Below are 71,199 nucleotides of genomic sequence, written 5' to 3' on the forward strand. Positions count from 1 at the left end.
GGAAATAAGGGTACGTCACAGGGGTCGGTTTTATCGCCCTTTTTATTGCGAAAGCAATACTGCTCGCAGTTTGAGCCATTCAGCGTCGTCCCGGCGGTGTAACCACGTTTCATCATCATCATCATTTATTGACCCTTAAAGGCCCCTGGGTGGTGGGGCATTGGGAGGCGTTACATAACAAAAATACGCCAGGTCACAATCAGTGCCATATACATGTACTGGCAGGATATAAAGAAAAAAATGTACATTGACCTTTAGCATGACATCCGCTGTGACGTCACGCCAGACGGAGAGAGCGAAGTCCCATTGGGGCGAGATGGGCCTCGGTAACCGTGATGGCTTCTTGCATGCGAGCTTCCGATTCCGCATCGCTGCCACCGGTGCTCCAGATGGTGACATCGTCTGCGTAATGGTGAATTCACCCAGTGCGCGAGAAAGCTTTGTCATCGCCAAGTTAAATAAGAATGGTGAAAGTACTGAGCCTTGTGGTGTTCCCTTATCGCCCAGTTCAAAGCTCTCCGAGACATGCTCGCCTATCCGGAGAGTGGCCGTTCGATCCTCCAGAAATGCCTTCACGTAGCGGTAGAAGCGTGCTCCGAGATTGTGGTCAGATATGGCTTTGAGAATGGCTTGATGTTGGATGTTGTCAAAAGCTTGTTCCACGTCGAGTCCCAGCAGTGCCTTGGTGTCTCGTGTGGGGCGATCCAACAGACTTTTCTTGATTCGTAGCATATATCGTCTTGCGTGAGAGACCCGGCCTGTAGCCTATCATATTGGAGGGGAAGTACTCCTTTTCTTCTACGTATTCCGATAGTCTATTAAGTATGATGTGTTCGGCTAGCTTTCCTAGGCAGGACGTTAGTGAGATCGGCCTTAGGTTTGGTAGGCCCAGCGGCTTGCCTGGTTTTGGGATGAGGACCGTGTTTGCATGTTTCCATTCGGCAGGAAGATGGCCAGTTTTCCAGGCTTCGTTGATTTGTTGCGTTAGGTACGTGACCGAGCTGTCCTCTAAATTTCGGAGAGCCCGATTTGTGATACCATCGGGGCCTGCTGCAGAGTTACTGTTGAGTTCGTGAATTGCAAAGCGTACTTCGCTTTCTGTGAAGTCCGTATCTAGCTTCGAGTTTGGGGCACCGTCATAGCTCTTCCTTTCATTGATCGTCTCGCTGGTTTCGCAGGGAGCTTCCAAGGGGAATGGCTATTCCTTCGTAATATCCATTATTTCCTTACCGATACGGCATTATAATGAGGAATGAAAGAATGAATGCTTGCGAAACACGCAGTGATCACCGGTACCGTTAACCACCGGCTTGCTCCTAAAACGCGGTCGTGCTACAAAAGTTGTGATCTGCAAGCTTCTGGCTGATGCCTCCATAACGGAAGCTATGTGGACTGTTGGCATACTCTATTTACGAGGATGGGACCGCGTATTGTGTATTATAGCTGCGCGCCACCGCGCAGTTTCGTTTCCGACGGTGGACAGATTTCTCTCTCAAAATAGTACATACGCATACCGCTAGAGAACGCTGCAAGCAGTTGTCATGGCGATCAGACGCGCTGCCGATTGAATTAGAAGTGCTCTTGCTTTTATCGTATCTCTGAAATCAAAAATTCTAAGGCTATTTTGTTTACATGTCTGTTAGAATACTAGGCAAAATTCAAATCATCTTCAGGGTGCAGTAACAGCGCCACCACGGCGCAGCGTGTGAAAAGCAAGAAAAAAAAATTGTGAGTCAGCCTCCCGACGTCCTTTTTTCTTCCCTTTTTCTGCTGCGCTTTTCCTTTTACTTTTCTCCTGCGTCTCCCTTCCAATAATTTTTTTTTTTACTCGTAGCGGGAGCGGGGGTTCAGGCGTCTAGCGCGTCATTTCTTTCTCTGTGGTATTGGCATCTTGGCTTGTTCCTTTCAACCGCGATTTCTCTTTTCTTATCGCTAAGTTTCCGAAGATAAGATAGAATTTGAGCAAAGCGACGAAACTGTGCCGCTCTGGTGCCCTGGCAACTTCTTGCTTTTTGATCTTGAACCGTAAGAAAAGCGCGTTGAAAATTTGGTATCGCGTCCACAAATCTGCTCATTCTTGGCATTTTTCAGCGTCGCGTGGAAGCGAACGATAGGATGAAACTCAATTCCGACTCGAACTTGGCGGATTTTCTTCTAGTACACGTCAGGTAAGAACCGTTGTCTTTGTGCTCACTTGGCCCTTCTCGCGGACTGGCATCGATTCGATGCGCGTTGGCTGCTGTGATTGGTCTGATGATCGCCGGCAATCTCGGTGTTCATGTGGCCAATTTGTCTGTATCAGTTGCCGCGCGCGTAGATGCAATTTGATCAATCTTTTTCCCACAATCGCATGATCCGATTGTGTCCAATCTGCAGGAAATGCATGTTGCGCGCAGTAGCCGTTCTGCGTCTTAAGCCATGATACTGCCTGCGCCGGTTTTGTGCAGTTGCAGTGAGCTGTTGATTACCATTTTTTACGCTTTACAATTCACTGCTAGTAGTTCATCTTCGTGCGAACGGTGCACGAAAGATAGTGTGTCATTGTTATAGAACTGAATGTTCAATGATGAGCGGCTGCTGAGAGCAACTGAGAGCAACTTCTTGTGAAGCGGTAGAATGGTAATGTCTTAATTATTAGGGCGTACACAGCGCTTGTTCGTGCATACTTTTTCTTGCTGTCATTATTTGCTGGTGCATATTAGTGCTTGTGTGCAGCCAAATGTTTCTGCCAATAAGCTGAATCATGTCTTAAAATACTACTATCATTTGTTTTCTTTCTTTTTTGCATCTTGCTGGCTATCCAGGAGAAAGCTGAGGCACTCCAGCCCTCCTTAGCCTGCTATGGAAGACCTAAGCACCTCAATGCTTCCACCATCCCCAAGTGATGAGCTCAACGGCGAACAGGAGGAAAGCTACCTCTGCCCGCTGTGCTTGTATTCCACCACAAGCGCAGCCATTCTTTTTCGGCATCTATTCATACACACTGGCATCAAACCATATTGCTGCTTTGAGTGCGGAGAACGCTTTGCCATTCCTGAGACCCTGCGAAGTCACCTGACGGGGAAGCATCCGCGGAAGCTTCCGCTTCACTGTGATAGGTGCAAGAGTGACTTTCGCTTCCGCTTGGAGCTCTGCCAGCACGAAGTTGTGTCATCTTTGGAGACCCTGCATTACTGCTACTACTGTGGAAAAGGCTTTCTCTCTGCATCCGATGTCCTCCAGCATGCGCGGACGTCTCACCTGCCTTCCAGGAAGCATGAGTGTGATGTCTGTGGCAGGTTCTTCCCTACCTTTGAGAGCATCAGCATTCACAGCGTCTTTCATTTGCGGCACAGTGGCCCTTGCCATCAAGCAGCTATTGGTGAGTCACTTTGGACAGGTGAATTCCCAGAAATAGACCCAATGCTTGCAACATAATTCGATTTACTGCTGGGAATGATAAAAAAACTGTAGCTGTCGTATTGTTTACATTTTTTAACCGGTTTGCAATTTACATAGTGCACACTGTAACCATAATATTATAGTAGTTTGGTAGGAGCTCCAGATATTCCATTTGTCAGTGTAGCTAAAATATGTTTGAAGCCAATACAATGTACAGTCATCTTGTCTGAGGCACGCAAACGGCATCCTGTTAAGTAAAGAAAATGACAAAACTGTAGCTGCTGGGTTTCATAGTAAATGCTTCTTCACAAGTGCATCTACATGGGTACAGAAGTGACGTGTATACAACCACAGTATCTCGCATCTGGCAGATACCACTAGGATTTTTGCTGCTTTTGCCAACAGCTTGCAGTGGTTGTGCAGTATAGACAGGTCTAACACATTCTGCTTATTTTTTTGCAGATACTCTCAACACTTACGCAACTAGTTCAGAGCCTGTGCTCATTAACTGCAATGTTTCCCGCTTTTGTTGCCATTCTCTCCCATTTCAAGGTTCAAAGAAGTACTCGAAGTTCCACCGAAAGCGACGACCACACCGTTGCCCATTCTGCCCTCGGCACTTTCTGTACTTGGCATCATTAAAGAAGCACCAGCTGACACACAAGCTAGAGAACAGTTCCCTGTGCCGCATATGTGACCGGCCCTTCACGCTGCCCTGCTCAGTCCAGGGACACCTCAAAGAGCATGAGGAGGAGCTCCGGCTGTACGCAGAAGAGCTGCCACACGGCATCCCCTCGGAGCCACCGCATGAGTGCGAGCTGTGTGGCAAGACCTATTCCACAAGCAACAGTTTGCGGGCCCACCGAAAGACCCACAGCTCTGACCGGCCACACAAGTGCGATGTGTGCCAGAAGCAGTTTCTGCGCTCCTACGACCTCAAGCGCCACCTCCGCATCCACACTGGCGAGCGACCCTTTGTCTGCGACGTCTGTGGCCAGGGCTTCTTCCAGTCCTCGGCCATGCGCAACCACCTGCGCACCCACACTGGTGAGCGGCCATTCTCCTGCGACGTCTGCGGCAAGGATTTCACCCTCGCATCGACGTTGCGAGGCCACATGAAGATCCACACAGGTGAGCGACCCCACCGCTGTGCCCTGTGTGCCAAGTCTTTCTCGCGCCCGTACGAGCTCAAGACGCACATGCGCATCCACACGGGGGAGCGCCCCTTTGCGTGCGGTGTCTGCGGCCTCGGCTTTGCCCAGGCCTCCACGCTGCGGACTCACGTCAAGATTCACGAGCAGGGGGCATCCTTCGCCTGTCGTCTGTGTGGCGAGGCCTTTGCGCAGGCAGCAGACCTCGAGACCCACTCCAAGATTCACCTCGGGGAGCTGTCCCCACAGCCGGAGTCGGCACTGCCGTTCCGCTGCAGCATCTGCTCAAAGACCTTCACGCGACAGACGCATCTGCGCAACCACATGAAGCTGCACTTGGGTCCCGAACCATTCAAGTGCGAGGTATGTGGCCAGGCATTTGCCCAGTTCTCGACCCTCAAGAGCCACCTCAAGGTGCACATGGGGGAGCCGTCGTACTCGTGCTCGGCATGTGGCCAGCACTTCCTGCAGTTTGCTGCGCTCAAGGCACACATGGCGCTGCACAGCAACGAGAAAGCACTCGTTGACTAGGCACTGCAGCTGCCTTGCTGCTTCGCTGCGCCAAGTGCTGTCCGCTCTGACAGTGGCTGGCCAAAACAGGGAAACGCCATAATCACGCAAGTAAAATTGGCCCAAATATAGGTTGATCCCTCATTTGACTTTTCAAACAGAGGAAGAGGGAAAAGTTAACCAATATATATGTGCACATTAAATTACTCATTTAAATTACTCGTCAACTCTTCTTTTTCTTATGTTTAAACCTTCAAATCTCAAGTTCAGAAAAGGAATTCAGCGTGTATTTGTGCATATGTTGGCACTCTGTTTAATGTTTAAGAAAGGCAGACCACGTAAATCAAAGAAACGCTAATAGGAAATCATTTAAAAGCAGACTTGTGGTTTCAGAAAAAAACTCTTCCATCGAGTCCTATCTAAGTTTTTGGAGCTTATACAAATGGTTGGTATAATTCAAGGAGCGTAAGTGTAAAAGCACCTTTGTTTGTATCTCATAGGTTTATGTTATCCCAAATTACATGCTTAGGTATCTCGCTGTATTTTGTTAATCAAAGAGTGTTCAGTACGATTCTGTCAGTTGCTGCTGTTGCTGACTGAATGTATTATTTCCAGTAAAATTTTTATTTAGTTGCACGGAGTACACACAAGAATTGTCACTAGGCTGAAAATTTCAACTTTCAACCAGATGGCAACATGATTTCATGTTTGCCTGCTCATAATGCACAGTTTACATCAAGAATTTTAGGAAATGGTAAATATTATTTTGTTTCCTATTACTTATTAGCAATTAGCAGTCATTCTGATGTGAGCAATCATCCGAACATTAAATAATGTTTCGCATGCCACTGCTTTTTTGTGTCCTCCTGCACACGAAAGCTTTCCAAGTGCAGATGCTGAAACAGGCATTTATTGTGTGCACCTCAGTTCTTTTCAGTTTGTGTTTTAATGGCTGCGAACATCATTTTCTGGCATGGAAATCTTGTTGCCTTGCAAAGCATCCTTCGGCCTATTTTATGTTTTATGTAATGATTCAAGAAAATTTTATAAGTTTGTTGGCATGACTCTATATAAATTCCGTATGACCAAATTTGCTCCAAAGTTTTGCTGGGTTGTAGAGGTGTGGAGGCAGTCGCAACATACATGTTACTCAGGGTACTCTATGTGGAAACCAGCACTTGTCAATCCTGTGAGTGTTTGTCTTTGTGAACTAGTGTTAGCGTGAATGTTTGTTTGCCTTTCTGAATGTGCGTTCGTCCTCAGTGAGCTGTTGAAGGCCTTAGACAATGTACTGTTTCAGCATGCTTTGCACAGAGAAGCCATTCAGCATAAGCACAAGAGACTGTAAAGCAGAAGGGATGTGAGCCAAATAAAATAAAATGTGCTCGTCAATGATTTCCTCAAGTATTTGAACTCAAACTAAAAAAAAAAAAAGTTGTTTACTTGCATAAACTTGCTTAGGGCTGCAGATTTGGATTCAATTGCAAGAAGTTCGAATAACCTGAAATTGAGAAAAATGTGGTCAGAGGCATTAGGTTACATGTGGGAGACAGTTCATTTTTAGTCCATGCAGACATGCATGATATGCTTTCAGTGACATCATCTTGCAGTGTGCTGGTACTATGTGCACAGCAGCTTCAATTTAGTCTTTGACAGCTAGCTTCTTCATCGTGGAGAATGTTTTGTGCTTTTCTTGCTGCGACAACATTGAAATTTAAAAAAAATTGAAGCCATCTATATCAGTTTCTGTGATGTAGAGGTTAAGGCTTGAACTGTTGCTCAAGGGTAATTGGACATGATCCTGTCATGACTTCGATGTTAGAACTTATTTCTTTTCATAATTTTACGATTGTGGTCAGAGGGACACTAAACTAAATTTTGATTGCTGTTTCTCTTAATTTTTTTGCTCTGCTCTCCTAAAGTAAAGTTAACAGTCTATGGTCCACATTCACAATTTTATTTCATGCTTGTTTAGATGCATTTTTTCAAATGAAACACACCTGTCATAGAAGCTGTTTGTGTTTCTGTAATGATGGCATTATCTCTAACTCATGATTGTGTTTTGAGCAAATTTTTTTGTGACAGAAGCCATTGGCTCGCTCAGCTTGGTCATGTGGCTTAGCGAGTAGCATGGGCTGCTAATTCACATACCCAAGCTGGCATCACAGAAATTGCATCTAATCTAAAAACTGTTGGCATGAGCACTGATGATGTTCCTAATGTATTTTGTCTGTTATAGTGTTTAAAAGCTCTCAAATGTGGCCAACCTGATGATGTGCTGTGTAACTCATTTGGTGACATATTGTTATGATCGGAACTTTGCGTCTTTTTAAATGCCAATGCCACATTCAGATTATTCTGCACTGTATGTCTACAGCCAGTATAAACGACTGTGTTAATGAAACAAAAAGTTGAAATTAACTTATTTTGTTTTAAAATGCAATGAGTCAGCTAAATTATTCAACTTACTTCTACTAATGAGGTGTGTTAGTTATCAAAGTTGATTTGTTTTGAGCTAACCTTATAGTGTATAAGGTCAAGTTCTCTGCATGTTCTGATTAACAGCACATATGGCAGAGGCTAATTTGGTGCCGAGGATTCCCTTTCCCAGCTCGTTCGTCACATTGGCTGTGGTACTCCAATGAATTGTGGTGGTTTTTATGAGCCTGTCTTTAGTGCAGCCTACAATGTACGATGTTGTTGAATAGTTACTGTTGTCTTTATCAGTAGCTAAAGATAACGCATGGTCTCCATGAAGCAGATTGTTCTAAAGAAATTAAAAATCTTTTTGTAGGTTGCTTGTCAGGATATAATTTTAACCAGAAGGCCGAAAACTAAGTGTGCTGTCCTGTAGAACAGTGTGAAGGTCTGTTATAAAATTTTGTTAGTAGATGCGATTCATCAGAAAAGTTCCTCTGGCTGCAAGGTCATGTGTGAAATATTTCTTGCTTCATCTCCATGTTCGTTGCTTGGTTAACATGCGCCACAACAATTTACCCCATTTGTCCGACTGCAGTAGCACAAGCACTGGTGAAAAAATATTTCAGGCTACAAGAGCAAAATACAACTTCCGGACACAGCCCCATGACCATTAGCCCCATAAACGTTCTTAGAGTTTAAATATCAGCACTCAACATAATGTCAGCTCATGCATTTGTTCACAGCTACAGCTTATCGCAGGCTGGCATGAGATTTGTGGCTACATCAGAATGTGCTCTGGTGCTCTACAGACAGTGGCATGGCTGAACATTTTAAGTGTAGAAGAGAAAAAAATATTGTGCCGTCTACATTTCACTAGTCCTGTTCGTGTTTACTTTCACGTGAATGTTCCTCTTAGAAGAAGGTGTGTCATCTCTTGCTACGTGTTTGGTGTCTGTCTCTGTTCACTAGTCAAGTGTGACTTGCGTCCATTACTAACTGTGCCGTTTCGTGTGTACTGTGTGTGCCAAATTTATGGCAACAAGGTTAAGAATACCGACCAAAGATACAGCTCTACCTCATGAAAGTTCCGATAAACGTGTCCCTTTTGACGCTATAGGAATATAGTTAGTAGTGCCAAACGTTGTTCCTTTGCTCTTTGCTAGACGCCTTTGTTGTTTCAGTTTCTTTCGCTGCATGATAGTCTTTCTGTGACGTGCACTTTCTTTCTCTGTGTCATTTGCTGTGCTGAGGTAGCTTTGTGTGCCATGCTTTTGGCTGTAAACATGGTTTGCTTCTCTTGTGTAGAGAATTACTGTGAGCAGGCACAATGTTTGTTAGTGGTGGTGCTGCTGGAATCATTTCCACTTTCCAAACGTCCTTGGGTCATTGTTCTCCAAGGCTTGTTCTTTGAGAGGTCAGCAGGTATTACGCAGAGTGCAGAAAAACTGCATTCCTCTTTAGGTGCGAATGGATTAGGCTTATTTAGTGTACCTTGCAAAGACCATTCAAGTGAAGCAAAAAAAGAAAGAGTGAACTTGTTTAAGGTACCTGTGTTGGCATTTTCAAGCAACTCAAGGCTTGCAGTATTCGAACTTACAAAAGCTTGCTGCATACCACTCAGAATACACTAGTTTGGTTATTTGTGATGCTATCCTGCTTTCACATTTATGCAGATGAGTAGACAAGATTTGCTCAGGAATGTTTACATTAGCTGCCATGCACATTATCCGAAGATTTCTAAACGAGGATTGACGGAAGGTTTCTGTTCCACTCTGATAAATCCAGCTCTGCTGCGTTTCTGAACATACTACTAGTCAGGGTGCCCCAAGTTAGGTATTTGAAAACATGTGTTGCAAAGGGCAAATCTTTCTGCTCATAAAGCAGCATACTACACTTGTGACCTCGTTTAAAACCTGCTCACTGACAAGGGACATGCTTTTTGCTATCGTGCATACATGACTGTGTTTGCCACCGTTTGGTGGTAGGGGTGTTTCTGTGGTGCCACATGGCTGTGGTGAATTGCTAAAGTGCTAGCTGCTGATGGCGATTCCAGCTGTAGCATTTGTAGATGGCAGGCTTTTGCGTAGCTTTGCCTCTCAGGGAAGCCGTGCTTTAGTGTGGAGAGAGGGGGAGAACAGCCCAGCGAGTGGGCTCCTGGGTACCTATCGGAAAAGAAAAGTTCCTATGAAGTATGGTGTGCTTTTCATGCCTACTCAAACTGTAGTAGCCCTGTGGAATGTTTGAAAATGAGTATTTTTCCTAATGCCGGCGTTTGCAAGACCTTGCGAGTTGATCGGATGTGTGGCATAGTTTGCGCCCGTATGTGTGTATGTACTTCAACTGCTGCTTGTAATTACACTTCAAGAATCCTGTCCAGTACTTGGCCTAGCAAGAAGGGTATTCTTGTTTGATCGAGCCTACCAGTTACTTTTGAAGTAAGCACCACTGTAAGCGTAACCTATGTGGGTAAGAAGACTTAGCCCAGGCAGCACGACACCTGTTTACTGAAGTCTTATTTCTTGTTTACAGTAATCAAATAGAGTTCGCAGCATGTCTTGCTTCTAGTCCTTCTGTAGTTCTGCAGGAAGTTCAGTGAGGAAATGTGTTCAGAAGATAGTCCTTTGCTCAATTAAGCACTTTTAACTCCCCACGAATGCCCTTAAACAGTGTAAGAAATTTAACTAGTTCAATTTGCACATTGGTGTTTCTGGCTAAATGTAACGATGTCACATGAACAGCGGCATGCATTAATAGTCCAAATGTTTCTCTTACATACGGTTACTGTACTCAAAGTGTCGGTTCAGGAAAAGCATGTACGAGGTATTGACATTTACACACGTCAGCTTCATGTGGGACACTAGCTCTGCTTTTAGAATTGAAATGTAGACACAACGGCACTCTAAAAATCACTTGTTTTTGGAATCAACACACAGGCTGTGGCCGCGCCCAAACAGCCTGGTATACAAAATGACCATGTGTCTAGATAGGTCATTCCCTTTCAGGAGACAGATCAGATCACAGAATTGGGTTGAATGTGGTGGCACATACTGCAGCTGTAGTCATTCAATGTGCATGTATTTCCACACAGCATAGATGTTTCCCACAACATTTTCGGTGGTGTGTAGGTAACCTGACAAAATTGGCCCGCAGTCTGTACCAGATGTATAGAATGTGCATGCAAAGTAGGCTCATCACAGTGTGTACCTCGATCAATAAAAGTTGTCTTGTGTATACCACACTTGGTGCTCATGTCTTTTCGCTCCTTCCTTTTACGTGGCATGTGTGGAATAGTGGGAAGTAGCCACAGATAGTTCTCCAGTGCATAAGCCTCAATGTTTGATCCTAGTGATTTACCTCATGTGGCAGTCATGATAGCACAGAATCAAACTACCTGCAGCCAAGACCTAGACTGATCTCTATCAAGGATGTTGCAGAACTAGCAGCATTATTATGTAACTTGAAGCTGCACAAATATAACCCATGTGCTGGATTAAGAAAAAAAAAAGGCTCACTGCAATCAAGCCTGGCTGCTATGTTTGGCTCACTAATGGAGACCATCAGTGCATAAAAGCATTCAAATTCATCTCAGTACAGTGAGTGGTTTTCCATGCAAGTTTTAATACAAAGCGGGATGAGCAAAACAGCACTGTGACTTGTGAACAAGCTTGAATCTTTCCAGCACAGCTACTGCTAGGCAGTAAAAGTAAAGCCCTGTGCAAGCAAAGCCATTCATTGAAAACACAACTTCGGCAATAATGCACCTTCTCTTAGCGAGCACACTCAGAAGCCTGAATGGAACATGTTTTTCAAGTGTGAACATGCACTAACCCTCGGCTTGACGCACAATACTTCCATACACAGCAAGCGTGCTGCACAGAGTGGCTTAATCGGTAATGCAAACTCTGTCACTTTCCAAGTGCTATTAAAAAAATAACACATTTACACCACTGTAACCTATTCCATACAGCCCGTTGAAATCTAAGCAAAAGCTCAGCATTGCTGCAAAAGTGGCTTCCGCTACATTTTTTCATCACACGCCTAGAGACGTGTTCGGTTAATTCACATCCAGAACCACGTTTCCGTAGAATTGCCAGTAGCAGTTGATGGCTGCAGCAGGCAAGTCAGTTCAAAAGCTACCAGCACTAAAGGAAGAGTTGTGTACATTAAAGGGACGCAAGGTAAAATTAAGTTGGCCTGTATCAACAGATTACCGCATTCTAACTAAAAAGACCTTACTTGCACTGAAAACGAGCTAGAAAAGGCAGAAAAAATAAAATACAGCTGTTAACATCACCAACTGATTCCACAAGTTAGCTGCGGCACGGCGACATGGATTTCTTTCGCGTGGATCCCATAGCCGAGGTGACACCACCACTGACTTAAAACGGTGGTCATAGTCCTTTTCAGTGCAAGCGTCTGGAGTTTTAGTCAAATGATAGAATAATTTAATTCGATTTTCTCTGCAATAAACTGTCTTTCTGCTTGAAAAACAACTATATGACCAGAAAAAGCCATAGTATTGCTTTTTACTAAGACAAATACTGGATAGAATTGTCCTTAGCAGCCCTTTAAAAAGAAACGCTGCCCAATTTTAAGAAATCCTTCATTATCCCAAGCATACGCAATCTAAATGTGAAACAGCCAGCACCACACCAAAGCAAAAGTTACACGTGATCCATTCCATATTCGGGATGAACTCTTTTCCACTTGTCTGCAACACATATAAAATGAATCGGGCGTCATGTACAACTTGAACACTGGAACCCAACACCATTCTTAAAAGAAAGGCTGTGCATTCTTTCACTCCCTTAAACTTGGGTGTTCGCTTGCACCCGCAAAACATCAGTTTCAAGTGATTTGTTGTTATGCTCATTGCCTGCTTGCACAGGCATAAATGACAAACAGCACAAAAGATTGTTGGGATGCCTTTTACAGGGAGACGAGGGTCTTAAAGCTATTTACGGCTGACTGTAAGTTTCTTTTTATACGTATCCTAAACAAAAATAATAATGTCATCAGGTATGGGACCTCTCAGACTATCGATTCATGTAATTAAAAGCAACAAAATGCAATGAGAAAGTTCATTAAAGGTGCGTAAGAAATTACCTAATTACACTCAGGACTTTAAGATAACTTTTGATCTAAAACTGCCAGCTCAATTATGATTACATTTTTTGAATCACAAAAGAAAAATGCATCACCTGTGTGAAAAATTTCATGAGATTCTATTCATAAATAAAAAAGTTAGTTTTAAGACCCTCGTCCCCTTTAACATGTCATGTTTTTGGACACTTGCCCTTCATTTCACACTTTGTGACAAGACACTACAGCGTATTAGCGATTCTCCCATGTCGGGCAGTTATACTCCAGCTCAGTAAAGAAAAGTGCGGACAGAAAAATACACTGACAGTCGCATTATAGTGTTGTAGGTACGAAATGCGCACAAAAGACACACACACAGGAAAACACACGAGAGAGACTGAAAGAGCGCAAACTATCAACTAGTGTTTATTAGATTCAGTGCCGCTTTATAGGCAGTGTGCACACGTGCCTACAAAGACGGAAAGAGAGGATAAGGAGGCAAATCAAACCCTGCGCGACAAACCATCAGAAACGCTCCAAAACGCACTGCCTATAAAGCGGCACTGAATCTAATAAACACCAGTTGATAGTTTGCGCTCTTTCAGTCTCTCTCGTGTGTTTTCCTGTGTGTGTCTTTCGTGCGCATTTCGTACCTACAACAGTATGCACCAACTCGCCCAACAAGAAGTTCTTCTTAACTCGCATTATAGGCATGCTGGTTCCCTTGCCTAGCATTACATTCAAGGTGTGATTGAATGACAGTTACAACGTGCAGTAAAGTCACCCCTGCAGTCTTTGGTAAAGGCATTCATCTAACAAGACGGGCATAGCATGTGCCACATTTGAGAGGGGGACTTTTTCAATTTTAAATAGCAGTCATCTTACGAGTATATGCCTATGAAAATTCATTTCTCCTCATTTCTGGGTCCCGACATCAAACCTGGTTCGCAGCATCAGCTCTTCTACAACGCAAAGGAGGGGCATGGGTTTGCTAAGGACGAAATGTGTCGCATCTGTGTTGGCTTGCAACAAAGGAATGGTGCAGAAAAGCACTCGAGCATAATACATGCCCACACCTACATTTGATCTCGACAGACAAGTTTACGAGAAAACATTCAAGTCCTGAGTCAAATCAGTGCTCATCTTGCTGTTCACCGCGCAACCGTAAAAAACATTGTCAGTGGCAATAATTTTCACTAACTTGCCTTCCAAGACATGCTAATAGCAGCAAGTTAAATGTTGAAACAGAAAAAAAAAAAGTAGAAACACTGAAAGCAGGAAGTAATCGTTCTTGTACGACTGTGCTTCTACAAAAGCGCATGCAGAATGTCTATGCACTTCTTCACTAAGTCTATAACGCATAATTTCATGCTGCTAGAGGGAAGTTCTGTACTAGCATTGTGAAATATTTGGCAATGGCACTCACAGCCTTTAGCCATGTAGCGAAAAAGAAAATAAAAGGTAAGTTCAGTAAAAGTGCTGATTTGCCATATATTGTAACCAAAGGTGCAGCTGACCAGAAGGTAACAGCAAGATTTTCATAACCTTTTAACAGAAGTTTGTAAGAAAACAAGCAATCTATCTAGGACTAGACGTGTAACCACAATTTAGACAAGCATTATTGACTAATGTGTTGTCAGTGGGAAAACAAAAGCAACAGGAAGTTGAAAGCAAATAAGGAATAAAATTTTGAACATTTGTCAAACCTTTCACTTAAGTAATCCTATCTGTTACATGATGGGATTTTGCTGGTCTTAAAAGTGTGCACTTCTGGAAGCACAGTATTACATGCTTCTAATACAGCACTGCACCTCACTTCACCTGCAGCATATGGACTAAGTACTCAACACACACAAAAAGATTTTCCAATAAATATCACACTTTTTTGTCGCACTATGCACACAGTTGTAGAGAAAAAAATTAACATTGTGCTCTTTATGATACACTTTATACACTGTATTCAACATACATACAGAATTGTCTTAAAGGAAAAAAAGCACACATGTTGGAAAATACACATCTCAGAATTTAAAAAAAAAGAAGCCGACAAAAATTACATGCTCTGCCAAAAGGAAAGAGCACAAGCAGTTCTTATTAGGATGGGATCACTGCATGTACACGTAATCCAACGCTTATGGAATGGACTTAACACAATGAGCTTTGTCCGTTCAGTCACGTCACCTTGTTGGCATCAGAGTTTTACACAAATCACAGTAGTTTGGCAGACAAAGGCACTTCCGCTGCCCAGTTGCTTTGCACTCGTAGCCAGGAGCCAGTCTTGGCAGAAAGCAGCAGCAGTTGCTTGATAACGGCCTCTTCCCTGGCCGAGACGACTTCAGCTCGGTCCACAGACAACAGTTTCCGGTACCCACCCTGGCCCCTCTCGCTTGGGTCCTCGCAACTTGAAGACAGAAGACGGTGTTTGGCTGACGTCCTTCAGCAAGTTGCGATCGTCGTCATTCTGGGAACAAGGCACTGCTGCAACTGTGGTCGCTGTCAAGTGTGCAAAGCTAACTGGGCTAGCAGCTTTTGAGCCCCAGCATGGCAGGAAAAAGCCCTCCACAGCCCACATGTTGATGCAGGCACACTCGTTGGCAACCCCGACAGACAGACTGCAGTACCCAAAGCAACAGCACCACCTGCAGCACCCAGCACAAACTTTTTACAGAAAGATATCGGGCCCTAGCAAATAAGCTAGGCACAGTTGAAGCTGTTTGATGATTAAAGTACAGAAATAGAGATTTTGCAAAGTAAAGACATTCACTAATACTGCTTTCTGACCACTTGTTACCGCAAAAAGGTTTTCCACTGAGGCATATCGGAAGCATAACCACACATATGAGCATATACGCTTTAACGCTTTCAAGCTAAAAGCCGCCAAAACAAGCATGGCAGTCTCGCAAACATAGGCACAGATTCTTGGTAGGTCTTGCTGCTGTTATATCATAATGAGTTGACCAACTTTAACTGCTGTGCACCCAATACCTTGTAGAGATGTACATACAGCATAACTAGCAATGAAGGAATCCTGCCGAGCGAAACGTAACTGAATAAAAATTGAAGCCCAAGCAATTTTCTTCCACTTACTGTGAATGAAGGACACATATTTGCATTCCTTGTTCTACGATCGCCGCTACATATTTTTGAATGAATATCAAAGGCAAAAGCAACTTTCTGTGCAAGGGCAGACAAAAATTTGCCACCAGTGAAAAAGGTGAAAATACAGATAACAGCAGGAATAAAACTGTAAAATCAGTATAGTATCAAAAACAAAAGCTAAATCAACGCACATTTAACATTCCTGAGCAGCAGATCAATGAGTGACCAGTACAGTTTGGTAAACAGAGCCAAAAATATGTCAGTTTTGCTTCAACAGCAAGAAAACTGACTGGATGTGTACTAAAATGAAGTCTTAAGTGAATACAATATCATTTTGCTCTTGTATAGTTGAAACAGCAATAAGAATAAAAACCAGAGTGCTCCACTGTTTAATTTTTCACACTAGTAGTGAAGCACTGTTTAGAAAAAAAAAAGACACTCAAACTGCAGGTTCAATCAGGCTCCACCTATAGATGTGCAAAGTCAGCTAATTTTACCAACTTGTGTGAGAAGACATAACAAAAAGAAACTGTACTGGCCAGGCATTCTAAAGCAGCAAGAAAAAAAGGAATCTCTAGGTGCCACAAGAAAATGGTTACTACAGTGTTGCCCATAGCTGTTCGAGCTCCAGCCCCTCGTGACAAATTTCAACAACATATAAACAGAAAGCAAGCAGCTTCTATGTCTACATCTTTGCAGGTTGTGACCAGCATTCCGTGTGCTTTTACCAAGAAACAAGCCAGCGAAGGGCATACCATCCTACTGCAGGAGTTGTAATACTGGCTGGCAAACAATTACTACCGCGCTCCCACTGGAAGCCTCAGTGCTTAGCTCCCTCCGCTTGTGTTTTTGGCATGTGGTCATATATTCTCACAAAGGCAGACTTAGGCTCCTCACTCAAACATCACCTGACGCTACATCCATGTTGAACTGAGACAGTGGGCTCGGAGAAGACCAGTCTTTTGCTGTTGCCACCCACAGAAGAAAACCACAGTCCACCTACACAAAGATTCGGTTCCGTTAGAGCAGCGCCAACAAGACCTGTAGGGTAAGGGGGGCTGAAAAAAAAAAAAAAACAAGTTCATGGACTGCAGCAAAGGGGCTGCAGCTCAGTGCAGCACGTTCTGTAACAGTTGTCCGGGGGGGTTGTGCGTGTGTGCACGCCTAGAGCTCAGTGGGGGGCGGCAGGTGGCGGGCATTGTTGCCTGCCGTGGCAACGGGGCTCCAGTCGGCCAAAGCAATGTGATTTGTGTCGCTTCCCTAGATGCCAACGAGGGCACGCGGCGTAAACAGCACCAGAGCCTGCTGGTTGAGGCAGTGCACGGTGAGCAGCGAGAGGAGGAACACGACGATGCCTCCGACCAGGACGGACACCTCCTGCCGGAAGCTAGGCATGAGGAACACCTGCAGAGAGGCTTCCTCCCACACACTCTCGGTCCAGGTCGAGTACTCCCGTGTGCTCCAGTCTGCGTAAAGAGGGGCAAAAAACATTGTCTGGGAGGCTGCCTATCTCAGGGCAGCAACTTGTGGCCAAATGGAATATTTTCCAAGTGGTAGGCCTCAAAGACGTCACTTTCAAAACCCTATGGAACGCACAACTAAACATTTTAATCTAGCAGCTTAAATTTTCTACTTCAACTGTGCAGCCATCTAATCTCTTTGCAACCACTGCTGAGCGGCTGTAAAAAAAAAAAAAAAGGAATGCAAGGACAGGCTTGATTTATTTCCACCATGTATTCTAGAATGGCCCAATTATATACATCACCCCGAACACAATGTACCATTAGTAAGCAAGAAAAAAAGAAAGTTGAGGTTTCCTGTAGTGCACTAAAAATGATATTCTATATACAGCAGTATGTCGTGTGTCAAACATTATGCATCGAAGTTGCCTTTCATATGACCAGATGCAATACAAATAGTTCCAGTTTGACTTTACCGATAAGCACTAATGTAATGTACAAACTCCTTTCACTTTACAGTGAGACATAGCGCATGCTTGTGACAACTTGAGGAAAAATTTTTGCTTCATATATAGATATCACGTCTTCAATCCTGGCTTCCATAACATGGCTTACCCCTTTGTGAGGCCTTAAAGAAATATTTCGGCCATTACCTAACATTCAGAGCTTTGAAACATGTACTAGCGTGCGCCTGTGTCTAAAAAATTGGGTGACACTTAAGCTCCAGCTTATAACTTCGGAGACGTGATCACTTAAAGGTGCACTGAAGAGGAATCTGAACTCATCTTTTTGCCGCAGGAACTCAATCTATACGTTCCGAGCATTCTTAGAAACTTCGATTTATTGCCCTGTGTGGCCGATTTACATAATTAAATCGAATTAACGTCCGGCTCCCGCCTTTTTTTTTTAATTCTGCCTCGTACGGTGGGCGGAGTCGACCAACGCGGGGAGTGCCTTTCACCCAGTCCCGTGGCGGCTTGCCGCTCTGCCATCGGCGGAGTAATACGTAGTAGTCCGTAGAAGCAAATAGTCTGCGCGTATTTTTATTTCTTAGGGCTTATTTTGCGGCTATATTATCTACAAATGAAACTATTTATTCACGGAAACCTAAAAAACAAAATAAAGCGAAAGCAAAGCCTCCACGGAGCTGGCTGAAGGGCACTCCACGCGTTGGTCGACTCCGCCTACCGTACGAGGCAGAATTAAAAAAAAAAGGCGGGAGCCGGACGTTAATTCGATTTAATTAGGGAAATCGGCCACACAGGGCAATAAGTCGCAGTTTCTAAGATTGCTGGGAACGTGTATATTGAGTTCCCGCGGCAAAAAGACGAGTTCAGATTCCTCTTCAGTGCACCTTTAACAGTGCAGGCCGTAGCGTTGATAGTGCTGAATGGATTGATGGATGGATAAGGCTGAATCCTTCAATTTGGGTGGGAGCTGATGCCACCCAGCCACATCTTGTGTGCCACCTCTTGGCACAGCAGCGCGCCTTAGTTCTGGCGGCGCATGCCAGCACCACTACACCAATCGGTTCTGCCAAGATGCAGCTCCCACGCCAGCAACCAATCCGGGATGTTTCACTCATGGCCAAAGCACTGCCAACGCCAATGACACCAAATTTTCTGCAGAACGAGGCCCTTATCACTTTAAAAGCATCAGGATACAAGGTGTGTGAGGTGCGGGCAGCGCAGGCGCCGAATATTTGGCAGGTACAGATTTGGACACCGCGCTCACGTCTACTGGCATCTCATGCTACGTGCACGCGCAGATCAATTGCAGCATACGCACTGGTGCGCAGCCGTGCCTGTCTCTGCAGTGTCCATGGAGTCTAGGTTTTAGTGATCGTCGTTGTCCAGTGTAAAATTTTCCGATAGTCCTTTATCAAGAGATTTCTTCACACAGAAATTCGTCCCCAGTACCGTCGAGTGCATTCAATATCCCTCATTTCTTGAAAGCACGACTGACGAGCTCCTCAGGAATGCTGACCCAAGCGTCTGCGATCCAACTGCACAGTGTGGCTGGAGAGGCGAAGCTGTGGCAGTAACTGCAAGCTCTTCCTACCTCGTCCAGTCCACAAAGCAGTATACTTGATGTGCAGCCGATGCTTTTGGCAGCTACGATTACTTTCCTTTTAAAAGCAGCTTAGTACTGCTTTCGCGGTCCTGAAATTGTGCGAGGCACAATCGTCCTGCTTCCAATAGCGCGGCCATTGCAATGTCAGCATTTCGAAATGGCACTGACACTGAAACAGCCAACTAATGTCACCGCTAGAGAGTGCTAAATACTAATAAAAAAAACGGAACTGTGGAAATGAGATAAAAAGTGTTTGGATCTGCATATAATATGAGGCAGAAATTTGACATGCTAGTATCCGGAAAAAAACTCTTTAACGCATGGGTTATTATGGTGTAAAGCCCGTTACATCGAAACCCACCATTAATATCTAGAAACAGGCTCTCATGAGATATTAAGATGGCTTTTGCATCACAGTAATACCCATAGTAGTGGTGACCAGAACACAGGCAAATTGAGTTACTACTTAGTAAGTTCGTTGTCTAAATTCTATTAACTTTTTACCACTACAGTAAAACCTTGTTACTTCGACCCCTGTTAATTTGGAAATTCGGTTCATTCGGACTGCCGCCGTATTCCCGCCAAACGCCCATCAAGCTTATGGCGTCAGAAGCTCAGACACCCCAGTGCCAGCAATGGTTAATTTGGACGGGCTTCCGAAGGGTTACAGGGGTGTGCGAATATTCGATAATTTCGAATATTCGATCGAATAGCACGGTATTCGAAATTCCGAAGTATTCGTCTCGCGTGAATAGTGTTTCTGGGATGCTTGCCCGCTTGCTTTATGTGGTTTCAGTTCCGAGCATTGCCACATAGATGGCTTTTTTTTTTTATCGCGCTTTCAACGCTCGGGGGTCAGTCAATACACAAATCACAACCAGGTCGGGGTGCGAACCCAGCTACAAACGAAATAAAGGTGAGGGCGACGCGCTCTTGCGGAAGATCCTGCGTTCTGGCCGTCACCAAGCCTCCGCACTAAGGCTGCCATAAGCCGCGTCGCTGCCACCGTGTCGAGGCAGACGCAATGAAGGAAGAGCACAGCCATCAGTCGTCTAAGCTTCAAAACAAGAAACCTCAGTTTACTGTTGTTATTGTTGCGACTGAGCGAAGGATGAAAAGGAAAGTGTACGGGCCTGCCGACTGGCTCTAGCCGAGCCACCACCGCTGCCACGTGCAGATAGAGGAGAGTTCAAAGATAAGAGGAAAGAAAGAAAAGAAAAGAAAAAAGACATGCGTCACACAACGCAACAACCGCGTCCGCCGCGCTGGACGCTGGCTGGAAAAACAGATAAGCACCGAAGCCGCGCCTGCTCCACCGCCTCTCGATGTCAGCTGGCGGTGACGTCATCGATGAGTTCGGACGCCGCAAGTATTCGAACGCGGGCATCGCTTGGCCGCGTTCATCGCATCGCGCCATTCAAGTCCGATGCAACTCGATTTTAAGGCGAAAGCCTTTAATGCCTCATACTGTCGCTAGCAGACGCGTCGGCAGCCGTGTCGGCAGATTTGTCCGCCTTTCGGCGTCACTGCTTTAAAAGAAACTGCGCCGAGGGTGGGAATCGAACCAGGGCCTTTGGCATTTGAAGAGGAGACGCTACCACTCCGCCACGAAGGCCCAAGGTTCCAGCATGAATAAAGGTGCATCTAGTGAATGCATAGGTTTCATAAATAAAATAAAAGGAATAAAGTCAAGAAAAGGAAAATAAAAATGAAAATAAGAAAACAAAAATAAAAACAAAATAAAATAAGTGTAAAATAAAATAAGTGCCTTTTTAGTGCCAGAAGTACTATTCGAACTATTCGCTTCGAAATTATTCGAAGAAAATCGCTATTCGCTTCGAATTCGTTTTGAATCAAAAAACCACTATTCGCACACCCCTAGTTACAACGTCTATGTATGATCTGCTTGACAAGCAATCGTCCAAATATTCGCCCTTGGGCCTGAACTGCATGCATGTTACTAATGGCATATGTGACCCGTGCTTTCAGCAGCTGCAAAAACGGACCGCACCCACCTTTCAGCTCATGTGCGGGGGAACGTGCCAGCGTCATCATTGTGGTGGATCGCACGCACAAGCCCGACTCGTTGACATCTGGGCCATCCATCCAACTGTACTGGTGAAGCTGTAAAACCACCAACTCTACTGCAAAGCAAGCTCAACAAAATCGGAAAAGAGAAGCTACAATAAAACAAGGTGCCTGCAAGGCTGCTCCCACTGAATCTCACCCCCAAGTTCTCTCCACTCTTCCTGCTTCACATCCAAACATGAAACCCAAAGCACTGCTCTTAATCAACACCACACAAGCCAGCATGAAGCTGCTGCATCACACTAAGCAGCAACTTTCCCCAGTTAGGCAAGCTCCATAGAAATTTCACCAACGAGGCTAAGTTCTCACAGCAATGAAATGTGCAGTTTAACTAGATTGCACAACGTTATTTCAATGCTTTAAACCAAAACACCTCTCCCATTTTCCTTCATACTTAATAAGAAACATGCCTATACCCCAAGCAAATGAACGGCACTCGTTCTTGGCAGGCATGAAAAAGGTCAGGCATTGAAAATGACTAATAAAGGTTATGAACTTCCAGGATTTCGTCACTAACAGTCACTTGAAGGCGTAAATGTATCATTAAGAAAGAATGATTACAGCATAATGGAACTGAGCTAATTTTGGTAATTTCTGAACATCTAAGGACCATAAAACTGCGCAAATGCATGGGCTTACACAGTAAATCAAGTGCAAAATAAAAAAATATCCACAATCTGTGAATGCAACTTTACGACCTCAAATTTTATGCTGTTCAGCCTTTAGGGTTAGCGTTTGCACAAATTTATATTTTATCAGGCCTCCTGCATCTCTAGCAGCTTACACTGTGACCCAGCTTCGATAAATACATTGGAGAATACTCTAAGTCCTCCAAGTTACTCTAGTACTCCGTTACTCCAAGTGTGCTAGCAATTCACGTAGTTACACGAGCAGAAACGAAAACTGTTCACATTTCAATGCTCAATATGATATCTTATATGCCGGGTGTTGCGGGATTAATAGCAATGTGTTTTGCAGCAGTACCAGAGGGGGAACTTGACCTGTGAGGCCAGGTCCTTACCTTGTCTGAATCGGCAAGGGTGGTGCAATTATCCTTGGTGACTTTCTTGAGGTGTTCCCCCGTGAGGTAAGCCATGATGAGACGAGTCAGTACGGTGGACGGATTTATCGTGCGGCCATTGGGGTCCACGCTCACATATAAAGGGAATGGTTTGCTCCCTGGGGCAAAAAAAGATTTCTCTAGACTGTGTTTTTTTTATCCAACACCGACAGAGAACTGGACAAAGATTGCAAGCACATGCAATTGCACATCGTTCATAATAAGACTGCAGAACTATAGCCATGATACGACAACTGTGCAGTCAACAGCTGAAGCTGTTTTTCAGCATTCACATGTTCACTGCTTTAGCATAAAACAAGGCAACCTTGGAACATGCTTGTTTATTAAACACACTTGTTCGAATTTAGGGCAATTAAGAAAAAAAAAAGCCTGTGCTGGTTTGCAGTGTCAATAAGAATAACTGGAAGCATAAAATGTTTTGCAGTTAAAAGCTGACTGTCATGTGACACTTTACAGACACTGAGCAGACAAGGGAAAGGAAGTGAGGGGCTCGTTATGACATACATATGAAGAAAGCCAACAGTCATCAAAACCAAGGAGCACAAGGGAATGTTTCTCTCTTTTTTAATTGTGGTGTTGATCAAAAGTAAATTAACAGTGTAACTATATTATCGCTGAAAGATAACTGATTAGAAAGCAAAAGAAAAAACAACCACATGCCGCCGGTGGGATCTGCCACATTAACCACATAAACCTTAATACAAGCCACATCAAACCCAACATTCCTCATGCGCATCTCTCAGAAAAGAACCTGTGCCCACCTTTCTGACAGGCAAATCTTGCACGTTGGGCTTTACTCCAAAGGCTGCCAGGTATATTTCACCACTTTTTTTTTTTTTTCTAAGGCAGCTTTGATGCTCTGTGGGATGCATTTTCAGTTGCCCTGTTTGCTCCTCGATAGTGGCACAATGCCACATCTAGCCAAACCATGTTAAACAACGCAGGGTTCACAACTCAAGGTTCAGAGCTGATACAAGGATATGGCCCTGCTGTAACTGCCACCATGTAAAGCAGCGCCAATTTCCTAATGCTCAACTACGCTCTGCACGTGTCATTAATACGCTCAGTAACTTCTTTTTGAAGAAGCACTAACACTAGAACAGGGACAAAAGGAAGGGCACAATACAAGGTAATATGACTTACTCATGGCTGACATTGAGGCCTTGTTTGTGACTTCGCCGAACAAGGTGCATGAAGCATTCAGAACATAACACTCCAGAAGTTCTGCTGTCTGCATATGCAATTCAAAAGGGGCAGAACCACAAAGCAGGGCGATTAAACCAATGCACTGATAATTTTCGAGGTGAGATGAGTATTATTGCATCACAATGCTGGCATGATGCAGAGCTGTCAAGCATGCACCCTACTAGCCTATTGCTGCAAAACTTTTAAATGCATTCACTGTAGCTCAAAATTTTGTATTTGTTTGCAAATTTAGACAAAATGAAATATAAAAACTTCAATCCTTCTTGATCCGGAAACACAAATCTGGTTAATATTTACCACAATAGGCCACACAAATAGGACATAAAGATATCAGAAATAAGCTCATGCTCTGGTCTCAATAAATCTGTGTACCAAACATGCCAGTGCCAGCAACAAAAGTTCAAGAGGTGTAGTAATGCTCAGAATTAAGAAATAGTCTTACTTGTACACTGCAATTTGAATTTTCCACAACAAATATTTTCAAACACACCACAAAACACTAGAAGCCCAAACTAAAATAATACTATAACGAGGTAGAATGTGTCGACATGGCTTCGCAGAAGGACATGCTGCCAAGCTGTTTAGAAAATCTCTAGTCGAATCCTGCTACAACGAAATTCACGGAACCCGCGAAAAATTTTGCTGCAGTGAAATTTCGTGTCATGAAATCGAACCAGAACACTGATAGACTGGGTGGATAGTTTATGAACAACTAGGCATGCACAAACACTGTTTTTTTTTTTGGTTCGAAGCGACAGTAATTTTCTTCGAATAATTTTGAAGCAAATATTTCAAATACTTCTTGCACACAAAAAGGTTGGATAGTACAACAGGCATTTTCAAAATCCTGTATTCTTTAACACAAAAAGCCATTACAACTGAAGGTTTAACACACTCAGTGAAGCTGTGTCAACTTCCTGCATCCACGTGCCTCGTGCTCGCGCCGTCTCACGTGATACGCGGATTTCATGCGCAGAAGAGCGGCTGTGGCAGCTGCAGTCAGCACACACTCGCTCCGCAGAAATCAAAAGAACCATGAGTCCTTCGATTAGAGAAATTTAGCACGGCCCGATCCATGGCCACTGTGATGATCCGATACCCCGAGAAGCCACTGCACATGCGCAATCGCCACAAGGAGGCCACAAGAAGCAAGAAGCTGGCCAGCTGTTCAGACACCTGCCCCTTGCGGCCAATCAGTGCGAGCGCACTGGGGTCACGCGGAAGCGGATCCGCGCATTGCTGAATCACTCTACTGATGCAAGCCGCCATGCCGGTAGTGCGGCCGCAGACGCCTGGCAAGTAGAGATCTGGACGCCACGTTTCCACCTGCTCGCATCTGTTCTCAACAGTTGTTTGAAATTCACGACACTGGGCAAGCAGTACACCGTGACGCAATTGCGAAAAATCGTCAAAATGTCAGGTACCAAATTGGCCACCATGGCTCTCCTTACGCAAGCGTATACGACTACAGCCCTGTGGGCCCTTTTGGGTGCCAAAATAAGTATATGAAAAAATAAATCACTGCAGCAGCATACCATTTCCCCCCAGAGTGCCACCGTGGGTTGCGAAGCATTTGCTCACCCTGAATTTGTCCAGAGACAGACCCTTGGCATCTTCGCCCGTCACCACCTTGAAGACAGCAGAGGCCACAGTGGCTGCCAGTTTGGTCAGGTGTTCAGCCACGCCCTGCAGCTCATCTCCCGTGGAGTTCAGGTTCTGCCAGTTGTCAAGGAAGCTGTTGTAGTACCTGCAACCAACCAGAACAGCAACAGGCATCGTGAAATTCATTGCGTGAAGACAAATGCTAGTCCCTTAACCTTTTCTGATGTGCTCATCATTCCAAATAAAAACAATTGTCTGAAGAAATATTTCCGCTTTAAACCTGAAACACACATTGCTTATTTTCTACACGTATGTATGAGTAAACATCATCGCAATGGTTGCGAAATCACATCATGTTCCTCATGAGGGAAGCAAACTGACATTCGAGGAATCCTTTATCCTTTTTCATAGCAACAGACAACATGAGAAGCCCACAATAAAATGACATGATAAAATCAGCCCTTCTGACAATGCCGAAGCACACACCATCCAAGCTCACTGCTTTGAGTGGTACCATTCACTGCACTAGCTAGCTAATATAAAAAAAAACCACCACAATTAACCCAAGAACACCTATAGTGCTGTATCCAGCTTCAGACAAGCTGAGAGCCTCAAACCAGGACAAATTTTTCTTCAACTTGAAAGATTCTAAAAAAACTTGCATGAATCTTTAAAAAGGCCAGGAAAATACACCTACTGAGGTTAAGTAAAGCAGAGGAGTGATGGTACCCCATCACTCTCATCACCACACCACAAAAATATTTGAGCTGGCTTCAAATAACCAAAAAATCGGCAGTTAAATATGACGCTACCTCCTAAACTCATACACTCCAGAGCGCACCCAAAAAAAGAAAACAGGTTGGGACTACGTCCCACCCGTGAATACATCATGCGTTGCTGCCAGGTTTGTTTACTCCTGGTGGGCACAACCATCAATGCAATGGCTTGCATATCTTTCACCGCTGTCATTGCGAGCACACCGTGGACTCGGATTTCAAGGCACAACTTCTGCAAGTGACCACTGCACTGGCACATGGGCTGACTACAAGTGGCGACACAGGGGCATTGTTACCCCTCCCTTTCAGTCCGATCACAGCCGATAGCTGCAGAGACCACTGCTAAGCAAACTACTGTCCCTGGAAGTGTAGCCGTGGTGTTATCCTTGCAACGAAGGAAAACGCTGGGCTCCCGTCGCTCACCATGACATTATCATAGTCATAGACAAATAGTTGCAAAAACTGCCACTATACACGCATCAATCGACCAGTGAATTTTAAAGAATATGGTTTTTAAAAATCAGCAGTAAACCATCGGCTCCATTCAAAGGATTCATATGTAGTGTGAGTGCTCAAAGCATGTGTTCAATACAGTGAACACATTTACCAGCAACTTCGAACCAATTTCATGCCCATTTAATGGGAGAATTATTCCTGTGGCTCACTTCTACAGTTGTGCTTTTACAGCAGAGTCTCGTTAATTTTAACTTCTGGCTTCTCCGAACAGTTGCTGTGGAGTCATCAATATCATGTGTATTCAGAAAGCTCTCTCAATTTGAATTCCACATAACGTGAACAAATTTTCAGCTTCCTTCACACTTGAATTACTGAGAGATTACCATATTAGGCCTCCCACAAACTATTTTCCTTCATAGCTACACCATCTAAGACATTAATATCCTGCTCAACAAACCACCGACACTTGGAACTTTTGTCATGAAGCATTGGCAGCATTAGGCTATTATAAGGCTTTTGAGTTTCGCTAGAACTAGTCAGTTTCATACTTTCTTAAAAATCCCGAGCTACACCACCACCAAGCGTTCTAGACTAAAACAGAACCAGAACTTCATTCAATACACTGAGGTACCTGTTCTGGAACTGCTTGTCATGATTTGTGATGACCACAGAAGCGATTTCTTTGTCTTTCCTCAGGAAACGCTGGACCGATGATGGAGGCAATGGCTGCTCAGGGGCCGATGTCTCCACTGTGAGCTTCAGGGTCTTGGCTGCAGCCGCATTCTTGATCTGTTCAATAAGGTTGTTGACCTGACAACAGACCAAGCAAAAAAAATACGCATGAGCTAGTGAATGGCCAAGCATGTAGCTTCTAAGGATACTTTAGCTTCGAGCAGCACCAGGTGGCAGCTGCGTTATTTCGCTATATATATAAAAAATTAATGATGCCAATAACTGCAACTCCTGTCAGCAGAAAAAGAAATTACATAATGAAAAGTAATTGTTATCACTTCATTATGTGCACAATGTAAAGGTAAACAAAAGCAACAGGTGAAGGAAGGAACAAAGGCAAGTGCGGACTCTCAAACAGAGTTTATTTTTAAGCTCAATCTTAGCTATTTCCATGGTAACCAGCCCATAACTTAAAACACCTGCTTCCATAAGCACAACACCCTTCATTTGAGATTGATAATTAAATGTAAAGCTCTTTGTGCCTATCTCTATTGTGCTCCATGCAGCAGTTATCTTTCATGCAACAATATCTTGTACAGTTTGCCATTATGCTTTCTACTTGCACCATCTGTTAGGTTTCTATGCCCTCTGCCAAATGCTGCGCAGTTCTTAGTGCCACCAATGCTGCTGTATGCCAGACACACCATACAAGTCTTGCACCACAGCAAACTGTCAGCTTTTCCAATACAGTCAAACCCACTTATAACAATACCGGTTATAACAATATATCGGATATAACAATGGTCAGTTGCGGCACCGTCAGCTTTTGCATGTGCTCTATGGTATTTTCGGCACAACCCTGTTATAACAATTATTGGTTATAACAATGGTATTTCCATGGCACTTCAGTATTGTTATAAGTGGATTTGAGTGTACATGCACACAAACAAAAACATTTTTGTGCAAAAAAGCACATCAATGTCTATTGGAATACAAGAGGCAATGTGCTTAAGTGGAAGCACAACTTGCGATTCCCCTTAAGCACATTGCTTTTAGTCGAACCAAGATTCGTCTGCACTTAATGTGCGGACTTTTGTTGCGTTAGCAACCCTACGCCAGGTTTTCGCCTCGTCGCGTAGCCGCTGGCCGGTAGGCACGAATAGCCTTGAACAGCCGTTGCCTAGCAACCGTTTCAGCTGAGCTCCGCGAGGTGGCGTCACTGTCGTTGGCGCCGCGCCGCTGCCGTGCGCGTAGTGACTTGCTCCCGCCAGATGCATGCTCTCCGCCGAGGTAGAGGGTGAGGAAGTGGCGCTTCGCGGGGGTATATGCGCGCTTCACCTCGGTGCAATCTTGTCATTATGGAGAGCGCTAAAGAGAAGCAACGCCGACAGGACCAAACTAGAAAGACTCTACGCGCTCGAGAGACAGCAGAAAAACGCGCTGCAAATCTAGAAAAGCGTCGCAGCTAACACAACTGACCAGGCTTGGCCAGAGCTAAACCATGCCTAATTTTTTGTTTGCTGAACACCTATGTTTTACACAACCTTTCACGACTTCACTCATTTGTCACGAATGCAGAATTGTTTTTATTATATATGGTGTACCCTACTCCTGTAATACCCAGAAGATGTGAGCATTCATCAGAAGCGACATAGATAAAATGAACGAAGGGCGAGCTGCACACCATATGCATCGTAACCCCCCCGTAGAAACGGTGCTCACCGTCTGGTTCACTTCAGCAGAGCCTGTTGAGACAGGGTCGGTGTGCACATAGACAGTGCTCGAGTTGCCCAGTGGCGCCACCTGGCTCAGTTCGACAAAGTGCGAGATGTGCTTCAGGGTCAGTGACGCTGGCTGCACCTTGCCAGGGCTGGGCGGGTTGGCCAACGGGAACTGCCCCTTCTCCATGTCGTACACGACTCGACTTGAGCCAATGTAGTCAAACGCTTCCTGAAAATGCCGGTGACAACAAAACGCAGCGCAGGGTTGAAAATGCGCAAGTACTACCTTGAACGGGCTTCTTCAAATGCTCTTTGTCCTCAAAGAGCAAAATTACTCACAATTCTGCCCTCAAAATTACTCACAGGCTAGGAAGTACACGGGCACGATGAGAGCAGTATGCACAACCCCCCCCCCTCTTACTCACCACACACGATGCAGTAAAACCTCATTAATTCGAAGTCGCTGGAACCATGAAAAATGGTCAAATTAACCGGCTATTCGAATCAACCATGCACAGCAAATATACGGGGGCCCAGGAAAAAAATATCACTGCGGGAACGCCCTCAACTCATGTAATGCCCCATACCAGGGGCCTTTGAGGTATCAAATAAAAAAAGAAAAGTGAAAAAAAAAAAATACAAGTCAATGCATGCACCCTCCCTCCTCTCACACTGTCTCGCCACGATGTTCTGCAGTTTCCCACAGGATGAAATTGTGGCACATGTGCAACTCACAGCAATAAACGCTTAACAATGCGATCATAAGGACAGCAGCCATAAGTCAATAGAGATCAAGAGCGAAAAGCTGCGCTCCATCCTGTGTGGCCCGACTGCTTATAGCACGAATAACCAAAGTGCAAGCAGTCCTGCAGTTCTGAATTCGGTTTGCTCTCGTAGTGCTCGCCCAAGAAAGCGACCGGCAGAGCAACCAAACCAAGTAAACGACGAATAATTAAAATTTTTTTTAGCAGAACCGATTCGCACACAAATTTTTGATGTCTGGAGCCCCATGCGTCCTGCTGTAAATGGACGCCGACACGGGGCGCATACTAACTGCCGCTTACCACTTGCCGCCACTTACACCAAATCGCATCCAATATTAGATACGGGTCTGTATTATATGAGGGTTTTTATGGTACTTTCACAGTTAAAGTAAAAAACATAAAATAGAGGAAGCAAGAGCTATTGAAAAAATGGAATTGAGTATCCGAGGGGAAGGAAATAGACTGAATGAAGTTAACGATGGTGTTCTAAAGGTCATTATGTAAAATGTTCCAACATAGCCTTTGAAGAAGAGGAGATTACCTCTTTCGCTACCACGCCATATGCCACAGGACACATATGACCCGATGTTTTGAACTCGCCACCAAAAATTCAGGCCGGCGCTTCTGGACATGCTGCGCCATCTAGTTCGCTCTATGACACTAACTGTACGGTTTCAGTTTAGTCTTTGCATTTTCTAAAATGAGGGGGTGTTGCGACAAATGAAACTTTGCCTGCTCATTGCGTGCCAGTCGGTGTGATGCTGGCATCCTTTTCCATCATGGCATCCATCTCATGCATGCAAAGGTTTGAAAGTTTTGCACATACAGTTGACGGCTGATTTTTCGGACTCTCTAGGGACCGCAAAAACGACCAAAAAATCGGGCAGTCCAGGAAATCAAATTTCACCTAAAAAAATCACAAACTTATTACCAATATGTCGGAGGAAGCAGCCAGTTGTATTGCACACATTCTAAAGCTCCTCATGACTATATTTCACCGCGCGACATGTGCACGGACGACAGGCGGTGACCGCTTTCATGAGCTCGGCCTGGCTGTGCAGCCCTCGGCATGTCGCCGATGAACGCACGGGTTGCGACAAAGTCTAAACGGGAAAGCGAACACGCCGCTGCGGGAACTGCGCTGTGCCCGCAGTACGATGGGCCCGGAACGAGAATGCGAAGATGGAGAAACGATAAGAACCGAGAAACGGCCGAAGCAAATGCTCCGTCGGCGTTGGCCTTTGCCATTAGGCCTGGTGACTAGAGCCAAAATTGGTATCGTACCCGGCGATATGCACCTTGTGGTGGCTTGCGTATAATGAGGTGTCTTGCCTGTCATCGCAACACCAGTTGTTTACGGTTTTACAATAGAACAGTCGGGTTGCGGTGCATTTTGCCGCAGGTACGCTGATGTTGCTCTGAAATGAACCACCGTTTCCTCCCCTGCTTGCTGTCTCCGTGAGGCCGTATGCTCCCACGCGCTTCGCTGCTATCTCTTTCCGTATTCCAGACGAAAGACTCGGCACAGATGAGTTCCGTGAACTCAGACTACGGTTCAAGTTCTGCAGCGGAAGACTATGGGAGGTCACGTCCAAAGAAAAAGTTGACGATGATGATGATGACGACAGCGGCCTCGGGCACCATCCATGGACGGCACTTGGAAGCTCCTGTGCGCGTGCGTGGCCTCTGCGATAAGGCGCACTACTACTCGCAGCCGGAGCCGATCGCGGAGGCCACGGCGCATGCATTTAGACGGCTATTCCCACCTTGGTCATGGAATATTCGGGTGCGGCTCTTACATGGATTTATTTTCTTTTTAAACATTTCTTTCGAGAAAATGGGGTGCGGCTTATACACGGGTGCAACCCTTACGTGCGTTTATACGGTATACGGCCGCTTGGGTATTGGCGGTGAGTGCGAACGAGGTCCGAAAAATCGAGTGGTCAGTTGCGGTGCGTCCAAAATTTCAGGCGCTCTTATACATTGGCTCTATGGGCCATGTCGCGGTGCACACAAAAAAGTCCGAATAATCAAGCATGTCCGGAAAATCGGGTGTCCGAATTTTCGGTCGTCGACAGTACAACTGTGGCGTTTTTCTCGTTCCATGTATATAAACCAATAAGCTACAGTTTGATGCATTACAGTGTGCAATGCATGTGGCACTTCATGAAAAAAAAAAAAATTTTATTTTAGAACACTCAATATCGTTCACTTTTTATGTGGTAGCGGAAGAGTTCATGATGCAAACAGTAGTGCCCAGCACACAGTGATGAAGAACTATGCACATGGTAAGCCTCAAATTTACAAGCATGCTTACTGGCAGTGAAAGAAACAACTGCCATAACGACACAAGCAGCCACTGAGCAGAAAATAGGCATTTCTACAATGCAAGTACCTAATGAATAAATGTTGTGAACAGTGCAGTGTGCTATAGTTACCAGCAATTTTAGCTCAAAATAAAACTGTGCCATTGCAAACCTTAGCATTCAAACTTAATTTTCCCCGGCCATCAAAGAGACTGCGAATTGTGTCCTCCAATGCATGCTCCATATTCTATGTTACACCAAATTCCTTCCATTAAAGGATGACCTATGCTTTCAGATCTAGCACTTTTCAATGGAGTACTTGTGTGTGCACGCTTTTTCTCGCGCTGAGAAGTTACAATTTGGTATCTTGATACTTACTCCATTGAACAAAACAAAGAGGACGTTGTTCTTCACAAACTCAGGCTTCTGGGCCACCTTGAGTTGGTTGAGCATCTGTGCCGCGATCAACAAGGTGATGAAACCAGATACTGATGAGTCGGCACCCGGTGCAATGCTGTCAAACATTGAGAAGGTGTCCAGCTGAAAACAAACAGTTAAAAAGACCATGACTGTTTTGTCAGTAACAGTACTGCGTGATGGCTTCCAGAGTTGCTAGTGGTTCACACACTGCCATCTATAATCTGAGGAATTGTTAGGCGATTCCTTTCAACGTACCAGTTCATGCTTACTTTTACTAACCTACACAATTAAGTGTCAAAAGCATTCACTATAATGAATAATCAGTGTCAAAAACTTGTGGCGAAAGTACTGATATGCAGAGAATGTGAATCTGGCAAGGCTTGAAATTGTTTCTGCACTAATGTCAGTGCAGTAAAACCTCATTAACACAGTTGAGCCCGCTTCTAATGGCTGCGGTTACAATAAACATTCTCTTATTACAAATGAGGGATATGCTACCGTCAGGTTAATGGCACTGCGTCTCAGATAAAACAAACAACTGTGGCTGCATCAGTTGGTTGTAGCGACCAGCAAGGCTGAAATTAGGGCGAGTTGGTAAGTATTCATGATTTTGTTCACAGCGCAACAAGAACGGTTATAGCGACTGTAGAGGTGTCAACTCTCCCTTGAAGTCGAAAAACTGGCGCTTCCCGCAAGCACGCAGATAGCAAAAACATTCTCCCAGGCCCCATATCACCTGCGCACCACGCCTCAGAATGGAATGGAAGACCTTACCCCAACACATTCTTACACTGCATCAAACACAAACATACTTTGAGTGAAGATAACACAAAACGTTACCATAAAACCCATAGTGTTTTTTTTTCCAGATTTTTAGCATGTCAAATTTTCGCCTCCTATTATAGTATGCATATCCAAACAATCTTTAGCCCAAATCTGCAGCTTGCCAACACTTGTGCTTCCACAGGTTTTGTTTTTTGTGCACAGATACGCGCCAGACACCATAACAATCTGCACTTCAGCTCCAATACATCCCCTTAATCAAACTTCAGACACCTAACACAGTCGAATCCAGATACACTGAACACACAGGGGATTGCGAAATAGTTCAACACACTAAAAGCACGTTAATTCAACCCCCATTAATTCGCGAAACTGGGATCATTCAAACTGCTGGCGCAGCCCTGCCTGACACCCATGTAAACTATGGCGTTGGATAATAGCTAATTTTGGACGCTATGGGTCTTGTATTGGTTCATTCAAGAGGTCCCCGAAGGAAGGCTGTGTCCAGGTATGACCGGCATCACATGCGATCATCCAAATAGCCCTGCTCAAACCTAAATTGCATGCTGCAGAGTCGCCTGTGCACCTCTGACATGTGCGCAGTGGTAGGCGTGCCAACGAATCGACAGCTCCATCACTGAGAACTGTTTGATCGCTAGGTTTCAGTTGTGCTTTTCTGTGCTTAGTGCGAGCCCACATCAACGGCACTGTTATGCAGTGCTCCAGGTACATTCTGCACAGCTGGAGTTCTTTAATGTGAAATGACACTGCAGAGCATATGCCATACTTACTTGATTCTAATGTGCACCTTTTTTCCAAGGAAAAAAAAAAAAAAATGTCCAAAAATGAGGCAGTTAGAATCGAGTGTGAAAATGAGACTACACTAACAACAACCTAGTATCTGCACCACAAAAGGCAGCTTGGTATTTCTTGTGTGTCGTCTATAGCTGTCATAGAAACAGATAGGCCTTGAAAGCATCTGAAGTGTTTCATCAGCAATGCTCCGACCTTGACTTGGGCCAATATGGAAGCGTCGGTGTGCCAAGTTCACTGGGTTGACAAAGAAGGCGATCTTGTGTGCGGAGGCAAGTGGCAAACGGGTGACCTCATATGCGCTTGGTGTTCCTAGCATGATTGGCAGAATCCAGGAGAGAGGGTTTTTGTCAGCAAGCTGGCTTGGAACGGTATCAACACGCGCCAAAGAAGTGCTGTTTGCAGAAACACGAATCAACAGGATGAAGCGTGCCTTGTTGCAGAACTTTGCCGTATCGGTTAAAAATGCATGGTGCACGACTGCGTCTGCCACGGTCGACAAGGTCTTCAAGAAGTAGTGCGGAATTTCAAATGCCATGGGTGGAACCAAGGATGAAATGCTTTGGGCCACCACTGCAAGTGAAAAGGAGGCTTCCAACAGCGACGATGAGCAATGACAATCCTACTGGCCAGATAAGGAAAGTTGAGTGAGGCAGCAGCGCCATTTACTTCATCATGATGTTACAGCAACTGCAATACAGGTTGGTTGTTCCAAGTGAGAAGATTCCTTTCTTTACCGAAGCATAGAAATCCAGTGCACGTTACAACCAAGGGCATGTTATAATAGAGTAAATACGATATTTTTTTTTGCATTTCTCTTCCACTGACATGTAGCTGTTAAGGCTCTCATTTGAACTTGCGACCTTCATCTCAACAGCCACGCGCCAAAGCCACAGAGCCACCCCAGCATGTGACAAAGGGCACAGAAAAATGCTTCATCAATAAACTGCAAGACATAAGTTCTAGATATGCTTACCCTTGCTCCAACAACGACCACAGAACGGTTGGTCACTGCCTTTTCACTAGACGTGGCATACAGCGTGGAAATAACATTCCTGTCCGTCAGAGGATCACAGTACCGCACTGCAATAAGAGAGATCAAAGAAAAACGCTTTTACAAGCTTTGCTGCATGATGGCAACAAGATAGTGCAATCATTAAAAAAGCATCAGCTTTTTCAAGTGACTGCACCACAACAAAGCTGCACAGCCATCGCAAAAATCGGCGCAAATAACCAAGCGCAGTGCTAACAGGAGCATGCCTGCACAAGCTGCCGAAAGAACCAGAACAACACAGAAAAATCCTCCGATGGCTGGCGGAGATACATGTTAAACAATGCGCTCTTCACTTGGCCCAGAAGAAGCACCGGCTGGCTGAAGAAGAAACAACACAAACTTCCTGGAAGATGTTGCCTCACCTGACCAATGGCAACGCACGCTCTGGGGGGAGGGTGAAAGAGCAATTGTACTATCAACGTCAAGCGTGTGTGTGCACACCTGCTTTGGCGCAAAGTAACTAACAGATGTGGCGCACCTACAGATGAAAGATGTTTAGCGCCGAAGGCTATCCTGTGGTGTAGTTTACTTGGTTAAAGTGCTACCACACAATTCACATGATTCAACACCACTCACCCAGCCCACAGACCTACACGGAAGCACGCGCCAGTCTTCGGGACGGCCACCTCTGCGATTCACTGGTCATAGGAACTGTCGTAGTACCCAGTGAGCAATTTGCGTTCCTTCTTTGTGCTAAGATATCTCTGTACTGTAGCCTCTGTCAAGTGCCGCTCTGCATGTGTTGCATTGTCTTGCAGAACACTTTGCATGAGAGACTTGTAATTCCTCTGTATCATCTCTCTGCTGCATAACATTTGTTGTTTAGTGATCCTCTGACTGCGACCCATTCTCTGGCTAGCGACGCGCAAAAAGTGGGCACCAAATGACCCCCCCCCTCTCTTTTGTTACTTGGCCGTTGGATCCTGACTAAGCTTGTCACGCTAAGTCGAGGGCATCTCCCGCAAGACCACAACAACCACCCCGTGCTCTAAGGTGCATAGGTATGCAAACCACCTGTGCGTATGATAACAACAGGCTGTGCCAGTAGTCATGCAAGCAACCCACGGGTGCAAAGAAATATGTCCTCTCACATGGGTTCATGGTGACCAAGTTCTCACTCCGCCTGATGCAGGTGACGCTGTCCTTGGCGGCACTCATTCTGCTTCTCAGCTGGGCCGCACACAGTGGCCACACGCGTTCATGCTTCCCCTTCGGCGGCAGGTTGTGCTCTTTGAAACACTACGATGAAAAAGAAAAGAAAGAACCATGGTCTCGTTAGACGTCAAGAATGCCATGGTGGCATGCCTACAGTCATGCCTACGAGAACAAGTTCATGAATAAGCAGAACGGGAATGGCGTCCAAGTTATCAACTTTGATGTCGGAATCTGCGCGGTCTTTTCAGGTACACCCCTAAGAAAACATTGCAATAGTAATAATAAAAAAAACAGTGCAAGACTATTTTCATTTCAAAGATGGTTTTTAGATGTGCACGGGGAGAAAAGTACCTTAGGTTAATTTACATGGGCTATGACAGTCCCCATTAGGGTTTTCTTCACATGCGCTGTTTTCATTTTCTTTTTTCACAACGGCTACAATGACTGAGCATCAAACCGAAGACCTTCGAATGTGGCTACCACACTGAGTGCTCATACGAAAAAAACAGCTACTATATAAGCATAAAGGTCCCGGTTAAAGCTAAAGAGTAGGCCATTCCCTTCTTGGTCAACATTTGACTGCAGAAACAGATATATAGTTCCTGCAAATTCTGAGGTGAAGACACAAAAGCACTAGTGACCTGAAAAGGCTCTCAACTCTGAAATAAATGGAACATTGGTACTTAAACATCACTCAACTTGACTGCCACAAAAAAGGAGACAAGCTGCATCCAGATGAGCAGAGACATATGCTACTTAGGGAGTTTGTCACAGTACAGCTTTGCCCCTGACTGTTTTGAGCTGGTCAGCATCCGAATATGAATAGGTCACTCTTCTTCTCACTTCAGTCTTTCTTCTCACAAAATAGTCCTGTAGCTTTCCTATGTAGACCATATGTAAACATGAGCACACATATCACTTTATATCTCAAACAGAGCAATTTCATGTGCTACATAAGTTTGTAGGGCATATGGTTGATAGTGCTGACACCGGACTGTAGTAGAGGAACAAAGAGCAAAGAGAGAATTGGTGAGGCGAACTTCACAACATAATCACTACCAAACATTAAGCGCAGCTGTAAAGACCTTGTAAAGACCTTTCCATCGGGCGAGGGACATGCCGAAACACCCCCTCTCTGGACTGCTGCGAACCTGTTCCGCCACCGCCGTTCCCATTGCACTGGCCGTCAGGTGCGCACAACAGTCTAGCGAGCAATACGGCGATGTCCAGGGGGGCATTATTGAAAACGTCTATAGGAGAGAAATGTCACACTGCAGCATACTCATTTCCCAGTGCTACTTGACAGAACAGCTGCCAGCAGCTTATCTGTTGAGCTACCCACCTAATTGAGAAGACAGTTCTAATTGGAAAGTCCTGTTGTAGGACAATTTTCTACCTACGTGACTTGACTGCAGTGTAGGCCAACAGATGTGATGTGCCAATTTTAAGCATAGCTTTTAATGAGCCAAGTATTACATTGTTCCTAACAATGGCTAATAATGGCTTATAATGGCCAAAATGCAACTCCCAAAATAGCATGCAGCAGCTCACCAAACACGTCAGCATAAAGTCTAGTTTCAGTAGCATTCATAAAAGACCCACCTTGTTAACAATAATGTCGATGCTTGTTTCATTGTCCACCATGAAGATAGGAAAGTTCCAGCGAGTGAAAAACATGTCTGTACCAGGATTCTTAGGATTCCAGGAAACTTTCTTGCAACTGGCATACTGGTTGTGGTCAGCATAGAGGCCTAAAATGCAATGTTCATCAGATTTCTATCCTACATGCAATGAAAGCATTTTTCTGCCGAACTAACTACTACCAGGAAATTTTAGCGGTGCTAAACTACTCTGCTAATGCACACAAATCATACCAGTAGCTCAGCCAGCAATCACATTCTCGGACATTACAGTGAAAAACATGCGACACTCTTAGCTTTAGACAGCTCTTCAGGATATGTTATGCTACTCTATTTTCCAGCATAATTTTAATGCCCTGGAGCTCCAGTAACGAGCTAGGCACAAGCTCACCAAAGCCATCATTTGGGCACGTGCTATCAGGCGAAAATCCTTGTTCTGGAAGGTCTAGGCTGCTCCGTAGCACAATCACACCAGTGACACGGCCGGAATCTTGAAGCTTTGTCATGTTACCCCTGAAAAAAGAAATGAGAAATGATGGACGAATTGCCATTTATAACCCCAGTTCTATCTCCCTCGAATGAGCTCTAATTCTCTAAGTCGGTTGTAACACGATGAACATGTGCAGACTCAACTTACATGTTGAAGAAATCCGCGCGAAGAGCAGCGATGTACTTGACGCCGCTGTCATCATCAAGGATAAACTGGACATCATCTTCGCTCGACACAACGTGAATTACTCCAACGTTCCCGCTCCTGTCAGCTAAACAGAACAATAGACCGAAAAAAAACCTGATAAAGTGAAAGCGACAGTCCCGGTGGGTGCTACGGTCTTTGATAAGCATTCTTATCTAGTTAGCAAGTACCGCATTGGAAGGGCGGGCTGGAAACTAACAAAATGCACCTCTTTCAAGGAAGGCAATTTACAGGCTCCCACGGGAAAAACCACAGAAATCCTGCTTACACGAACATCCAAACTCGTGCGTCCCGTTAAGTCTTCGGAAACAGTAGAACTCGGCTTGGAGAGGTTGATAAATCTTCAGGCTCGTCCTATCCGGCAGAACTTCGTCAAGAATGACTGAAATGAGAGCGCACGAAACCTTCAACACAAAACCTTCTAAATATAGCAGCACTTGAGCATCTATTCGTCACACAATGCACGCTGTCGAAGACAGCTCATCGCAGAGCCGACAAACTAAATACAAAGAGGATATCGGCACAACTGCACAATACACAGCGGAAAGTCATGCCGCGAACGTAGGCTGCGCGTTTCTTCAGACACCGTTTTCATGCAGCAGTGACTGAAACCTCTGTTTACTGATTCCTTAACGTATCTACAGCTCAAAGGACAAGCCGCAGATATAAAACACGTACTTACATACAAATAAAACTTGTATTAGAAATATTCTTATGCGATATGACAGCGCCATATTTTGGCAGCAGCGCCGTCTGGCAATTACAAGCGGAGGCAGCAAGGAAAAGGAATATCTTGTTAGAACTTTTCTGCCATAAACTTGGTCAAAAACGAACGAACGCAAAGCGGAAACTTTGAAACATTTGTAAAACGGCAGAAAATTAAACGAAGTTAAGTCACAGTTGATTCTTAATTGCTGAATTGTTTCGTTTGCATGAACACCCGCAGCCGCAGCAGTTTCCGCTGAAAGCCGCTAAGTTCAAAGGTTCAAACTACGGTGTAAGAATATTCTTACACCGTGGTTCAAACAGAGTTCAAATCTTCGAATCACGTTCAAATTCTAAAGCCGCTAGGTTCAAAGGTTCAAATCTTCAAACCGTGTTCCAATTTCAAAGCCGCTAGGTTCAAAGGTTCAAATCTTCAAATCATGCTCAAATTCCCTGTTTTGTGGTACCTTCCCCGCGAGGTTATGGTGGTGAAGTCACAGGTGACCTGCACCGTCGGGACCACGCGCTGACGCGGGCAACGAGCCGTTGCGGAAGAGGAGGACATGCGCAAGAAGGGCGCAAATGCAGGCTCGCCGAACGCCGAAGAGCGCCTCTTCGGCGTTCGGCGAGCCTGCGTTCGCGCTAAATTTACAGCGCCTCTTCAGCGTTATACATCGACATAAACAAATGAAATATAGGCTAGGAGGGAGAGAAACAACCTTATTGCAACACAGCACTAGAGAATATCCTGTGCCAGGGTCGCACGTCAACTGGTCCATCAGCTGGTCCAAGGCTAGCCAGTCCTGCCATGTTGGGTAATGGGAGGAATGAATGGCAATGGGGAAAAAAAAAAGGGAATGTTCCAGATTGGCATAGAGTATGGGGCGATTGAGGCATGCAGTGAAGGGTTGGAGATGGCAGAGAAAAGAATGGGCAGAGGTTAGGAGTGTATATTTAAGTGGATGCTGCAAAGAATGCGTAATTTATGAGCGGAGAGAGATTTGTCACGAACAGGAAGCGTAGGAAGAGATTCTCTAATGCTGTCATAGTAATGATTTATTTTGTGTTTGTAATGGAGATCTACTGTCCCACTTTGATGAATAAGGCCAGGCACCCCATTAGTGGGTAAGGCGATGGACCACCTCATTGCCTGGGATTTCAGTGTGACCAGTAAGCCACCTCAGCATAACTGTGTGCGGACAAAGTTTGATGAGAACCTCTTGTAGGTCATCTGAGTTGTACAGGAATGTGACCCGTATATCGTAGAGCTGGAGGAATCGGGAGGTGCTTGGAATAGCTCCTGTATACTGGTGATTATTGGGGATGGTCTTGAGGGTAGCAGTAGGACGGGGATTATTGTAAGGACTCGGAGTGTATGCCACGATCTGGCTGTCACATGCAATGAGGCAAGCAGTAGCTCTGAATTGAGCTCATGAAGCATACATGCAGACATAAGCACTGACGGCGGGGGTGCTGGAGGGCTCGAGCCCCCCCTTCCCTTGAAATTTTTCCAGGAGGAAAGGGGGGGGCTTAGCTTCCCCGGAGACTGAATGATGTGGTCAGGGGGCAGCATATCTTCTGCTACGGTCTGGCACATTCACACATAGCACTTCTTCATGGGCACAAAGGGCTTGCGTGCAGAATAAATCTCAGAATCTCAGTGACATCGCAGATGACTTTATTGAGAGGGCTACTGTGTGAAGAAACACTTTCTGGATTGTGCGGTAGCCTTTGTGTAATGTGAAAGACAATGAAGTTCATCACAGTAAAATACGCCAGCTTTCTTCAAGCTGCCACTGTCCATGAGCTCAAATTAATCCCTCGGATAAAATCGGCTCTCAATTCCCTGTGTTGCCATTTCGCCAATACAACTTCTGCTCTTTGACTCCTGTTTGTGTCTTCATTTATATTCTGGAAAGATGCATGAAGAGTTCACATTTAGTTTTTAAATTTTACATTGTTAACTTGTTATGAGAATGTTTGTATGGTCCATTGTTTCTTAGACACGAAGAGTTCAAAACATGTTTATATTGAAATTGTAATGTTGTTGTCCAATGCTGTGCCAAGTGCTTTGTGTGTATCCGGAATAAACCGGTGTTTCAAAAGACTGGATTTATCACTTGTCAGGCGATACCATGGCTCGTGGACCGGTTCTTTAGAAGGTGGGGCCTTTAGTATATTGCCTCTCCGCCTGTCTACATCTTGCACCAATATCATCTGAAAATACCGTAATACATATGCCCGGCCTGAGCAATCATGATATCTTGCACTTCAAGTTCGATTTATTGCATGCACCGTAGTCAAAACGCTCCAAGACCATTAGGGACAATAACAAAGCTTGAGCGCTCAATAGAAACAAACTGGTGCATGTACCGAATAAAGTGTCTTAACTGGCTCTGCTCCCGACCACCTCTGTGCTACTGTACTAAAGGATACTTCCGTTAAGTCGTTTCCTTCTTCATCCAATGTTATCCAACGTCCCGATCTCCAACTGTACGATCATTTAGCGATGGATCCCACCATGTTTGATTTCCAAGGCATCATACCAATTATCGATTTGAAACTAACATTTTCTAGTGGAATTGATGGTATAAATGGCAAATTTATATGGAATTTTAAAGAGTTGGTCAAATTACTCATTGACATCCACCCAAGCGCAGCCACACAGCTACAAAGGAAAGCTACACAGCTTTCTCAGCTACACAGCTGAGAAAGCTGTGTAGCTTTCCTTTGTGGCCGTATGGCTGCGTTTGGGTGGATGTCAATGAGTAATTGCCCCCTTATTACAAATCTACTACTGAGAAAGCTGTGTAGCTTTCCATTGTAGCCGTATGGCTGCGCTTAATTGGGTGGATGTCAATGAGTAATTACTCCCTTATTACAAATCTACTGAGAAAGCTGTGTAGCTTTCCTTTGTAGCCGTTTGGCTGGGCTTGGGTGGATGTCAATGAGTAATTACTCCCTTATTGGAATTCTAAAGAGTATACTTCTATCATCATGAAATGCATATTCTCACAATCGTATCATCATGGTGTACTATTGAGACTGGAAGACTGCTGTGGTCATATCAGTACATAAAGCCGGAAATAAACAGAATCCATCTAACCATTGACCCATAGGGGGGAGGGCTAACAAAAAGGAGAGAGAGTGCTAAGTGCCCCCCATCAGCAGATTGAAAACTCAGTGCCTATGCATGCAGACGATGGTCGAATCAAAGGAATAAACGTGGTGGATAACGTGAGTAGCGCGTCTGCATGCATTGCTATGTGCTTTGGAATAGAGGCAATGCGGAGATTATCTGGGAGCGAGGAAATGGGGGTAATTGAAGGAGGATCAGTGTCCCTGTTTAGTGCTGCAAAGACGGGCCATCTGCGGGTCTCAATGCTGTTCTAGGGGGTCTACCCTGGGTAAGAAGAACACTGTGGAGTATAGGTTCTCAGTGGATGCGTGCATGGGAACGTGGAGGATGTTCTTGTACAATGCACAATGTGCAACCTCATTCTGGCATCATCAATGATGGGTTAAAGTAAGATATAGAACTATATAGAGAATTTTTCTAATGCTAACGAGTGGATTAGCTGCCCGATTTGAGCCTCATGAAGCCTTGCGTGCTTAGCAACAATGCAGCAGATGAGATGACTAAGCTGATGGCACAAACTTTGATGGTGCTGTGAAGGAGATGGCCATTAGCCCAGCCGCGTTTCCATCGCTCCGAGCGAGACTTTGCTCAGCCTAACCGATGGCGGGCCATCACTGCTTCACCACTGCATCCATCGTCCTCAGCGTCATCAAATAAACCACCCTTACAGTGCTAGTAATATTGGCTTGATTGAATGATTCATGGATATGAAGTCAGAGAATACGGCTGATGTATCAGGCTATTATTCCTTACTGGTCTGCTCCACACTGCCCTACTAAGCCCTGGTAGTGGGTTATTAGTTCTTACCGCAGACAGAAACTGCAGAATCTGTTACTCAGAGAAAGGGCCTCTTTCATTACTTCCGTTATACATTTGCCCTTGTAGAAAGACATACTAAATGCATTACACTTTATGTGCACACTTGTGTTGTGCATAGGTACTTATGTGACGGTTAATGTGAGAATTATTTTCAATTAATAAATTTTTACAAGACAAAGAGAGAGGCAAGCTGCAAGGCATGCCATAAAAAAGGAATTATTTTCCAGCACCAGGCAGACTTTCACTGCCTGGGGTTCAAATGTGCAGGGAAATCTTGGTGCATGAGCATTTTCACAAAACATCAGAATCACAGAGCTACTGCATCAGGGTACTGTGAAAATTAATGTCATCAAGCACACATGCAATACAGTGTTGACAGTACCAAACACCTGAATCATTTCCTGCAAAAATGCGGCACTGCAGTGGCTGAGCGGTTATAGTGATCGGCTGCTGACCTGAAAGACGCGGGTTCGATCCTGACAGCGGCAGTCGCGTTTTGATTGAAGTGGGGAAGGAAAAACTTTTATTTAACCAATAGATTGGTAGTTGCTTGCCATCCTTAGTCCAGGACTCCATTGGCTATTTCTAGCCTGCACACCCGCTCAATCACCGTTGCTGGTCTTGTAGGTCTGTGCTGGACAGGGCAGCCTCCTAAGAGGAGAAAGTGGGGTGGAGGAGGGGTGGTTGGTGGCCTGGTGGGTTGGGGCATTCCCATAAGCAGTGAAGAGTGCTGGTGTAGGTCTGCTGCATTTTGGGCAGTATCCAGGATATTGTGCGAGAAAGAAGAGGTGTTTGTGGTAGAGGTTTGGGAAAGTGTGCGCCTGGAGCTGGTGCCAGGCTATGATGTCCGCACTGTTGAGGGATATATGTAGCGGGCGAGTGTGTTTCCCTGTTGTCTGCAGTGTTCAAGAATGAGTGTGTATGTTAAAGGTCAGTGCAGATCAAAGAACCTCGGGTGGTGGAAATTATCAGTAGCCGTTCACTATGCTTTGGAATGTTAAACCCCATAAACCACCGATTTTCTGTAAGAGCAGCTTGCAACAGGCAAATTATCAATCACGCAAGGTGGTACGTTTTCCAACCAGAACACTTAAGCTCTGGCCTTCAAATCAGAAGCAAACTCAGCAAAATCATCTTTTGCCACCTCTTTCACAATAGAATGCTTAGTTTTGGCTCTTGCACATAGCAGAGGCATACTGTTTTTTTTATATTCAACACTCAGCAGCAAGTCACTTTTACCATTCTCTTCCTTACCAATTTGGGTGCAGTGGCTGGCCAGAGGACATCTCAGCCTTTTCTTCGTCTTTAATACTCCGTCCCTCTTAAACCAGCACTAGTAGTTAGTACATGACGCAAAGTGCATTGCAAAGCTGTAAAGGTGGCAACACGGCGAGCTCGAGTCTGAGTCTGGCTTGTTAGTAACACAACACACATAAAGAAGACTTTTAAAAACTATGTTCAGCCCAATTACTTTGCACGTTTGTGCATTGCGCCCACAAGACATCTGTCAACCTTGGATCAATTAATGTTTCAACCTGCTCCTTTTACTGGTGTCGAATGGTTTGGTTGGTTTATTGGGGTTTAACGTCCCTCAGGCTACGAGGGTCGCCGTAGTGAAGGACTCTGGAAATTCCGACCACTTGGGGTTCTTTAACGTGCACAGACATCGCACAGTACACGGGCCTCTAGAATTTCATCTGCAACGAAATTCGGCCGCCGCGGCCGGGATCAAATCCGTGTCTTTTTGGGTCAGCAGCCGAGCGCTGTAACCACTGAGCCACAGCGGCGGGGCCAATGGAGCAAACGTCCTGAAGCTACATTACAGCCAATGACAGTCAAGCTGTGTCGTTTTGTAAAGGTTCTCAAAACAATGAAGCTTACACACAGCAGCAAGCATACTTGGAAGTTCAGAATGGCGCAAAAGACACACACACAGGAAAAATAGGGGATGACAGAAAGAGCGCTCTTTCTGTCATCCCCTATTTTTCCTGTGTGTGTGTCTTTTGCGCCATTCTGAACTTCAATCATGAACCAACTAGCCCCAAAGCAAGTTCTGCAAGCATACTTTGTTTGTAACTAAGTGGTTTGGTTTTATTGGGGGTTTAACATCTCAAAGCAACTCAGGCTATGATGTGCAAGTAAGTTGTGACTAAGTAGGTCCAGCCTCTGATACTTTCAGAGGCAGAAAGGAAAACTGTGCAGTTGTACACAACAAACAGTTTAATGATGAAAGATAGTAGACAGGAACTGATGCATCCTCATAGCAATTACTAGCCTCTAAACTTTCATGGGCAGAAAGAAAAACTGTGCACTTGTACACAACAAGATGAAAGATAGTAGACAGGAACTGATGCACCCTCACAGCAATTACTTAAAAGCCATTGAGATGCACCAAGACGTTTACAGAGAAAATGAAACAAACTCTGAATGCACTGATGCATCCCAACTCTATACGTTTGGAGTGTTGTGAAGTGCACTGCTGAGGAAAGCCAAATGTCCCTTCGGGCACTTGTTAGCATAGTGGCCTTTTTCTCCACACTTGTAGCAGGTAACCTGATCCAGTGGCCTGAAGCGTTGCCCGCCTCCAGGATTCGCGACTCCGCCGTCGTCGTGATCGCGTCGGTGCATACCGCCATAGTGGTTGTGGAACTGCATGCGAGAGTGGTGCTGCTCCTCCTTCAACTCTGCTGGCATTTTGTGGCACGATATTGCCTTGTGCCCTGCCTCGCCACAATAGTGGCATACAATGTTAGCCTTCTTTGCTTGCTGTGCAGGATCTTGAATAGGCAGGTCGAACTTGGGATGCATAAACTTGCACTCTGGTCCATCGGGACAAAATCCGCAAAGGTAGTTGATGCACATGACGCGTCTCGTGTGTCGGTGGCGACAGCTCGGGCCATGACGGCAAAACCCTCGATCGTACCAAGGGCAGTCTTTAATCTTTGCTTCGGGATCTATGTGCAGAAACGGACACTCCTTGTTGCTGCACGCGTTGAAACGAGAGTAGAAGTAACACTCCGGCATTTTCGTCATGTCGAACTCGTGAAGGAACTCGCACTGGTCGCCTTTCTTGCAAAGACCTCGAAGCCAGTGTTTACATACCACTGTTCGGTCACCCTTAACATGCCTAAAGGGGCATGCAGATCCTTTGCTGCAGTTTCCTTGCACATAAAAACAGCACACGGCAGCCCCGGACTTGTCCATACCAGGGAACGGCAGAGGCAAAGCACCGAGCTGCTGCTCCAGGGCGATCTCCAGCTCGAAGACAACATTTCCCACTTTGGCTACTATTTCCTCCATCACAAGCGTAGACAGCAGTCGACAGGGTTAACAGTTATAGTATAAGCCGCAAGGCTGCGACTCAAGGTGCTCTCTTACGACCACAAAGCTCCGGGCGTCTCAAACCAACGCCAAGCGTTGCTCAAACAGCCTGACGCGTCTCATGCAAGCAAGCCGCCATTAGCTGGATGGATGGATGAATGATGATGGCTTTACCCTTTGTATCGGACGGTAGCTTTCGCCACCTAGCCTGTACTTCCCCCATTGTTAATTTATTTTTCTTTTCCCTTTCTTTCACTTTCGCTCCTACAATGTCTAGTCTGGCTATCCTTTTCCCCTCCAAATTCACCCCTCCCTTGATTTCCGCCACCAATCCTCCAACCTCCCCTTCGTCAATGTCACGCTTTTCCCATCCACTCGCCCGTCCTCCCCAGTAACTCCCAGCGCTATCTCTATGGCTGTTGCTGCCCCCTCTGGGAGGGCTGGGCGGAGTTCTGCGCACCCCAGAACATAGAGTTTCTTACTATTACCTAGAGGGAAAGCTGGCGGCGCTGCACTTCAGCCACCATGGACGCCCAAAGCATCATGGGGCGGTGAGCTACTTGTTGCGGCACAGTCGTAATTTTTTGGGAACATGGAGTGGCACTACTAAGATGTTTCATTCCGAAAACGCTGTTCGTGTGTGCGCAGACGACTTTCGCGCGAACGCAGTGGGCAAAACTCATAGTAGTGAAAACGCGACGACAAACGACGCCAATAAAAGGTTTCATTTTTCTGAAATGCCATTAAAAACCTCTTATAGTGTTTAAGCAACAACATATTTTTTGACAATAGATTTGCTCTTAAAAGTGCGCCTGTTAATTACGAAATATTAGTTTTTATAGTGTTGACTAATTGGCCAATAGGAGAGCGAGTCGTCTCTTATTTTCGGCAAACTTTGCACTTAAATGCTTTTCTGCTCGTTTGTTGCAATCATTAGACCAGATATTGAATGTTAGGACGTTTGTAGTTAACAAACAGCTTTATTTTTCTATTATTTTTTGGCCAAAAGTTGCAGTTCCGCAACAAGTAGCTCACCGCCCCATGATGCTTTGAGCGCCCATGGTGGCTGAAGTGGTCTCGAGGGGTCGCCATGTAAGCTCCCATAGACGGGCTGCCAGCTTTCCCTCTAGGTAATAGTAAGAAACTCTATGCCCCAGAACCAAGTGCTCTATGATCTCCGTTTCCGTTTTACAAACAGAGCACAAAATATCTACTTCTTTAAATTTGGACCTATACATTTTTGTTCTCAGAGTCCCTGTCCTAGCCTCAAAAAGCAGTGAACTGCCCCGCGAATTATCGAATAATCGCTCTTTTTTGATGTCCTCTTTTAAGCATGAAATGCTTTTAGCTCCTGTTGTCGGCAGTGTGGTGACGTCACGCCGAGACCGAGAGCCATCATCCGGGCACTGAAATCCACTCATCCGGGCACTGAAATCCACTCATCCGGGCACTGAATTCCAGTCATCCGGGCACTGAAATCCACTCATCCGGGAATTGAATTCCAGTCATCCGGGCTCTGAAACGAGAACATCCGGGCACCGTACGAGACTTAACGAGATTTAACGAGACTCTCTAAGCGCGTTCTTCCCTTCCTGTACGGTGCGGTTCGGGTGTCCACCGAGATCACATTAGGCGCCCGTAAACATTTCATGCTTACTCTACTCTCGTTTACGGGAGAGGCAGAGATTTTTAAGGCGGAAGCCTTTAATGCCTCATCGTTGTAAGCAGGAGTTGTCGACAGAAAATGTCACGCTTTTCGATTGGTCGAAATGCTCGTGACGTCACTGTGCGCGAATTTCAAATGGGGCCAATTGTACTTTGGCTAGTAACCATGCAACCAATCAAAGGGATCGTATAGTGATGCTCCAACTAAGTTGGACTGAGTTTAGTTAATTGCTTAATTAATCAATTAGCCTAATTAAAATTGAGGAGAATGAAGAGGTGAGAAGAAAGAAGAAAAGAAAAGACGCGCGCCGCAGCGACAACAGCGTCCGCGGAAGAAGACGCTGCTGAAAAAAAAACATAAGTACGAAACCGCGCTCGCTCCACCGCCACGCACTTCGACGTTGCTCGTTTCATATATGTTGTGTCGAACATCCTAGACAGTTCCAACAATTGACAGGTGAATGACAGAACACGATGGATAGAAATATAATAATATAAATATGAAATAGCCTAATTAACCTTTCTAGTTAGACCGCATAAATCAATAAAACCGAGAACGAAATTGGTCGAGTTGGGGAATCGAACCAGGGTCTCCGGAGTGCGATACGAGGACGCTAGCCACTCGGTAATGCCAGCTGAATGGTTTGGAATGAACAAAGGCGCGTCTAGCTAATACGGCGTCTTCGTTCACTCCCATCTTCCCCCTTTCCCTTACGGCGAGGTGCAGGTGTCCACCCAGATATGCGAGAGAGATACATTTCCTTTCCTCAAAAAATAAATTTACCATCCAGCAAGGCGTACAGCAAGGCGTCCAGCAAGGCGAATTGGCGATGGCGTTCTGTGGACTCCCTGGCAGCGTTGCAAGACGCTGTCGCGTTCCACTCTTACAGGCGAAGCTTAACATGTTAACCACACATCAGTAACACACGCAGACAGCCAATGGACGCGTCATTCGCTGGCAGCACTTGAATCATCATTCACAACCACATTTGTGACAGAATGCTGTACTAAGGCTTTCGCCTTGCACCACTTTAGTCGCCAAAGTGGCTGCTAATTTTTTCGTGTCCTATATATGCCTATATATTTCCTGCATTCTTTCTTTCCACTTCTTTTTTCCGCCTCCTTTACCTCCGCTTTCACGTTAGTATTTTGTTGCCTCTCATCCCTCATCCGTAAATACTTCGTTCTTAGCTTTCGGGTTCTATTTGTCCATATTGTGTTAATACTTTTCATGTATAGATACTTGTACACCTTTTTTGCCCACCTTGTTTCCTCCATTTGGGTTAGTCTCTGATCATATTTCAGTTTGCTGATTGCCTCCCCAACCTCGAACGACGCGCAACCCATATCTCCCTGGACTCCCTCATTCGGAGTGTTCCCATGGGCTCCCAAGGCTAGCCTTCCTACACTTATTTGTCTGACCTCTAGACTTGACTGTACTTCTGATTTCATGCGCAGGACTGCATTTCCAAATGTGAGGCCCGGTACCATATGATTCCCTTCCATACCCCTCTAACCACCTCTTACCTATTCTAGTTCCATAGTGCTCTGTTTCGTAATTGGTTGGTAACAACTTTATTCATAGTCCTGCAGAGCTTTCGCCGACGGGGCCTTAGGTCTCCCACGTGGGGACGTCGAGGCGCTGCCTCGCCGTCGCCTCGCGGGCCTGCTGGACGGCCCAGAGTTGGTCCCCGAGGCTGGGGCTGCGCAAGGCAGCGGCCAACCGCGGCGGGAGGGTTCCGGAATTAGCACCGTGAAGGTTTTTGTTGCAGTCCCAGAGCATGTGAGTTAAAGTGGATACATTGGCGTTGCAGACCTTGCATATATTTGTCGGGTATGTACCGGGGTAAAGCCTGTGGTATAGTTCCGGGTTGGGGTACGTGAGCGTCTGCAGTTGTCTGAGGGTCACCGCGTGCGCCCTGTCCAGCTTGTCGCTGGGCGGAGGGAAGGTTCGGCGGGCCAGGCAGAGGGCCTTGGTAATTTCGTTGTAGCTGGTAAAGCAGTCTTTGGTGCTATTCCACGGACGACGGTCGCCGGCGCGGTTCGCGAGCTCGCGCGCCTTGGCGTGTGCCGTCTCGTTGCGGTTGCGATACGTCCTCGATACTTCTCCCATGTGCGCCGGGAACCATTGAATTCTGGTTTGGAATTCTACCTCCTGCTGGACTTGTCGGTTCCTCGGGACTCGGGCCGCTCTCTGTGAGATCCATCCTTTGGCGAAGTTTCTAACCGTCTGACGCGAGTCGCAGAGAACCACGGTGCACGTCGGATCCGTGAGGGCGAGTGCCACCGCCGCTTCCTCCGCCTCTTTTGCGCGTTCGCACGCTACACTTGACGTTATGCGCGTTTTGCCGCACGAATCGACGACCGCAACCGCGAATCGCGAGCGTTCTGCGTATTCCGCGGCGTCAACGAACCTTGTCCCCGTATCGTCTCCGTGGCTGTGCAGGAGAGCTCTGGCCCTGGCCACTCTTCTTCCCCGGTTGTGTTCCGGGTGGACGTTTCGTGGAATCGGGTCGACTCTTAGCGTTTGTCTGATCGCGTTTGGAATGGCGACTTTCTGGCCTTGTTGTACGTGGTAACGGATGCCGAGACTTTCCATGATCTGGCGGCCTGCTGTCGTTCCCGTTAATCTTTCCAGTTGTGAAGTGCGCTGCGCCTCGGCGATTTCGCTAAGCGTGTTGTGAAGTCCGAGCTGAAGCAAGCGATGCGTGCTGGTGGACTCGGGTAGACCCAGTGCTATCTTGTACACCCTGCGAATGAGGACATTGATCTTGGCTTCTTCTCCCTTGTACCAGTTGTGGAATGCCGCAACGTACGCAATATGGCTAATGACGAAAGAGTGTATGAGTCGTGTGAGACTCTCCTCCCTCATTCCGTTTCTTCTGCTAGTGACCCTCTTGAGGATTAGCATGGCGTTAGCTGTCTTGTGCTTTAATTTAGTGATCGTTTCGCCGTTGACGCCGTTGGCCTCGATTATCATGCCGAGGACCCTAATTGTGTGTACTATCGGGATGGTTGCTCCGTCTCTCGTACGTAGTCTGATCTCTTCGTACTCGCGCTTTGTCGTTGCCGCATTGCGACCACTCCCGGGTGGTCTGCCCCTCTGCGTGGGGCGGTAGAGTAGGAGTTCCTACTTTTTCGGCGAACATCGTAAACCCGTGCCCTCTAGGTATTCCTCTATTGTCTCGATTGCTAGTTGCAGTGCCGTTTCGATGTGACCGTCGCTGCCTTTGTGCACCCAAAGGGTTATATCGTCGGCGTATATTGTGTGCCGGACGTCTTTCAGTTCTTGTAGCTTTTCTGCTAGGCCGATCATGACCAGGTTGAAGAGCGTGGGCGAAATGACGGAGCCTTGCGGGGTGCCGGTGCTCCCCAGCGTTTGCTCTTCTAGCTGGAGGTCCCCTGCCACTAAAACAGCTCGCCTGTCTGTCAAGAAATTTTTAACGTAGTTGTACGTGCGTACACCTAGGTTATGCCGCGATATCTGGTGTAAGATCGCCGAGTGCGCGATTCTATCGAACGCGCTTTCAAGGTCGAGGCCGAGAATTGCTTTGGTGCCTCTCGTCTTGCCATCAAGAACGTGGTGCTTCAGTTGTATCATTGCGTCCTGCGTGGACAATTGTGGGCGGAATCCTATGATGGATGCTGGGTATGCCCCTTTGTGCTCTAAGTGGGCTTGCCAGCGGTTAAGCAATGCGTGCTCCATGGTCTTGCCGACGCAGGACGTCAGCGATATGGGGCGAAGGTTTTCGAGGCTCGGTGCTTTTCCGGGTTTCGGGATTAGTATCATTTTCGCAGTTTTCCATTGTTGCGGGAGGGTGCCGCGCTGCCAGCAGTCATTGATAAATGCCGTTAACTGTTCCACGGATTTGTCGTCAAGATTCTTCAGGGCGCGATTCGACACACCGTCAGGGCCTGGCGCCGATCTGCTGTGTAGGTTGTGCAGCGCCGTCCTGATCTCTTCTGCACTAAAGTCCTTATCCAATTCTACATTCGGATCCCCATCATAAGGGCCGTGTTGTGCAGTCGACGTGTTAAGTACTTGGCTAGTAACTGGACGGTCACTGCATCTTCACCGTACTTCTCGAGCTCCCTGTGTAATAGACGTGCGAGGCAGTCACTTTGGTGGGATTTGGTCTTCGTTTCGTCCAACAGATACCTGAGCAGGTTCCACGATTTCCTGTTGTGCAGTTGTCCATCGACTGCATTGCATAACTCGTCCCATTGCTGGCGGTTGAGCGTTCGGCAGTGCTCCTCGATGTTGCGGTTGATCTCAGCTATTTTCTTTCTAAGTCTCCGATTGAGTCTCTGGCCCTTCCACCTGGCCAGGATCGAATTCTTCGCCTCGATGAGATGCGCCAGGCGGCTGTCCATCTTGTCAGTTTCAACCTCAGTTTCAACGGTCTTGGTTGACGCTTTGGCGTCTGCAACCAGCGAGCGGGTCCAGGCTTCGATGTCCGTGATTGTATCGCCTGCAGATTCTTTTTGGTCTCTTTTCTTTCTGAAGTCTTCCCAGTCGGTCCATTGCAACTTTCGCTTACTGTCCTGCGCCTTGTCTGGCGTCTGGACGTATATTTCGACGATCATGTGGTCACTCCCAAGGTCGGTCGACGTGTTTTTCCACGTGGTGGTCGTCGTCCCGGTATTTCGGGCGAACGTAAGGTCCGGGGTCGTGTCTCTGGTAGTAGAGTTACCGATTCTTGTCGGGTGCGCCGGGTCCGTAAGTAACATGAAGTCGAGTTCATGCGCATCTTGTCCGAGTTGTCTTCCCTTGGTCGTGCTGTATCCGTAACCCCATGCTGTGTCTGCCGCGTTGAAATCGCCCCCTGCAATCAACGTCCGGGACCCGGCAATCTTCAGCGTCTTCTGAAACAGCGCACAGAAGCGTTGGCGGTGTTTTGACGGGCTGCTGTAAACGTTCAATATGAATATACTTTGTTTCCTCTGCTTGGTGGGTATCAGTTCGATGAAAGCGTGTTCCATCTGGACGCCACTTAGTTCGTGTTCAACGAATGTGAGACGCTTCCTAACGAGCGTGCATACACCCCTCCCCTTGATTTTGCTGTCATGCGTTTTGTAGCCAGTCAAAGTAGCCGCATTGGTGAGTGTTTCTTGTAGTAATATTACGTCCGGTTTACGTGTTGCGTGCCGGATGTGTTGCTGTAGAACCGCCTTTTTGCCGGCGAAGCCACGGCAGTTCCACTGCCATATTACTATCCCTTTATCATTGGCCATGTTGATGCTGAAGCGAGTTGTCCGCCTGCCCTTGATGGTGGCTCGGTCCCGCATCACAGCTAGCCGGCACGTGTCCGTGTTGCGTGAATACGGAGTGATTCATTATTATCTGCATGTTTCCTTCGAGGTTAGTGGTCCTGTTTGCTAGCCCGAGGACTGTTGCGTGAAGGGTCTCAATGGTACTTTGCATGGTGCACAGCATTGTCTTGATGTCTGTAATTTCGGCTGGAACCTGGGTCTCGAAACCACCGTCGTGCTGTTGTTGTAGCGCGCGTTTCTTCGGGGCGGGCGCGTTCGCGTCCGGAACGCTCGTTGGCACCTGCTGTTGTGCGATTTGTTTGTTTTGTTCCACCACGGCGTGCTCGCGTCTGAGTTCTTGCATCTCCAACATGAGCTTTTGCACTAATTCGCGCATTACCGCGTTCTCTTTTCGTATTTCTGCATTCTCCTTTCTGAGCGCCTCTAAAATGCCATTATCGGCTTTGTGATTTTGCTTATTTTGCCCTGGGACTACAGGCGCTGTTACGACCCCCTCCCGCGCGGTGCCCCGGACAGTATCCGCCCAGCTCACCTTGTCTCCGGGAGTTGGTGTCCTGGATCTCGATGTTTTCTGATCGCGGCTGTCCCTTTGCCGGCTGCGGGAGCGGGATCCGTCACGCGAACTCGACGTTGATCTCAGTCTGGGCGGCTGGATGGGCGGGAAGTCTTGCTGTGTAAGTTGGGCATTTGCGTTTTGGCGTTCCCATCGTCGCCTGCGAATCACGTACGGAGTCTTGTACCTTGCCTTGCAGGCCTTGTCGGCCGTCATGTGAGCGCCGCCGCACAGGTTACACTTGGGCGAGCACTGGTGTCCCTTGTCGGGGTCGCGGTCTCCGCATCCCCTGCATATGCGGTTGGCGGGATTTGGGCAAACGTCCATGCGGTGGCCGAGGCGTCCGCACTTGTAACAGATGTCAATTTGCTTGCGATACAACGTGCAACGGACGAGTGTTGCGCCGTACCTGACGACGTTGGGCACCTTGAGTCCGTCAAAGGCAATAACGACCGTGGTCGTAGTGCCTATGCGTTTGGCCGCCAGTGCAAGTGGGTTTCTCGGGTTTACTATGTTCTCGTCCAGTGCCTGGGGTCCGTGCGCAATGGGGATGCCATGAATCACTCCCTTGGTTGTATTATCGGGTGCCGTTTCATACGCGTTGACTACATGTGATTTTCCTTGGATGTCAATTTGCCGTATTTTGGCATAGCGGTCCGCGTTCGTTCGTTTCGCTGTGCTGACGACGACGATGTTCTGGTGTGAATTGGGACAGACCGTGTCTTCTGCACCTTCATCTCCCGTTATGCCAGCGGCTGCGAAGATTGCGGCGGTGACCGTCGGGGCGCCGACCTTAACGATGTCGAGACCGCCTTGTGGTCGAACCACGATCTTGATTTCCTCCTTCGGTAGTCTGGGCATGCGTCCCGCTTTAATAACCTTTCCCTTGACATTCTTGGGTTTCGTACCTTGCTGGCTGGTGCCATGCGCGTCCGTTCTTGCCTCGATGTCGTGCGTCGAATTCGTACCGCGGTCTCGGGTTTTCGAACGCCGCTCTCCGGTGGTCTTCCATCCGGCTTCTTCGGTAATTTCTTCGGCGGAAATGTCTTCCCCCATCACTTGCACGTTCATTCTTGAGTGACGTTCGTCGGCTTGTGCCGCTTCGTTCAAAACAGTCCGTACACTTGGCGCCGCGTTCGTCGGCGGCGCGCAGCTGTTGCGCCCGCTAGGCCTAGCGTCTGGCGAACGCGCCTATAGGCCCAGTGAAGCTACGGCGCGGTCGGAATGCAGATAATTCAATATCTCTGAGAAGAATGGTGGCCCACCTCAAAACTGGGTATCCGTCGATGCCTCTCGACTTCACGGATCCGTTGGTGAAATATTGGCGGTAAAATGCTGTTGAAATCGCTGCGAAAACATCTGTAGAAGACAGAGCCGATGTGAACGCGTCCGCTCACCTCGGCGATCGCAGCGCTCCCCCTGTTTCGTAATGTCTGAATTCCTTTTTCCTTTATCCTTCAGAATCCTCTCATGCTCTTCCAGATATTTTTTCCCTTCACTTAGCCATATACCTAGATACTTATAAGTTCTCACATGGTCTATCATAGTGTCCTGTATTGCTAGTGGGTCTTCCCTCTCATCATTATATACCATTATCCCTGACCTCTGTGTGACGTCACGTGAGACATCACGCCGAAGAGAAGGGCGACCGACTAGCGCCGTCGCAAGCCGCGGCGGTGCCACCACCGGCAGGACCGTGCAATTTCCTTTTCATCCTTCTCTCAGTCACAACAACAACAAGCGAAAGCTTCAGTATGGAACCTCGTGCCTCGATCGCCGTGTGCCTAGTTTTCACCTTCAAATGACCTTCAGCTTCGAAAGGAAAGGCGCATAGCTGGCCCCCTGGGACAGCGGACACCTCAGTCGTGCTTTAAGCTACGTGGCGGTAGACAGATGTGCGCTGCATGCGTTGGCATTGACAACGCTGGGACAGAAACGCGGCACTGAAGCCATCTCTCTCTCTTCTTTCACTCCCACCTGCCTCCCTTCCCTTACGGCGTGGTTCAAGTCTCCACCGAGATGTGTCAGGTTGCGACTGAGAGAAAAATGGAAAGGAAAAGTGCACGGGCCTGCCAACTGACTCAAGCCGAGCCACCACCGCTGCCGCGTGCAGATAGAAGAGTTGAAAGATAAGAGGAAAGAGAGAGTAGACGCGCGTCGCAACAACCGCGTCCGCCGGAGCGGACGCTGGCTGAAAAAACAGATACACGGCCGTAGCCCGAAGGCTGTCGACCTACCTCCTCCCGAGATGTGTCAGTCAGATGGACGCCTGAATCACGCTTATAGGTACGTGGGGTGATGAGAGAGAGATGTGAGCGCTGACAACGTTGTGGCAGACACGCGGCACTGCTGCAATAGGCCGCAGCGTTCACTGAGTGAGTAAACACTCGTGATCAACCATTAACTGCCACCTGCCAGGGGGGCAGGGTGGGTGCGCTGCCTATCCAGTGTCCGGAACGCAGTGAACCGATACGCCATAGCTTTCGCTCTCTAACCAGGTTCAGCAGTAGTTGAACCGCAGCTATTTAAAAAAAAAATCTGTGGCGGGAAAATGCGAGATTCTCGGGTACCGTGCTGGTTTGATACAAAGGCTTTTATACTGCCTGATTGCCAAAAATATGAGATTATGAAAGAATGAACTGAAAGGCTATAATTAGGAGTATCTAAATTATTCACAGATTTATGAAAATTACACATGCATTGCGGGTACCGACCATTTATTATGCGCTGCTTCCGCATGCGCTGGAGCCGCAGGTGCTTTCTGATCCATATCCGGCTCGTTATTCTTTCGAGTGACAGAACGAAAAACGATTGCTACAAAAAAAAAATGATAATACAGTGGCGATGGCGACAGCATAACATTCATTCGAGGTGCCAAAACGGAATACCAGGAATACCTGATGATGTCACGAATGGTCCGCTCAAACACACGAAGCCTTAAACTCACTGGAGGAGTACGTTCGCGAAGCGGGCCCGGAATTGAAACCATAAAAGCCTCGCTACATTCACGTGGCTAACAATTACGGAAGAAAAAAATTCCAAGCTACAAAGTTCGTGCTCAAGATTGGTAGCCACATATTACAGGATCCGCGTGGACGAGCTGAATGTCAGGGAAAGGAACACAATGGCTCCATAAGACATAGGACGATGCTGACGCCGGAGAGCGCGGACTACGCCGACGCGATTTTGCCGAACGTGTCATTTAGCTGTCGCTGTAAAAGGTCCAGCCCTGAATATGACACTAGTGACTGGCAGTGTTACAATGCTACATGCTTTTTATAACACCCTTCTAAATTATAAATAAAGGTCATGTCTGCCACCTTCCTCATTCAATCTCGTGTCACACTGTATTGAATGCCTATAGGTATACCGGTAGCTGAAGCGAAGGACCGTTTCAGTCATTACGCCGATATCGAATTTTTGACAAAATGGGGAGCAATAACTGCGACAAGCTTTAATGGGTGCATGATATGCTCCCGACAGGAGCTCAGCAGAAAAGAGCCTTTGTTGCACTGTAGAAATCACCACTGACGAAAACGGAAGCCACATGGTTGTTACTAATTAAATGACACGTGAAGGATCTTGTGGTAACCGGGCGTCGATACTGGGTCAGCGGAGATGATCTCGAAAAATGTGGAAGCTTGGCAAATTTGTTGAACATAATCAGGACAGCGCAAAGACGCGGGCGACACAGTGATGTTCCATTTGGAGAATCTCCCCTTCTTCAGAGAATTTGAGGATTAATATTTGGCGAAAAAAAGAATTTTTATGGAGTTTCGGAGAATTTTAGGAGCTCACTTAGTTTTACAAACTGGTGAAAATTTCAAGCTGTTGCAGGGAAAAAGGGCATGGGATTGGGACGGCAAGCTGGCTTTGGGAAAAGCTATGACGATTTCTCCAGTGCCGCTTTGTACCTCTTTTGACATCCGCGTAACACCATCGCCTGTATCCCTCTCTTCATCTTCCCTCTCCCACTTACATTTTCCTCTGCTCTGAAAGTGGAGGTTTTTCCTCTCTCCACTTCGCCATCTGCCACTCATGGCAGGTAATAGCTGGCAGGTGGAGGCTTCAACAAGACACGTAACGGCTTTTTTGCTACGGCCACAACACATAACTACATTGTGCAACAAGTCTTTGACCTCCAAACCCGCACTTGATCGGAGACATTATGTACAACATTCTTTGGACAAAAGTTTTGAATATTAGTAAATTGTGAGGTACTGTTATGGAGACATTGAAGGTCCATTGTTCTGATGTGCAGCAAAATCCAGTTTTTCCATCGCTTGCATCACACTTTGATAAAAAAAAAACATGGGGGAATGCTTTTGACGATAGCAAAAACTGCAAGCCTGGCGACGGGAGTGAGTTGCGTGGTTATATTGGTTGTTAAAATGAAATCTTACATATAAAAAAATTGCGTTTATAAATGCTTTCCCGTTCAAAAATGCTTGTCCAGAACCGTACTTTTTCAAAAGGTCGCTCAACGCATGCGCTCCTCTTCTCCTCTAACTTCACTGGTTGAAAACGAAAACCGCCAGCTCCTACGCGCATGCGCAGTTCATTGTAGTGACATACGCTTGCGACAGATGGCGTCAGCTGTCAAGCACACATCATCATCATCATCATTATCACACACACTTGCCACTTCGCAGGCGCAGCTGGCTCCTCGTGGAATCAGATGGCGCCTGCGTCTCTCACGTGCGTTTGTTTTCAGCCAGTAGCAGAGGAATTTTCGCCACTCCCCAGAGGGCGCTGCATCTTGTGAAAAAGGTGAATTGTTCGGTATGCCCGGCGTTAGTAGGACGTAGGCTTCTGACTTCTAGACGTGGGTCGTGACACAAATGTATTTGTGTCGTTCATTTCGGTTACTAATTTTCTACGCCTCAGGCATATTTGGCTGCGCGCGTGGCGCCCTTCGCCTGTTTAGTTCGGTATAGCATCGCATCTGCAAGTGTGTAAGATTGCATCTGGGCACATGTTGTTAGGTAAGTGGATAACATCAGCGTCTGCACATTCCTGTGGCGTCGGGGCCTAAAGGGAAGCCTATAAAAACATATACTCAGGAGGCTAAGGGCAAAATGTACTCAAGAAAGAGGAAGTCACGTAAAAGGAGCTTTGAGTGGAACCTTCTAAAAACCATAAGTCAGCTTCTCAGCAATGGTGCGGGATCAAGAAATTGTGAGTGAGCCAATTTTAAGTTTGGATTGATTGTAAAACATTTTATTCGCCGGAAAGAGCTTGGCAAGAGGTCGCGTTAAGTGGTCGAGAGTACATAGCCCTCGACGACTTTGTCAGCCCACTCCACCGCCAAAACTTGCGTTCTGGGGTCAGAGCTAGCCAGCACGGTCTCCCACCGCTCGAGAAAAGGAGCTGTAACTAGATCACCCGGAGGTGGCTCTATTTTGCAGTCCCACAGGATGTGATCGTAGGTAGCAGAAATACCGGCCGAGTTCGTGTGTTTTAAGGCAGACAGCTGGGCTAGTTGGTGTTTAGATTGAGAGGACATAGTAGTAGCGCTTAAAAAACACGGACGACATGGTAGAGAAAGACAGCACAGGCGCTAGACATCAACTGACTTTATTCCCGAGAACAACAACGAATTTGTAGGCGACAATCAGGAGCATAAAAAATCAACTTTTGAATCGCATGCGTGATGGCACTTCCCGATACAAGAACCTCAAATCTTTAGTGCACAGATAAACATTCGGTTTGCTCACGCAGGTTTGCCGTTCCGAGTGAATGAGAAAGGCTTCCAATACTTCTCGCTCTTTCTGATCTGCACTGACATAAATCACACGTGTCTGCTCAAGCAAAGGGGTACATTTTTTGTCATCATGTTTACAACGTTTGCAATGTGCCGCCAAGTGTCCCGGACCTGATATCGCAGCTGCCAAATTGTTATGCTCCATGAGGCGAACATTGATGCAACGGCCGGTTTGGCCGATGTAGCACTTTCCGCAAGATAGCGGAATCCGGTAGACCACATTGGTCCTGCAGGCCATAAACGGCTTCCCATGCTTGATGGGGCATGACAGCTTTCTATTGCAGTCATCGTTCACCACTCTGCAAAGTTTGCCGAGTTTGTTAGGTGCTGTAAGCACTACCCTGATATTGCCTTTCGAGGCCACCTTTTTAAGGCGGTGAGTAAACTGGTGAACATAGGGCAGTGCAACGCATCTTGCCCGTTCGTGAGCTTGTCGCTCAGTCGTCAGTTTATGGTCCCCAGCTTTTATCTTGTGTATCAGACACTCGGCGACCGATGCAACCAGTTCCACAGGAAAACCTGCATTAGTCATGCGACCCGCCTGCTTTTCAACGCCCTCAAGCAACTTGTGCGAGCAAGACTTTTCTAAAGCAGCAAGAAGGCATGTCTTAGCAATGCCTCTTTTTACCAATTTGGAGTGGGCCGAATCAAAATTCAAAATTGCTTTCTTGAACCTTGGCTGGTACATGTGGCAAACGTGTGAATCACCAAAGAAAAAAAGAACATCAAGGAACTGTAGGCTACCATTATGTTCAAGCTCATGGGTAAAACTCAGAGCTCCGGCACAGGACTTAAAAAGATCTAGAGTATGCTGGATTAGATCCTCATTTCTGTGGTCTTCACGTTTTGCTACCACAAGAAAATCGTCTACATATCTAAAAATGCGTAAAATCTTGTTGGCGTTAAAGCGCGCTTCAATGCGTTTGTCCAAACTTGCTAAAAACAGTTCAATAAGCACCGGGGCGATGCACGAGCCTATGCAGACGCCCTCGCGCTGAACAAATTTCCCGCCCTCAAAATTAACAAAGGTACTAGAAAGATAAAATTCTAAAAGCGATAAAAAATTTTCCAGAGAGACTCCTACGTCATTTTGAAAGCCTACAGTGCCTTTAGTTTCAATGCTCTCCTTCACTGTGATTAAAATATCTTTCTGGGGAATTGAGTAGAAAAGATTTTCAATGTCAATCGAGAATGCCCGCATAGAACCGAAACACAGATCTTCCTGCGAGAGAAATTCAATTACTTCCTTCGAATTAGCCACCCTAAATGGGTCGACAACCGGAAGAAGCTTCAAACATTTCTGAAGGAACCTGGAAAGGGCACCTTGCCAAGATCCTGCTTCCGTGACAATCGCGCGCAAGGGAACATCCGGCTTGTGTGTTTTTGCCGAAAAGAATACCGTGAGCCCATCTTTTCCAGCCTCTTTTATACTTTTCTTGAGATTAGGTAGGTTCAACTTATCACAGAGCGTAAGAGCACGCTTCCTAATCCCAGCAGCAGTTGACTGCGTTTGGACAAAACTTTTCGAAATTGCCTGATTCGCCTTGTCTAAGTATAATGTTTTTGGTATAACCACAAACCCGCCTTCCTTGTCCGATACTAGTAACCTTAGTTCGTTAGATTTCAAGTAATTAACAGCAGCTTTTACATTGACATTTGACCTTCCGGAATGCAATTCATGCCTTAGAAGACAGTCAGCACCTTCAGACATGCACCGTCCCTTCTCCTCTTCATCAGCCAAGTTCGTGATCTTTTTAACCATTGTAACCAGGCCGGTTGCAGTCTCTCTGGGCTCGGTGCAATACTTAGGCCCGAGACACAGAACACTCTTAACATCCTCAGGCAGAACACACCCTCCAAGACACGTGACAGTCCCGCGATTTGCGTTGAACTTCCCCGTCGTATTCTTCCATGCGCACAGCTTTTGCAGGCTGGCTTTCCAAAGGAACTCAGTCACACGCATGACTTGCCTGTTCCATGTCCTGAACACTGCATCTCCGCCTTCCTGGTTAGTAGCAGTGGTGGTAGCAAATAGACGCAGGCTGAACTGTAGATGGCGAACCTGCCTCCAGAGCTCTGAACGCTGAATCTTGATGATCCTCTTGGTGGCTAATTCGAAGGAAGTAATTGAATTTCTCTCGCAGGAAGATCTGTGTTTCGGTTCTATGCGGGCATTCTCGATTGACATTGAAAATCTTTTCTACTCAATTCCCCAGAAAGATATTTTAATCACAGTGAAGGAGAGCATTGAAACTAAAGGCACTGTAGGCTTTCAAAATGACGTAGGAGTCTCTCTGGAAAATTTTTTATCGCTTTTAGAATTTTATATTTCTAGTACCTTTGTTAATTTTGAGGGCGGGAAATTTGTTCAGAGCGAGGGCGTCTGCATAGGCTCGTGCATCGCCCCGGTGCTTAGTGAACTGTTTTTAGCAAGTTTGGACAAACGCATTGAAGCGCGCCTTAACGCCAACAAGATTTTACGCATTTTTAGATATGTAGACGATTTTCTTGTGGTAGCAAAACGTGAAGACCACAGAAATGAGGATCTAATCCAGCATACTCTAGATCTTTTTAAGTCCTGTGCCGGAGCTCTGAGTTTTACCCATGAGCTTGAACATAATGGTAGCCTACAGTTTCTTGATGTTCTTTTTTTCTTTGGTGATTCACACGTTTGCCACATGTACCAGCCAAGGTCCAAGAAAGCAATTTTGAATTTTGATTCGGCCCACTCCAAATTGGTAAAAAGAGGCATTGCTAAGACATGCCTTCTTGCTGCTTTAGAAAAGTCTTGCTCGCACAAGTTGCTTGAGGGCGTTGAAAAGCAGGCGGGTCGCATGACTAATGCAGGTTTTCCTGTGGAACTGGTTGCATCGGTCGCCGAGAGTCTGATACACAAGATAAAAGCTGGGGACCATAAACTGGCGACTGAGCGACAAGCTCACGAACGGGCAAGATGCGTTGCACTGCCCTATGTTCACCAGTTTACTCACCGCCTTAAAAAGGTGGCCTCGAAAGGCAATATCAGGGTAGTGCTTACAGCACCTAACAAACTCGGCAAACTTTGCAGAGTGGTGAATGATGACTGCAACAGAAAGCTGTCATGCCCCATCAAGCATGGGAAGCCGTTTATGGCCTGCAGGACCAATGTGGTCTACCGGATTCCGCTATCTTGCGGAAAGTGCTACATCGGCCAAACCGGCCGTTGCATCAGTGTTCGCCTCATGGAGCATAACAATTTGGCAGCTGCGATATCAGGTCCGGGACACTTGGCGGCACATTGCAAACGTTGTAAACATGATGACAAAAAATGTACCCCTTTGCTTGAGCAGACACGTGTGATTTATGTCAGTGCAGATCAGAAAGAGCGGGAAGTATTGGAAGCCTTTCTCATTCACTCGGAACGGCAAACCTGCGTGAGCAAACCGAATGTTTATCTGTGCACTAAAGATTTGAGGTTCTTGTATCGGGAAGTGCCATCACGCATGCGATTCAAAAGTTGATTTTTTATGCTCCTGATTGTCGCCTACAAATTCGTTGTTGTTCTCGGGAATAAAGTCAGTTGATGTCTAGCGCCTGTGCTGTCTTTCTCTACCATGTCGTCCTTGTTTTTTAAGCGCTACTACTATGTCCTCTCAATTCGTGTGTTTGAAGGCTGTTTATGGTTTACGCGGGCTTAACGTCTCAAAGCGACGCAAGCTATGAGCGACGCCGTATTGAAGGGCTCCAGAAATTACCGACCGCTCGAGGTTCTTTAAAGTGCACTGACATCGCACAGTGCACAGGCCTCTAGCATTTTGCCCTCATCGAAGTGGTACCATTCGGCCGAGATCGAACCCGCGTCATTCGGGTTTGCAGCCGAGCGCAATAAGCTCTGAACCACCGCGGCGGTGTAAAGTTCTTGAAGCGGTTCCCGTGATGACTCCACGGGCTGTTTCCAACGTTGGCAAGCACTACGAGAAATTTTACTTCATCTGGTTGTCAGCATACGCCACCATTTGGTGATAAATGAGCATCGCGGAAAAGCCAACGTGGAAGATTTGTGACCCGCGGCGGTGGCTCAATGGTTAGCGCACCCGGCTACTGAGCCGGAGTACCCGGGTTAGAACCCGACCGCGGAGGCAGCGTTTCGATGGAGGCGAAACGCAATAGGTCGCCCGTGTGCTGTACGATGTCAGTGCACGTTAAAGATCCCCAGGTGGTCGAAATTATTCCGGAGACCTCCACTACGGCACCCCTTTCTTTCTTCTTTCACTCCCACCCTCCCCCCTTCCCTTACGGTGCGGTTGAGGTGTCCACCAATATACGTGACACAGATACTGCGCCATTTCCTTTACCGAAAAACCAATTTAAGACTTTTGAAAAAGGCATGCTAAACTTCAGACAGCACAGAGTATATTATCCGCAAAGATTGTAAATCGTACACTCGGATAAATTAGGCTATAGTCCACCTTAATTTTCTTACGCGAACATGTCGTACGGGAGAGGTTTCGTTGGAGCATTTCACAACTTGCATTGGGGCTTAACATGGCGGAGCGCCAACCATACGCCCAAGACTTGCAAGTCTTTTTAGTCTTTCGAAAGAAGTAAACTCGCATTTTGTTTTCCTTGTGAAGATGGGAGGAGGGTGGAAGGGAAGTGTCAAATACTGAAGAACAGCAATCTTGCAAACCACCGTAGATGCAAACCGAGGTAGCGTGAAAGCTCATTGAATAGCTGCTACAGAGTGGGCTGAGTCTCGTAGTGCAGAATAAGCAGCCACTTCACGAGCCCACGAGATAACGGGACCGCTTATACCCCTCTGCATGCCGCTTACATGGGCAAGCCAAGGCAAGCATGTCACCTCAGTACGGAGAGTAAAAAAACTGTCCCGGCTTCCCATTTCCGGAAGCAGCAGAAACGCGAATTCATGTGTGCATAGTAGTTGAAGCTTACTTATCTGGTAATGATGAGCATTCAAATGTTTCTAAAGCTGCAACATTTCCCCACTGGCCCCTTTACTTCTCTTAAGGTATACAATGGTACCATATGATAAAAACAGCGACCATAAAGTCCCACAGCAGCTACGCAAAAATGTTTTAATTCAGGCCGCTTACAGTTAGCTAGGTCTAGTCTGGTTACTCTCAAACTGCAGAATACAATTTGCATGCGTAAATAGTCTAAAACTGATCGTTTCTTCCAGTTCATTGCACTTCCCGCTTCCACAGTTAAGACGGTAATAATTCATGCATGCTTACATTAACTGAAAATGAATACACAAAAATCAACACGAATTCAAAATATTTCTACCGCCGCTAGGAATGCTGCATATAACATTTGTTGCATGCAGCATTTGTGGCAGCAAAACTGCAAATGCATCAGCACAAAAGAGCGAAGCGCAACAGTCGTAGCTCACGAACAATGGAAACACTATAGACGCCGCAGTTTTCCTGCTAACGTCGTAAGAGTCACACATCATCAAACCTGGCCGGCTCTGTAGAAGAGCCGTGTACAAAACAGCGAATTAGTCTCTTCGCTGCACGTCGCGTTTTTTGGTACAATTTACCAAGAGTTGAAGACAGTAATTCACCACCAGACATGAAAATAGATCATAAAGGCGCACAAAAACAAGGTTACAAATATCGTATAAAGTAACAAGAAGTTAACGCAACAACATGCCATACCGTAATAACATCTCTGTGGAAAATCGCGGAGAAGTAGCACGTTCAGGCAAGAAACACTGGTTAGAAGTGAAAGTATGCTCTTTCTTTAGACATAATAACCAGCGACGACAAGCTAGTCGTGAAGCGTGGAGCACTCTTGAAGCTGCTTAGCACCGACAGTTACTTCGACATGCTACACACGGCGCCAGGATACATACCGCTGCCACGACTGCAGCTGAACACACGATGAAAGTGGCTGAGAACTCTCAGTAGGTCGTTGCACTGAGATCTGGCGTTCGGGGCGCCGCACTGGATATAGCACCACAGTATAAAAAATAGCTGCGCGTCTGTGACGCTGTTTCGATCCCCGGCGGGCAGGCTGACGGCGCTGCCTTTGTGGAGGACGAATGTCTCGTAGAGTGTGCTCATTGACATTGCCCTCAGTCCAAGGCTGACTGCCTCGGATGGACCAGTGTTGTTGCCGCCGAGCTCGCAGGAAACCTTCGATTCAAGTTTGTTGCGGGTCTCCGCGTCCGCAGCCGGTAAGGCCATGTTCAGCACTCGAGCAAAGCCGTCCGCAATCTCGCCGCCCATCGCCCCGAACTTGACAGCGATGGGCGCGTGCTCATGGTAGGTCGGGGGTTCGAACGCCATGGGAAGCAGCTTGAAACTCATGCCCGCCATGCTGTAAAAGCTGTTGAATAAGTAGAAAATTGGCACTTGCGTGTCCTCCTTGGTGGCGCGGCGCCCTTGCGTGGAGAGTTCCAAGTTGATGATGATGGACGCCGTCATGTCGGGAAAGCGCTCGTATCGTTTGTCCAGGTACCCGTCGTCGGAGTTCGAAACCAAACTCAGTGCGATGGATTCACTTTCGTTGAGGAAAGGAGCGACAGACGCGAGCTTACTCCAGTCCAGCGAGGCGTTTTCTAGGCGCTGTCTTAGTGAGCGGTGCACGGTCCTCAAAATTGCTGAAGCACCGCGAAGCTCACCAGGAGTGACGCTGGCCCTGACGTACCTGGCGAACATAGGTACGCCCATGTAGAGCCGGCCGATCGCGAAGCACATTTCTCGGTGTCCGTAGTCCGCTGAGGCTTCCGTCTGGAAAAAGTACCTTACGAGCTCCGCGTTGGTCATTAGTGACAACGTCTGCACGAGGGCCCATCCTAGGTAGTACATTATCTTCGTCTCGCCCACGTTCTTGACCGTGCTGAAAAATTCCTTGACGAACTCAACGTTTTCGATGTCGAAAACGGGGTCCACCGTGATGTTAAAGTAGTTCTGCAGCTCTTCCTTCAAGGCCGCCTTCGGAATGGTCCCCAGCGATACCGCCTCTAGTTCGTCGAGGCTTGCGTTTACACGAGTGGTGCGAGAGGCGGCAACGTACTGCTTCATAAGGGGCGGTAGTATCTTGGACTCGAGTTTGATCAGCTCATCGTAGGGAATCACCCGACCTTTGTTGCGGCTGAAGGCCTCCACCATCTTGTCAAAGTACTGCTTGTACGAGCTCTGTCCTCTCGTGGGGCTCAGCATAGCCGCTCTTCGCGCCAGGGTCAGGCCAAAAATGAGTGTGGGGCCGACAATGAAGCGCCCAGGTTGCCAGGTGTACAACTGGATGACTGAGCCCCAGTTCCAGGCGGCTGACACTGAGACCAAGGTGCGAGCTAGCTGTGACTCGTTGCTCATCTCAGGCCAGAAGACGCCGAAATCAAGCAGCCGCTTCCTGATCAGCTCGAGTTCGCTCCTCTTTCCCTTGTAGACATTCCGGCAAGACTGAAAGAACAACGCCGCCTTTTGCACAGCTGTTTGTCCTTCCGGTGGTACGGCGGTATTACTTGCCATCTCTGAGACTCTTCTGACAAATCTGAAGAAGAAAATAAAAGTAAGGCTTGTCACTTCAACGAACATGGTCATCAACGAAACAAAACAGCGCTGGCAGTATAATCTCAGCATTCTAGACGTCCGACAAGACGTCCGACAAGACGTCTAGTGTCACGTCTAGGAAGCCGCCTATATGTCTACATATTGGAACGTGTCTACTTCACGCGCCGCCTTGCGGCATATAAACTGAACTAACATTTGGGAATAGTTGCACTCCTAAGTTCTTAAAAATTCTTAATGAAACAAGTTAAAAACGCGGTGTTAGTAGTTTGCTAGTTCTTATTTTATTTTTTTTCTGCAATAATGGTGCGTTCATCGCTACCGCTTCAGCCAACGTTACTAGAACCAGGTAGTAACGTTGGCTTCAGCAGACGATCTCAGCTGCATAGCAGACGATCTCACCCGCACGATTTCCTCTGGCGCGATTCACAAATATAATCGTAGGCCCACAAAGACGGCTTTATTTGCCGCCAGTTCCTATAAAAATCAACTTAACGGAATGACTGGCACTTGAAAGATGGTGCGTCTCCGGGCTCCAGTGCCCGCCAAGAGCACGGCTCACTCAGCTCTGACTGCACCAACTGCTCCGCCATCTTTAGACAGGCACTTAGCCTGCATCGATCTGGACTTCGGCGAAGCAGTCTACTTGGACGGCTTCGTGAAAAATGGAACGCGTCTCAAAATGGCGGCTGTCCGGCAAGACGTCTAAGTAGACGTCTACTTGGGAGTATTGGAACGCACCCTTAGACCCATTCTGACCTACGCCACAAGTGCACGTGAGACTGGCGTGGCGGGCGAAACATTCAGCAGTTGACACTTGGTTGCCGCAGGAGCGGAGACTGCTCTATTTGTGAGAAGGTGGAGCGTAAACGCGTGAAGCCACTTACGACACGCGAGTCGCAATACGCACCTTGAGGCTACATTGTTATTTTTACACTCCGTGCTCATCAGCTTAGGTTAGCTCTTTTTTATTTCAATGCCGCGTAGGCCTAGTGCAAGAGGTCTCTAACAGCGCCGCATTAACCGCGACTGCACACGTGTGCTTCACTGTACATGTATCTTCCCCTTGAGAGGTCTTCTTTGAGAGAGGGAGATAGAGACAAAACGTTTACGCACTGCTCCTATGGTCTTGGGAGTGTTCATGGGCGCAGTGCTTAGTCCAGGCCTCCTGGAGCGGCGCGGCTACCTGGACCCGTTCGACCAGTGAAAACTAACCTCCTGGTTCCCACCTAGACAGCGCTACTTCCCACTGCTCCGGTGTGCCATTGTGTATGACGGGGACGGCAGGGTTGTGTTGAGAATCCCATGTTGCGGAGAGATGGTGTGGCTGTCTCTCCGAACCATAGGCATCATCATCATCGTAAGCCTGACTACGCCCACTGCAGGGCAAAGGCCTCTCCCATGTCTCTCCAATTAACCCTGTCCTTCGCCAGTGGCGGCCATCGTATTCCGGCAGATTTCTTAATCTCATCCGCCCACCTAACTTTCTGCCGCCCCCTGCTACGCTTGCCTTCTCTTGGAGTCAACTCCGTTACCCTGATTATAGTGGGGTGTATCGTATTTAGACTAAAAAAGCAGGGATATGTGTTTGTTTGGAACTGTCTCTAAATTGCAGTTTTATTTAGATGGGTAGGTGGCGGGGTTAGACCCTCTGTGTCTCCTAAGGTAAGTCCCCCTCCGGTATGTACAAGTAGATCTGGGTAACTGGCTCGAGTCCCAACGCATCAGCCTCGCTCAAATAGTATGGCCTGAGTGGTTCCCGGCCAAGCCGGCGTGCCCACAGGACTGAGTGTTTTTCTTCTCTTCAGCCGACTTGGCTCAAAACGCGGAGAGATTTCTTGACAATTCTACCTCTCAGGAAATACCGACAGGCAGTCTGCGAGTCCTAAATGATTACTAGGAATTTGCCCCTTCTTTTGACTTCGGCTACGGCGAGAGCAATCGCAGCCTTCTCTGCTTTAGAGGTACAATCCCTTATGGTGAGGCAGGCTACCTCCTTGTGAGCGTGTTCGATTGCAGCTGCCGCCATGCCTCTGTGTCTTGGGTCCCTGGCTGCGTCTGCGAAGGCATTCCCTCCTGCCAACGATGCGTTGTTCTAACGCCTGAGCTCTTGCTTCACTCCAGCCTCGGTGCAGTTGAGGTTGCATGTGCCTAGGGATGGGTGGACTGTGTAGGTAGGTCTGACGTCGTCCGATACGTCTTCCGTCTCTTGGATCTTCTTGTGGCTGCCAGGGTAGCCTAGTCGTCAGGGTAAGGCCTCGTCCGTTGTCGTATATAGAAGGTGTTCTTTCTGAGCGGTAAGAAGTGCTTCCTGATGTTGGAGGATGATCCGAGGCCCAATAATGTACGCGTATATGTTCTCAAAGGTAGACCCAGCACCGTGTTTTATGCCTTCCGCAGCATAGCCTTTACGTGCTCGACCTCTTGGGGTGTAAGGATTTGGTACAGTGGGATGTACGTGGCTCTACTGACGACTAAAACTCGTATCAGTATGACCATGTCCTGTTCCTTGAAATGTCGTCTTCTGTTGGCTGCTCGGGTGATCATCAGACTTGGGCTGTATAGAGCTGGAGAGGAGTCAGTGCGCGGTCCACTACCTGATTGGATTGCAGCTACATGCCCAGTATCCTTAGTGTTCCTACCTCAGGAATATCCTGCCCGTCATAGTGAATGTTGTGTCGGAGGTGGTTCTAGCCGTGTCTGTGTGAGTTGATGCGTATAACTCCGGACTTTTCTGGTGAGCCGGGGAGACCGCGTTTCCTGGCGTACTCCCCGAGGATTCCCGACCTCCACGAGGCGTACTCCCCGAGGTATCCCCGAGGGATACCTCGTTTGACCGAACCGGGATATCGTCAGCGTACATGGCATGGCTGATGCCTTCGATGCGGTCGAGACGAGACAGCCTTGACATGGCTGTGTTGAAGAGGAGAGGGGAGATCACTGAGCCTTGCGGGGTGCCTTTAATTTGCGTTGCCAGCTTGTCCTACCTCAGTTCTCCTACTCCGAAGGTTGCTATCTGTTCGTTATTAAGGGTCAAACGTAATCGTCGATCTTCTTGCCGATGCCTAGTCGGCTTAGCCTCCTCAGGGCTGCGTCATGGCTGACGTTGTCAACGGCTCCTGCGAGGTCCATGACTAGGGCGATATTCTCGCCAATCTTGGGTATGTTAGTTAAGAAATCCTCTTGAAGTAGTAGGAGGATGCCTTGTGTTGACAGGTGTGGTCTGAAAACGAACATGGTTTTGGGCAGAAGGTCGCTGTTCTCCAGGTAGTTCTGGAGTCCTATTAGCACGACCCTTTCATAGAGCTTCCCTAGACACGATGTCAGAGAGATGGGTCTGAGGTTGTCCAGGTCCGGTTTCTTACCCGGCTTGGGGATCATTACGATGTCCGCATGATCTCACTCCTTGGTTACAGTCTCTACTCCCCAAAGTTCGCTTCGCTGAGGTGCGATCTGCTTACGTCCCATGTTTCGGATGATCGCATTGCCGACGCGCACCCCTCTTGGTGTCGTGTTTTTGTCGCCATGCTGACTGCGGTGCAGACTTCTTCGGTGATGGATCTATCTAGGCGAAAGTTCCCGGGTCTTTTTGTCGCAATGCTGACTGCGGTGCAGACCTCTTCTTCACTGATGGGTCTAGCTATCTGAAAGTTTCCGGGTCTTTGTATTCTGCTTTGCCAGCTGGATAGGTGGTCGCTCCAATGTGCCGGTCAGTAATCTTACACAGGAGGGCTGCCTCGTCACCTTGGAAGGCGTGGGTGATGCGTTGCAAGGTCTTGCTGTTTTCGGACTTGGATTTAGTGGTCTCAGTCACGTTCCTAAGCAGGCCCCAGGTTTTGACCATTCCGAGTGTTCCCCGCCGTGAGTTGCATAGTCAGTCCCAGTTCTGCCTGGCCAGGGTTACGGCGTGTCGTTCAGCCTGAGCTGAGAGTTCGGATATGCGTAGCGTTAGTCTCCTGTTGTACTTATGCGTTGTACTTCTCCTAGTTAAGCTCCTACGGGCCTCGTAGAGGTGCAATGGATGGCTGTATATT

At 46.7% G+C, this 71,199-nt stretch overlaps 4 protein-coding genes across 5 annotated transcripts in view; 1 reads left to right on the forward strand and 3 right to left on the reverse strand.

The window, feature by feature from the left end:
- The first annotated feature begins 1,542 nt into the window (after positions 1-1,542).
- On the forward strand, positions 1,543-10,694 carry LOC149340750 (uncharacterized). 2 transcript variants are annotated; one of them, XM_089549602.1, is made up of 4 exons: positions 1,543-1,728; positions 2,092-2,168; positions 2,805-3,361; positions 3,934-10,694. In XM_089549602.1, the coding sequence occupies exons 3-4, from the start codon at positions 2,842-2,844 to the stop codon at positions 5,061-5,063; spliced, it is 1,650 nt and encodes a 549-aa protein (XP_089405728.1). In that variant the 5' UTR covers positions 1,543-1,728; positions 2,092-2,168; positions 2,805-2,841; the 3' UTR covers positions 5,064-10,694. The 2 variants fall into 2 exon arrangements, with proteins under 2 accessions (XP_089405728.1, XP_089405727.1); XM_089549601.1 differs by lacking the exon at positions 1,543-1,728 and adding an exon at positions 1,738-2,025.
- Positions 10,695-11,061: 367 nt separating this feature from the next.
- Nct (Nicastrin) lies at positions 11,062-39,149 on the reverse strand. Its single transcript, XM_089549600.1, has 15 exons — positions 39,091-39,149; positions 38,677-38,790; positions 38,352-38,475; positions 38,106-38,227; positions 37,677-37,825; positions 36,011-36,158; positions 34,842-34,948; positions 32,228-32,389; positions 28,781-29,008; positions 27,014-27,196; positions 25,134-25,295; positions 23,490-23,577; positions 22,287-22,444; positions 21,193-21,301; positions 11,062-17,110 (listed from the first exon to the last, which is right to left on the reverse strand). The coding sequence occupies exons 1-15, from the start codon at positions 39,140-39,142 to the stop codon at positions 16,905-16,907; spliced, it is 2,112 nt and encodes a 703-aa protein (XP_089405726.1). The 5' UTR covers positions 39,143-39,149; the 3' UTR covers positions 11,062-16,904.
- Positions 39,150-45,270: 6,121 nt separating this feature from the next.
- On the reverse strand, positions 45,271-46,549 carry Clp (Cleavage and polyadenylation specificity factor subunit 4). The gene has a single exon (XM_089549603.1). The coding sequence runs from the start codon at positions 46,369-46,371 to the stop codon at positions 45,520-45,522; it is 852 nt and encodes a 283-aa protein (XP_089405729.1). The 5' UTR covers positions 46,372-46,549; the 3' UTR covers positions 45,271-45,519.
- A 17,386-nt stretch (positions 46,550-63,935) lies between these two features.
- The window catches only part of LOC149340753 (neprilysin-1-like), a 24,949-nt gene continuing 17,685 nt past the window's right edge, over positions 63,936-71,199 (reverse strand). The window contains exon 8 of the mRNA XM_089551342.1: positions 63,936-67,148. Within this exon, the coding sequence (XP_089407468.1) occupies positions 65,468-67,148 (1,681 nt within the window). The 3' untranslated portion in view covers positions 63,936-65,467. The remainder of the gene's footprint in view (positions 67,149-71,199) is intronic.

Source organism: Amblyomma mixtum, chromosome 6 (genome assembly GCF_055824585.1).
Source record: "Amblyomma mixtum isolate Tamu chromosome 6, ASM5582458v1, whole genome shotgun sequence".
Classification (NCBI taxonomy): Eukaryota; Metazoa; Arthropoda; class Arachnida; order Ixodida; family Ixodidae; genus Amblyomma; species Amblyomma mixtum.

Bases quoted from the DNA above. Each gene is read 5' to 3' on its own strand.
- LOC149340750 (XM_089549602.1), top strand. From the start codon at position 2,842: ATGGAAGACCTAAGCACCTCAATGCTTCCACCATCCCCAAGTGATGAG. The intron at 3,362-3,933 runs GTGAGTCACTTT...TCCCATTTCAAG, and splicing joins TTGCCATCAAGCAGCTATTG to GTTCAAAGAAGTACTCGAAG.
- Nct (XM_089549600.1), bottom strand. From the start codon at position 39,142: ATGGCGCTGTCATATCGCATAAGAATATTTCTAATACAAGTTTTATTT. The intron at 37,826-38,105 runs GTGAGCTTGTGC...ATTGCATTTTAG, and splicing joins GTGCCCAAATGATGGCTTTG to GCCTCTATGCTGACCACAAC. The intron at 32,390-34,841 runs GTAAGCATATCT...GTTTGTTTTCAG, and splicing joins TGGTCGTTGTTGGAGCAAGG to CTGGACACCTTCTCAATGTT.
- Clp (XM_089549603.1), bottom strand. From the start codon at position 46,371: ATGGAGGAAATAGTAGCCAAAGTGGGAAATGTTGTCTTCGAGCTGGAG.